We start from the raw sequence: 72,089 nt of genomic DNA, 5'->3' as shown, positions 1-72,089 counted from the left end.
GACAACAAGACAATGGAATCGACTGTCTGGTTGCCCAGGGCACAGTAGGCTGGTCTTCCTATGAACTCCTAAACTGCAGAACCTTCTGAAGCCCAGCAGGCCCCACACTGACAGCAAAAGGCAAATGTTACCCTGAAGCCCCTGCCCTCAACAACCATGGAGGACCCTGGGGAGTGGCTGTCTAGGTAACCCATCAAGTAAGTTCTCTGACATTTTTAAAGCAATAAGTCAGGTAAAATTTCATCCTTCTCAAGAACTCTGATGCAGTTTGATGGCTGGGAGGTTTGCCTATTTAAAAGGGACAAGCTCACAAAACAGGCTTCAGCATAACTTCTTACAATGTTTAAATAACAGGTGTTTTAAGATGCAAAGCTCAAACACTAATGATAGCTTATGCTGGAGAGGATGTGCAGTAAGGGGAACACTCATCCCTTGCTGGTGGGAATACAACCACTTTGAAAATCAGTATGGCAGTTTCTCAGAAAATTGGGAATTAACTTACCTCAGTATCCAGCAATACCACGCTTGAGCATATACCCAAAAGATGCTCAATCATACTACAAAAGCATTTGTTCAACTATGTTTATAGCAGCATTATTTGTAATACCCAGAACATGAAAAAAAGTCTAGATGCCCCTCAACTGGAGAATGGATGATGGATGAAGAAAATGTGACACATTTATACATTAGAATACTACTCAGTGGTAAAAATATATATATATATATATATATATATATATATATATATATATATATATGACATCTTGAATTTTGCATCCAAATGGATGGAACTAGAAAACACTATCCTTAGTGAGGTAGCCCAGACCCAAAAAGATGGATATGGTATGTACTAACTCATAAGTGATACTAGCTATAAACAAAGGACATTGAGCCTATAGTTCATGATCCTAGAGAAGCTAAGTAATAAGGTGAACCCAAAGAAAAACATAAATAGATCCACCTGGAAATTGGAAACGGACAGGATTGACTGGCGGGGTTGGGATCATGGGGGTTGGGGGAGAGGGAGGGTAGCAGGAAAAGAGAAGGGGAGAGGGGGAGGGGAGAGGAGAACTTGAGGGAATGGGATAGTCGAAATGGAGGAAGGACTGAGATGAGAGAAAGGAGAGAGATACCTTGATTGAGGGAGCTATTTATAGGGTTAGCAGAAACCTGACTCTAGAGAAATTCCCAGGAATCCTAAAGGATGACCACACCTAGGACCCTGGGTAATAGAGGAGAGGGGACCCGATCTTGTCTTACCCTATAGTCAGGATGATGATTATCTTAAATATCACCATAGAGCCTTCATACAGCAACTGATGGAGGTAGGGACAGAGACCAGCATCGGAACACTGGACTAAGCTCCCAAAGTCCAGGTGAAGAGTGGAAGGAATGAGAATATGAGCAAGGAGGTCAAGACCATGATGGGTTCACCCACTGAAACAGTTTGTCTGAGCTAATGGGAGCTCACCAACTCCAGCCAAACTGGGAAGGAACAAGAATAGGACCAAACTAGTTCCTCTGAATGGGGTTGGCATTTGCATAGCTGGGGAAGACTGAGGAGCCACTGGCAGTGACACCAAGATTTATCCCTACTGCATGTACTAGCTTTTTGGGATTCTATTCTCTTTGGATGTATACCTTACTCAGCCTAGATATAGTAGGGAGGACCTTGGGCCTTCCACAAGGCAATGTGCCTTACCCTCTCTTAGGATTAGATGGGGGTGGGGTTGGAGGGTGTATGGAGGAAATGGGAGGAGAGGAGGGAGCGGGATCTTGGGTTGGTTTTTTTTTTTTTAAAAAAAAAAGGGAAAAAAACATGTAAAGCTCAAGGTATCAGGGTCTAAAACAGTTTTCTGGTGTCAGAAGGTGTTTTAAGGTATGCAAAAGCAAGTTATTAAGGTGTGTATAAAGGTCTGAGGATATGCTGGGCTGTGGTGGCGCATGCCTTTAATCCAAGCACTTGGGAGGCAGAGGCAGGTGGATCTCTGTGATTTTGAGGCCAGCCTGGTCTACAAGAGCTAGTTCTAGGAGAGGCTCCAAAGCTACAGAGAAACCCTGTCTCAAAGAAAAAACAGCAAAAATAGCTGAAGATAAAAATGATGTTTCAGGGTACAAGGAAGTGTGTACAAATGAAAGTTATCATATTTCTCTCTCATTATGCTGCTGTTCATAGTCTTAACATTAATAAAATTATGATAAGGCATTAACCTATCTTTGGCATTGTACTATCACTACTATACTGCAAGATCAAGATTTTGAATTCTCTTTGGTCAATTTCTACCTAAAAGATACTTTTCACTGTGCAAAAACATTTGTCTGGCATAAATACACTGCCGTCTATACAAAGTGTGTGTCTAAAACTTATATTTTCACAAACTCAAAGAACTCTTGTAAGTTTCAGGGATTCAACCTGGAGGATTTACCTTAAATACGTCAGATGTACCCCTCCCTCAATTACCAGGCCCTAAGAGCCCAAGTCTTCCCACCTTTCCCTGACACCCTCCCCCTCAGTCACCAGAACCTAAAGAAAATATTATTTTCTTCCTAAACTTAATCTTGTCCTCTGCTTTGCCAACACCTGGCCAGCTCCAAGAGACACTGGACAGTTCCACAGAGCCTGCACAGCAGTGAAGCAACCAGATACCACAGGACACGGCCAACATCCCAGCCTTTTCAGGTCCCACAAGATTTTGACCAACCCACGAATCATCAAGATGCAGCCTTGAGAACCCGGCACCCCTATTTCTGTCCCACTTCATATCCCCTTTAACTTCCCTACCTTTTTATGATAAGAAAAAGATGAGAATGTTAGGATTATGCTGGCCTTCCCTGTCACCTGGCAGGATGAACCCAGACAGTACTCTGTCCCTTTAAGAGACAAGCTCTATGGGCCTGGAGAGATGGCTCAGCGGTTAGGAGCATTGCCTGCTCTTCCAAAGGTCCTGAGTTCAATTCCCAGCAACCACATGGTGCCTCACAACCATCTATAATAAGGTCTTGGGCCCTCTTCTGGCCTGCAGACATACGTGTAGACAGAATATTGTATACATAATAAATAAATAAATATTTTTTTAAATAAAGAGAGACAAGCTCCACCAACTACCAATCTTTCTCTTCCTGCTGAGGCAAGCTCATCTTAGCCATCTCTTCTCTCCCCTCCTCTTCCATCTTCTCTCTCTCTGTCTCTCTGTCTCTGTCTCTCTCTCTCTCTTTCTCTCTCTCTCTCTCTCTCCTATCCTCCCAAAACCCTCTAATTAAACTCTATATACCATATATATAAATCCATCCTGCAGATTCAGTTTACTATTGCCTGAACGCATATTTCTTTCATATCTGAACACTTAGGATTGGATAACCTTTAATTAAGGGGACTCATCTTTGGGGAAGACTATTTCTCCCTCTCTCAGCACTTTATAATTGCCTGTTATTCTTCATCTTGGGATGAGGTCCCCCTGCTATTTCCCCAATTACTTTGAAAGGTCAACTGATGTTGTCATTGTTCAGGTCTGGTTTAAGCAATCATATTGTTGAAATTTCATTGGTGTATTTTCCTTGTCATATCTAGAAGATATTTATTTAAAATATTTTTGACTTTTGATTATGCATATGTGTCTGTGTTTCAGTTCATGTTTGAGTATGTGCAAGTGACCTAGTAATCCCACTTCTGGGTAAACAGCTAAAGAATTTAAAATCAGTATGTTGTAGAGTATCTGCATTCTCATACTAACCATAGCAGTATTCCCAACAATTAGGTAATTTCCAAACTAAATTAATGAATGGGTGAATAGTAACAATGTGTCACATAAGGCAGAGTGCAATCTAGACATTAAATTTTGAAAATTTATTTAATTTTATGTGTAGGGTGTTTGTATGTGTATCACATATGTGTGTGCGTTTTTGTGTCAGTGTGTGTGTTTGTACACATGTGTGTGGTATGTGTGTGTGTCTAACTGTGTCTATGGGTGTATGTGTGTGCATGTGTATGGTATATGTGTGTGTGTGTGTGTGTGTGTGTGTTCTGGTGTCTCTGTGTGTATATGTGTGCGTGTATTCATGTGTATGTTGCCCCTGGATGTCAGAATAGGACAATAGACGCCCTGGAGCTGGAGTCAGCATACTTGTGAGACATCATGTGAATGCTGGGAATTGAACCTGAATCTTCTGCTAGAGCAATAAGTGTTCTGAACCACTGAACCAGCTTTCCAGTTCATTATCCAGAGATAAGAGGATGAAGTAATTCATTATTTGTAGTAATACAGTTGAAACTGAGATACGATCCTAGGACAAATAATCTAGGGACAATAGAAAAATAAGGCATAATCACATTGTGTCTAAGTCTAAAACAAGGGAAACTGCAGAAGTGGAGAGAAGAGTGGTTCATGGAGCTGAAGAGATTAGAACTGGAAGCTCTTGATCAGGGAGCACAGAATTTCAATTAGGGCAATGGACAACTTTTTGAGATCTGCCGCACAGTATGTTAATAACGCATCATGTATTTCTAAACGTCTATCAAACAAATGTATGTTCTCACTACACAAATGGAAACTATTTGAGTTTGTAGGATGTCAACTAACATAATTTAATCATTTGACATCATATACATATAACATCACTTTCAAGCCTGAAAATGTGTGATTTAATAAAAAATTTTTAGCCTGACATTTGATAAGGAATTTAGTTTTATAAAACACACAAATATTGGTATGGGGGGAAGCACAGGGAGGCAAAAGGACTCTAATTATTCAAATTTTGCCCTATACTAGGGAACATATCAGCTGCTTAGGTGAAATTCTATGAAAATTCTGTAGCAGCCATCCATGATGAGTTGCATTAACTAACATTCTAAGGACACTGAGGAGAAGCAGGATATGCTTGGATCAAATCCAACCCAGAGCTGGAAACCTGTCACTGGCTAGATTCTCAACAAGGTCTGCAGAAGGGCAGTGTCCTCAGAGAACATGGTGGGAACTAGCTTCTTCCTGCTCTTTGTGTCACCTGGAGAGTGGATCATCCCTAAAAGGAGAAGAAGCAGAGAATGCAAAGTTCCTAAAAAGTATACCATTAACTCTACTGGAACGTAGATCCTGGGCAGCTTTAATGACCAGTCAGCAGTGGGGTAAGGCCACTAACTCAGGAATATTAGCATCATTATTAACCTCAACCCTCAGAATGGGACCTGAGGTTCAGAAAGCTCCTGATTAAGAGCAGGAAGTTTCTGACTAGAGCTGGACAGAGAATCCACAGAGGTATTATGGAATGGTACCTCTGGAACAGGGGTGTTCACTCACCTGCACCAGCTCCTCCAAGTGGCAGAAGAAAGGTCAGGAGAATCAGGACTGTTGCCATCTTCCCAGGAAGGCTCTCGGGTTGAAGGAGGGCAGAGTGGACACAGCCCTTGAAGGATGAAGGAGGTGAGCGCTAAGTGACCTCACAGGCCTTTTTTACCTGTGCACCTTTGCTCTGATTGGCTTTATTAGCTCAGGACATTGTCTGGTTTAGGTAAAAATGACATGTTCACCACATTGACATCCTCTGAGCTATTCCTGGATAAAGACAAGGAAAAGATGGTGTTAAGATTGTGGTTGAGGAGGGTCTGAGACCCCAGGAAGTCCACTGTGCCTGCACTGAGACAAAAGGGTGGCTTTTCTTATCTTTTACATTTGTTTTCATTCTGGCAATATCTCTTTTTAATTCCTTTGGCTTTTCTTTCTTTCTCTCTTTTCTTTTTTAAAAATGATAATGACACCCAATTTACCACAAAACAGTTATAACACTAAAAATACACAGACAAAATTATACAGTATTTATTAAGAGCTGATACTGCATCCTATTTGGTGAGGCAGAGTTTCAGTACATCTTCTCATTAACCTCTGAGACTTCTGATCATACTGTGGAACCATCTGTTGGAATAGTCTGATGAATTAATCTTCACTCACTCTGACTTTCCTAAACTGCTAGGATGTCACAGAGAAGTCTCAAAAGCAAGTATTTACCCTGTGGCCATTGATCATATCTTACTGTCATACATAGTTAAATATATTAACGAATCATAAATGATGTTTATCAATTACCTGTTTACTATGTATTGATGTTCATCTTTAAGCAAGAGCTTCAGGATTGAATTTAAAGGTCAGTAATATTAATTTAAAGGTCAGCACTGGGTTCCTTGCTGAGGACTGCAGTGGTATTTTCTACAACATTCCCTAGGATTTTCTGTAGATAAACAAGGACTTTGATTAGATCTTGAGTGATTATTTAGTGGGCTAGAGCCGGAAGTGAGACAGACAGGGACCCAGCCCTTGAAAAGGCTGATATTGACTGGAGTGAGCTGGGGATCTGAGTTTAGAGCACAGATGGTTAGAGATGTGTGAGATCAGCTCTGGGAGGTGAGACAGGCTGGTCTTGCTCTCAACACAGGTGTGTGTGTGTGTGTGTGTGTGTGTGTGTGCTTGTGGACATGTGTGGGGTCTATGTGTGTGTTTCTGTGTCTATATGTGTGTGTGCATGTGTGGTATATGTGTATGTGTTCTGGTATCTGTGTGCGTGTGTGTGTGTGTGTGTGTCTGGGTGTGTCTGTGCGTGTATTCATGTGTATGTTACACATGGATGTGTGTGTCTGTGCGTGTATTCATGTGTGTGTTACCCATGGATGTCAGAATAAGACAGTGGATGCCCTGGAGCTGGAGTCAGCATACCTGTGAGACATCATATGGATGCTGGGAATTGAACCTGAATCCTCTGCTAGAACAACAAGTGTTCTAAACCACTGAACTATCTCCGTTCATTATCCAGAGATAAAAGGATGATGTAATTCCATCATTTGCAATGATGCAGTTGAAATTGAGACACGATCCTAGGACAAATAATCTAGGGACAGTAGAAAAATAAGGCATGATCTCACTGTGTCTAAGTCTAATACAAGGGAAACTGCAGAAGTGGAGAGAAGAGTGGTTCATGGAGCTGAAGAGATTAGAACTGGAAACTCTTGATCACGGGGCACAAAATTTCAATTAGGGTGATGAACAACTTTTTGAGATCTGCCGCACAGTATTTTAATAATGCATCATGTATTTCCAAACATCTATCAAACAAATGTATGTTCTCACTACACAAATGGAAACTATTTGAGTTTGTAGGATGTCAACTAACTTAATTTAATCATTCGACATCATATACATATAACATCACTTTGAAGCCTGAAAATATGCAATTGAGGTAAAATTTTAAAGATGTCATTTAATAAAGAAATTGGCCTTATAAAACATGCAAATATTGGTATTGGACGAAGAAAGGACAGATAGACAAAAGGAGTTCTATTTATTCAAATGTTTCTCCATACTGGGGAACACATCAGCTACTTAGGTGAAATTCCATGAAGTTCTGTAGAAGCTATTCATGATTACTTGCATTAATTAACATCCTAAGGACACTGAGGGGAAGCAGGACATGCCTGGATCAAATCCAAACTTTTTACCTCTCTTGTAGACCATGCATACTACAATAGGAAGGTCTCAGTTGTCACAACATGGTTTTCTGGTGTCATATTGCAATGAATTTAGGTTGTCATTCTCCTTGGCACTAAGTTAGAAGGTTCTTGGACCAAATGGACTGGGGAATCATTGTGGGGAGGGGATGTTGGAAATGGGAGCCACTTTTTCATCTCGGCCGCACAGAACCAAAATAATCACACAGCAATCATATTATTTAAGTCACTGCTTGGCCCTTTAGCTCTATCTTCTTATTGGCTAGCTCTTACATATTAATTTAACCCATTTCTATTAATCTGTATATCACCATCAGGTTGTAGCCTACCAGCAAAATTCTGGTGTCTGACTCTGGCAGCAGCTCCACAGCGTCTCTCTGACTCTGCCTTCTTCCTCCCAGCATTCAGTTCTGTCCTCCCTGCCTACCTAAGTTCTGCCCTATCAATAGGCCCAAAACAGTTTCTAAATCCATTAATGGTAATCAAAGCACACAGAGGGGACTCCCACATCAAGGGGGACTTAAACGATCTCTTGAAAGATGTTCAAGGAACTCTGACCCCAAGTGTCTAAACTACAAGGATTCTCTCTCTGCTACAGTGACTCTAAACTTGATAGTTAAGGTGTCTTGGTGGTCTTTCCTTTATTGCACTACACAGATTTATCAGAGACTTTTGTTAGGAGACATTATATATATTTGGTTTTTCAAGACAGGGTTTCTCTGTAGCTTTGGAACCTGTCCTGGAACTAACTCTTGTAGACCAGGATGGCGTCAAACTCACAAAGATATGCCTGCCTCTGCCTTCCAAATGCTGAGATTAAAGGCATGCACCACCACCGCCCAACTAGGAGTCATTACACCTTGAGAGACAATTCAGTGAAACCAATTTCTCCAGCAAATCAGAATTGATAACCTAGCTATAAATTAATCCATTACTTATGGTGGACTCATTTCTCAGGAATTAAGACTTCTGGGCAAGCCACACTCAAAGTTTTCTAGAGAGAAGCTCATTCTCCGGACATGATCTTACTTTGCAACTGAGGCTCAATTTGAAAGCTCTATCCTCCTCAGCCATGGAGGGCTGAAATTACAGGAGAGCATCGCCATATCTCTCACAGATATTAAAACCATTGAGTTCAGTCATTTTTGTGAGGGGAGTTGGGTGCACATCTTTGTGATTTGGAATCCATGTATCACAGCTGTAGGGGAAATATCATTCCATGTTTAAAGGACAAACTACATAATGTAGAGTAGCAGCCTGGTCCTGCAGAGGGGTTGTGTTCTTTGTGGACTCTCCCACAATGCTTCAGGCCAAATACTTCTGAGAAATAAGGCAAATGAATCCATGCCTACATTTATGTCAAGGTAAAATATGTATGTTGCTGAAGAACATGTGTATCAGTTACTTTCCCATTAGTGTGATAAAGCACCATGACCATGGCAGCTTCTAGAAGAAAGACTAGGACATAGGGATCAGGTGAGGCATCACTGAAAGCATGGCAGCAGGAGCAGGATGATAAGGAGTCATATCATTTGCTAAGTTACACACAACCGTGCGCATGACAGAGAGAGAAAGAGAGAGACAGAGAGAGAGAGAGAGAGAGAGAGAGAGAGAGAGAGAGAGAGAGAGAATTGCAAGTGGTGTGAGTCAAAGCCTGCCCCAGCAATGGACTTCCGCCATCAAGGCCATATTTCCTAACATCCCCAAACAGCATCATAAGCTGGGAACCACGTGCCCAAATATATGAGCCTAGAGGGAACATCATCACTAAAAACCACCACAGGAAGGTGGCATGGGACACAAACAGAACAGAAACTATATTCTCTAAGTCTCCAGAAAATGGTGCTGGCAAATGGATGATGTTGGACAGGACAATGGAGGTATGCCAGTATGGATTCCCCAGCACAAACCAAAAGACCTTGTGTTGTTGTGTTTGCTCTGTGTGTTTCAGGGGAGTCTTATACTCTGGGTCTATATCCTCCCAAGGTGTCTTACAGTTCTCTCTGGCTTGCTTGACTGCAATGGCCGGGAAGAACAGAGATGTTGGGTCTTGATGAGTTGAAGAATTTCCTTTCCCAGGTGCAGAACATCAGTACAGATGTTAGGGGAGCAGAGGGAGCTCTATGCAAATGTGAGGGCTGGGAGATACTTCCACAGAGCAGAGGAATCTGAAGCAGTCTGTGTTTAAGGCATTTACTGCCTCTGAATCTACTCCAATAAGTGCTCAAGGGAGCAAAGCAAGGTGGCCTTGAACACCTTCAACACACAGCTGTGGGAGGGACCCAGGAGTTTCTCTCCATGGGGAGTCAGAGCATGGGCTCATCACCATAGAATCTTCATCCTTCAATGGATGGAGCTAGAGATAGAGACCCTCAGTAGAGAAATGGACTGAACTCCCAAGGTCCAGTTGAAGAACAGAAGGAGGCAGAATATGAGCAATGGAGTCAGAACCACTAGGGGTTTTGTCCACCCACTGAGACAATGTGCCTGTTCTAATAGGAGCTCACCAAATCCAGCTGAACCAGGACTGAACGAGTATGTGATCAAACTGGACTCTCTGAACGTGGCTGACAATGGGAGCGGACTGAGGAGCCATCGATAATGGGCACTAGGACCTGTTTCTACTGCATGCACTGACTATTTGGGACCCTAATCTATTTGGATGTATATCTTCCTAGGCCTGGATGGAGGGGGGAGGGCCTTGAACTTCTCACAGGCAGGGTACCTTGTCCTCTCTTAAGGAGGGAGGAGTAGGGAGGAGGGTTAGTGGGGGAGCACGAGGGGAATGGGAAGAGGGAAGGAAATGTAAATTTTTGAATAAAAAAAATATTTGTGTGAAAAAATAATGGGGGAAGAGAATAATTAGTAAAATAGATCATAAGGAGTCTTGATGAAAATGAAAAAGAAATGTTAAGATGTTTAATATAAAGAGGAAAAAAAGAGCTTATTGTGTTATTTATACTGCCAAAAAGAACATTAACTAAACTGAATCATTATAGAAGAATGATGGTGTATGTGGAAAATACATTCACTGGTTTTTATTACAGGAAAAAATTCTAGTGATGAATATTAAAATTTAGCCAAGGAAAAGCTGTCATAATTTAAAATATTTGAAGAATGTTGAAAAATACTGACCTGGAATCTTAAATTCTGGACGTCTTTCAAACACTGTATTAAGAAGGATGTTATGATCCGTGATCTCAACAACAATGGTGGTAAGCTAGATTCACAATCATGGGCGTGAATTCCATCCTATGTATCTCCAATAAAATAAATGATTATTAACCCTAAAAACAATGAACACTTAAATATTGAAGTGTGTGGTCCTAACTGACACGATTTACAAATTTCTCAAAAAACATTCTTCACATCTTGAATTTTGCATGCAAATGGATGGAAATAGAAAGCACTATCCTGAGTGAGGTAACCCAGACCAAAAAAGATGAATATGGTTTGAACTCACTCACGAGTGGATTTTAGCCATCAATAAAGGACATTGAGCCTATAATTTGGAATCCTAGAGAAGCTAAATAAGAAGGTGAACACAAAGAAAAACATATAGTTATCCTCCTGGATATTGGAAGTAGACAAGATTGCCAGGCAAAAATTGGGAGCTTGGGGGTGGGAGTGGGGTGGGGATAAGGGAAGATGGGGAGAGAAGGGAGAAGGGGAGATGGGGAGAGAGAAGGGAGATGGGGAGGATGGGGAGAGCTTGGGGGAATGGGATGGTTGGGATAGAGGAAGGGTGGATATGGGAGCAGGGAAGTAGATATCTTAATTAAGGGAGCCATTTTAGGGTTGACAAGAGACTTGACTCTAGAGGCATGCCTAGTTGTCCATGGAGATGTCCCCAGCTTGTTCCTTGGGCATCTGAGGAGAGGGCACCTGAACTGGCCTTATCCCATAGCCACACTGATGAATATCTTGCATATCACCATAGAACCTTCAACTGGCGATGGATGGAGATAGAGACAGAGACCCAAATTCGAACACTGGACTGAGTTCCCAAGGTCCAAATGAGGAGCAGAAGAAGGGAGAACATGAGCAAGGAAGTCAGGACTGTGAGGGGTGCACCCACCCTCTGAGACAGTGGGACTGATCTAATGGAAGCTCACCAAGGCCAGCTGGACTGGGACAGAAGGAGCATGTGATCAAACCGGACTTTCTGAATGTGGCTGACAATGAAGGCTGACTGAGAATCCATGGACAATGGCACTGGGTTTTGATTCTACTGCATGTATTATCTTTGTGTTAGCCTAGTCTGTTTGGATGCACACCTTTATAGACCTGGATGGAGGGGGAGAACCTTGGACTTCCCATAGGGCAGGGAACACTGACTGATCTTTGGACTGGAGAGGGAGGGGGAGAGAGAGTGTTGGGAGTGGGAAGGAAATGGGAGGAGGGGAGGATATGGAATTTTTAATAAAAAAACTCATCTTGCAGAACAGCTCCACATCTCTCACTGTCCTTGGGGTGTTCACTAGAACCAAAGCTACATCTTCATCAATAGGGTGTCCTGGTCTCTTGAGGAATTTTGATTTAGCTACATGATGCCAAGTCTCAGCTTCTCACCATGGGCCTCTCAATACTAAAGCTCACATGCTGCTAAAAGCAGTCCTACTTGGGAGACACTTGCATATTACCAAACTTGGTCACTCTGGACCACAGGTTCTGTATGCTGACCCTAAAGAAATCTTCACAGGTGATTTCACCTCTTCTAGCTTGTGTCAAGATGACAAAAAAGAAAGAAAGAAAAAAACAAATAAAATTACTAACCAGCACTCCTGGTCTTTTCTCCCTCAAAATATCCTACTGTACCATACTCACCCTGCTTACTGATACTGAAATCATGGATCTGAAAACCACATATATGAAACTAAGGGCTGTATAAATAAATCTTTACAAAAATGCAGGATTCAACTATTGAATAGTACAACACCAATAATGAACCAAAGACCTAGATAAGCAGATCAGCCATGTTCATGACTCACTAACACAAAGACAACAGTTACCCCTAAGTATTTACAGATTCAATCCAAGTCAATCAAAAGTTTTATAATAGTTTCTGACTAGATTTATCTATTTAACTCAATGGCAGAGCCCTCCCATAACATGTAAGGGGCTCTAGGAATAATGCAAGTTCTTCAAAACCTAAACTATAGATCAGGAAGCATATAGCTCAGTGTTAATTAGGGTGTTACCTATGTATGCTAGTCGAAGGTGTGTTCTTTAGCACACTTGAAAAATAATAAAAATTGATGAAATACAGTTCAGTTAGTAGAATACAAAAGATGCTGAGTTCAATCGCAGCACCATATAAACCCAGTGCAGTGACATACCCCTGTACTCCAGGTACTCAAGAAATAAAAACAGAAAGATCAGAAGTTCAAATTCATCCTAAAGTACAAACTTTCAGTCCAATATACAATATACAAGACCTTGGAGGTGGGTGGAAGAAAGGAATAAAAACATAAGCAACATATTAGAAGATAGCATTTTCAAATAATGATCAACTGCACATATACAGGGTGAGAGTAAGAGTTATGGTTCAATCAGCTGAAGATTCAGGGTGTACAGTTTTGAACAGATATCTCATCAAGGGATGACAAATAATCACATAAAATGATAGCATAAGTTAGCATACAAAAAGTTATATTCTATATAAATCCATTTTTATGACACCCCCTACACACACACACACACACACACACACACACACACACACATGAGACAGGACTTATATAATTCGGGGTAGCCTTGAACTCTCTGTGTAGAAATAGATAATCTCAAATGTGTGATCTTCTAGCATCCACCTCCTCTACCCAACCACAGATGCAGGGATTATAGACATCTACCACCACATACAGGGTTATCTGCTACTAGGGATTGAACATAGGCTTTTGTACATATGAGATACATACAAATTTCCATACATCCCTAGACCTAAACATTCCTAAAAAGGATCAACAACAACAAAAACAAACAAACAAGGAACAAACAAAAGCCACATGAAGACAGAAAGCAGAGTAATGGTTTCTGAGAATTAGGAATTAAAAACTGGATGACTACAAAAGATACAGACTAATCTGGAAGGACAAAGTAATTATTTAAATTTAAGCAGTGGTTTAATGAATATACACATTTGTCAAAATCTGTAAGGCATTATACACTAAAGTCAGCAAATTTGAATAAATGTAAAGGATTAATTTTAGAGAATGAAAGAAGTGGGAGACTAAGAAGACATAGTAACAATGTCTTGGGTGAAGCTTGATTGTCCCTAGATCATATCTGTGTGTGGTGTGTTCATTATGATGCAGGCCGCATGCTAGTGTGTGTACCTAGGGAGGACAGGTGGGTGTCAGTTGTCTTCCTCTGATCACTCTCCTTCTTAGTCTTAGAGATAGTCACTCAGATGGAGTAGGAGGGCCTTCTGTCTATGTGTTACTTTCATTGATCAAATAAAGAAACTACCTTGGCATTTGATAGGACAGCAGCTTAGATAGGTGGAGTAGACTGAATAGAAAGCTGGGAGAAAGAAGCAGAGTCAGGCAGACACCATTGCTTTCCTCTCCAAAATGGAGATAGGTCAGACTCATCCCGGTAAGCCACAGTAACGTGGTGATATACAGATGATTAGAAATGAGTTAATTAATATGTGAGAGTTAGCCAAGAAGAGGCTAGATATAATGGGCCAGGCAGTGTTTAAATAAATACAGTTTCCATGTAATTATTTTGGGTAAAGCTAGCCAGGGGCAGGGCTACAGCCTGCCACTCCTTTTACTGCACTCAGAGAAAATGGAGCTCATAGACTAGCTAGACTATCTGGCTAGGAGCCTCAGGGATCCTCCTGTCTCCACCTTCTAGCACTCAGATTACAGACACATGGTGTCATGCCTAGTCCTCAAGCTTACCACATTTATCATTTTACCCACTGACCAATTACCCAGCCCCTCCATAGTTTTTTGAATAAATGCTAAAAGAACATCAAGTATATGCTGAAAAATATAGTATTGTTCACATTAGATGTGAATAACTGAGTCTTGTTAGGTATGATTAAGGCTCAACAACTTACCTATGTAGAAGTCTATAGCACCAAAGCAGCCATAGACAATATGGGTATGGCTGCATCTCACTAAAACCTTATTTACAGAAACAGGCAGCAGGCCAGAGAAGATAGCACTACAGTATCAAAAATACAGAGTACCCTAGTGGTTGCCTATGGTAGAGCAGGCAACATATGTGCATTAAATAGACTAGCCTAGAAGGTGGCAGGTGTATCAGTCCTGAAATGGTAAAAAAAAATGTTGTTTTCACCCTGTTGAGTTACAGGCATGTATGCTTTATGTTCTTAAAATGGGTATATTTATTGCATTCTGTAATACCTCAACAAACTTGATTTGTTTTTAAAATGAAGTTGAAATTTTCATATGATAGCATCAATGATATGGAAAAGCCTGACTTCTGAGTCATAATAATCAATTGAATATCACATTAAGGCCTACTAGGTAATTTTTCCTTATCCTAAAAATTGGTAAATAATTTCATTCTCAGGATTCTTTTTTGGTCCCCAACCACAGGAGGGAGGATGTTGAGAATGAAATGATGAAAGTAGATAAAATAAAGGGCACCTAGCACAGAAGAAAACTGAGTGAACTAATTGTAAATGATAAGTATGAAAATGATAGGAAAGAACAACAGCTACACTGACCTCCTCCACAGTCTGCATTAAATTTCTAGACACTGTTCACTGCTTACCACTGTTTCACGTGACACCAGGCCACAGCATTGAGTCAGCTGCTTCCACTGTGATGCATTCACTGTGCTTTGCATCTAACACGCATTCTGAACCAAAAGTTTGTTTAAAAATACTCCCTGATAAACATTCAGGGAGAGAAAATGTGAGAAGACCCAAACAGAAAATGAAAACGGGACAGTTTTCCCAAGCAATAGGAAAGACAGATGTCTTATAGTAGTTCAGTTACTTTCCATGGGGGAAAATAACAGTGAAGCTAGTGACAAGTATCCACTTGAAGGCCCTTGTCAGTAATAATTAGCAAGGAGGGGTCCCTTTGTTTGTCCCAGCTGCCCGATTAGCTTACACTTGAAATAATCTCACAGAAACTGTAATCATTTAAACACTGCTTGGCCCATTAACTTCTTATTGGCTAAGTCTTAAATATTAGTTTAACTCATCTCCATTAATGTGTATTGTCATGTGACTGTGGCTTACCAGCAAGATTCTAACAAGTGTCCATCTCAGGCATGAGAACCATGGTGTCTGCCACTCTGCCATTCTTTCCAGTGTTCAGTTCTGTCTACTCCACCTAGCTAAATTCTGCCCTATCAAAAGGCTAAGGCAGTTTCTTTATTCAACCAATGAAAGCAACACATAAACAGAAGGATATCCTATACCATTTTCCCTTTTTTGTTTAATCAAATAAGAAAGGCTTTCACTTTAACATAGTAAAATTGCATATAATAGGTATCAAGCAAGAATATATTTGCATTATAATATTACAATTATACTTGTATCTATTTTATTTTTTATCATAACAAAGAAAAACTATAACTATAACTATCTATCTATTCTTCAACTCCATCAAAGACTCCAGAAGGATATATTACCTAAGTAAACAAGAAGTAAGCAACTTTCAAAACTCTAGAAATAACAGAGACATCTTGCTACCTGTACAGTAGTTTCAGACTCTTTGAGTGAACTTAAAAGTTAACATTAAGAAAAGCAAGTATCAAAGTCCAAGCTTTCCACGGTAATTTGGTCAAGGATATTTATACCCACAATCTTTAGGTTCCATCAGGTAAACAATTCTAAAACATATCTACTCCATTTGGTATCTAAAATATTCTAAACTAAGTTGGTACAACCCACTTTAATCAAAGTTTCCTTCTGTAAATAGTGGCATTTGGAAAGAAAAGTGAGTGGTGTGCTTAAGTCTCTTAACTGTGTATTCTGCTTACACCCAGTCCAATTGTATCTTGTGCAAACTTGAGAGATATCAGAAAGCCAAATGTATTGTTTTCAAGTCCAATGGAAAATGGAAACGTTAAATTGTCTGTAACTTAAGACACTGTGGTACTTTGAATAATAACAGCCCCCACAGGATCTTAGATTTCAATGTTTTGTCACCAGGTAGTGACACAAGTTGAAAGGTTAGGGGGTGTGGCCTTGTTGGGGGGAGGTGTGGCCTTGCTGGAGGAACTTTGTAGTTAGGAGTGGGCTTTGAGGTTTCAGAAGCTAAAGCCAGACCCAGAGTCTCTCTTTTCCTGTTGCTTGTGGATCCAGCTATAGAACTCTCAGCTACTTTTCCAGCACCATGTCTACCTGCATGCTGCCATGCTTCCCAACATGATTATAAACCTCAAACTTTGCAACTGTAAGTAATTTTCAACCAAATGCTTTCCTTTTTAAGAGTAGCCATGGTCATGGTATCTGTTCACAGCAACAGAACACTAAGATGGACAAGACACACTATTGCTAGAATTGAACAAAATTATCTCTTGTCATTTCCCAAACTACACAGCTGTACAGAATTCTTTCCTTCCATACCACCTGGAATCTCACTGAGAAGAAGGCCAATAGGTGATGAAACAGTATATCGTCCTCTGGTCAAATGACATCTTTTGTGATTTTACAGTCAGTTGTGAGTTTAGAGCGGGGGTAAGTGTCACAGTGCGAATGTGGAGGTTGGAGAACAACTTTGAGGAGTTGGTTCTCTTCTTCTCTCATGTGGCATTCTGGTGGCTGAACTCGGGTCATCGTGCTTGGTGGCAAGTGTCTTTACTGACTGAGCTATCATCTGTCCAGAAACATCATTTAAAAACACTTCCTAAAGTCATGTAAAATGCATCAAAATTATCATTTTAATCACCAGAAAGCAGCACGACACAATATTGGACAGTGTACTAATTCCCTTTCACTGTTTCATGCATTCCTAAGAACACGTAATGCTACTCCCCCTTACAAGGAAAAAAAAAAAAAACAAGCTCAGAATTTAAGTAGGATGCTCAAGGCTTCAAAACCAGATAAAGAGAAGATAAGGATCTAAAATCAAATTTACATAAATAGAAAAACTGAGTTTCTTCTAAATTATGTTCTTATCCAATTTCACAAGAGAGGAATAGGAAGAGCTATGAATGAATTTGTTTCACAGTTTAATCGTTTCAAGAAGGAAGAGTATGAGGGACTCATTTTCTAAACTGCAATCTTTTCTTGGAAGTACACAGTGTACTGTCCAAACCCCAATCATCTTCTAGAACAAATCAACAAATTAATCAACAAATAAAGAGTTTTGAAATTTAGAGAAAGTGATATAAACCTATGTAGCCCTAAAGAAACTAAGGCAAAGAAGCCCTGAGTTCAAAGCTGGCCTACACTACAAGACAAACACTGAAACAAAGAGAAAGAGAGGAGCTTGGCCTTTAATTCCAGCCCTCAGAAGACAGGTAGATCTCTGTGAGTTCAAGATCAGCCTGGGTTACATAGTGAGATCCTATCTCAAAACAGAGAGAAGCCTTAGCAAATTTTCCTAATCTAAATTTCACCACAGATGTGCACGCTAATTATCATTTTGTTCAAGGCCCAAAAATTACTAAGTCTCTCCTGTGTACACTATCAATAGCTGGTAAAAATCACTTCACCCAAATCAAACGAATGCTCGATACCAACAGTATATAGAGACTTTTCTAGTAAAGACAGCACATAGCAAAAGACAGTCCATCAGAGTCCTTAAGACTAGGAAAGACCATTTATACTACATACTGTCTGCATTTAGTGAAGCAGGTTAAATTCTAAGAAACCCTAACACAAAGCTATGTGTTGTCACGTGTCATCACAGTCCAGGGAAGGAAAGCAACTGGAGTCCTGGTCACCTGATTATGAAGGCAATTGTGTTTGTATTATGTGACTCCTTAATAACTTCCCACTTCTGCCAACCTCCTTTCCTCACCACACCCGCCCAGGGAAGGAAAACTAAGCACAAAGATCGTGAGTCCTGGATTCCTGCGACTTAAGAATATTTTCCCTTGGTTTCATTGGGTGAACAAAGCTGAATTTCAAGTCAATAAAAGCCAAACAAACCAGAAAACCCAAGCCACTCTTCTCTACGTTATTTACATAGAAAATAAAACAAAGTATCATTTGCAGTATTTTTTCACAGAAAACTTTAACTTTATAAGATGCCAAGGAGATGCAACTGAAATTAACATGAAATGACGTGGCCATAATGCTTCAATATGAATGACAGGATACTTAAACTAGTTCCACTTGGGAATTAAAACAGAATCATAACCATAGCATAAGTCCCGCCAAGGAAATGCAGTGGAATGAATCCACCCCAAACTTAAGAAGGCAAGTGCTCAATGCAGTTACAAAATCCCCAAAAAATAAAGGTGAACAAATGACACCAAGTTATTTCACAGTTATCTGAACTCATGGGAATGTCTTTACAGACAATGACCTTTAAAAAACTGGAGCACTTCTCCAGACCCGGGCAATCCAAAGGTTTAAAAAAATGAATAAATGACTTTGGGAAATAAGAGGGGATGATAACGGTGTAACAGTTGTAGCCAAAAAAGACACATCACTGTGGCAATGAAATCCCAAAGTAGCTTCATTGTGGAGTGGAAAAGCAAAGACCGAATAATAAAATGTTGCTCAATCCAATTTTCCTTGAATTCCTGAATTCACAGTAGAGTCTAGAAACTTAATGTGATCCAGTTTTTCAGAGGCAAGATGGGGTGGGAATGAGGGTAGACAGTTTCTCAACTAGAAGAAAACAAGGTTTTCTACATCAATTATTTCATGCATCCTGAGAGTCCTTTTTACCAAGAGCAGCAACGTTCTGGGTCTGAAAGTGTTAGCCTCTGCACTAGGGCCATGAGAGGAGGATCTGAATGCAGTTTTCTGAGCATTGGTCACACCCACTTCCCCAGAGAAAGCGTGGGAAAATGCCCTAAGACTGCCAGGGCATGCAGTGCTTACCTGACTGATCCACTGTACCAGGGAGCTCTTTCCTGCGATGTCCCCGCCAAGAACCTGTCCTTCAGAGGAAAGTCCCAGCAGGAGCCACTGAAGTTGGTAGCAGGAAAATGCTGATCCATGGAGTCTGGGATTGGTGGATGTGCCACCCACCCCTGGCCATGGATGCTTTCGCCTGACCCCGGTTCTGCATCTCGCGCATGGCTGAGGGCAACCGAAGCATTGAGTCCATTGCGCAAGACCACTCCTCAGACGCCCTGACTTCCCTCAACTAATTTGAACCCTCACTGGTTGGCTCCCTGGGCTCACCCGCGGTCAAGTCCAAGCAGCTCCAGGTCTTGGCGGTGATGGATGATAGGCAGCAGCTCCTCAGTTGTAGCTGAGGAGAGGTCGAGGCTCCCCGGTGTGCAGGAGCCCAGAAGCTTAACAGGGGCCTCCTTGACTCCCCCTGCATACAGCCCCGCCCACCCGCGCATGCGCTGTCTGTGGACCTTGAGTAGACAGCTGAGCCCCCCAGTGAACGCTTCTTCTGGGCCGGGGCTTCTGAGGAGCTGTTAACAGTTGATCTCTCCTGGGAAAAGAGAGTCAGTTTAACAATTGGAACCCTTTTGGTAAACCTTGTCTCAGTGGGGGCCCAACTCCCAACTCCTGTCCATATACTGGCAGCAGAAATTGAACACAGTAAAATGTGTGTGTGTGTGTGTGTGTGTGTGTGTGTGTGTGTGTGTATACCCATATTCCGTACCTCGCCTCGAGCTTGGGGCAAGGGTCTAGGGGTTAAACAGACACACACACACACACACACACACACACACACACACACACACAGAGAGAGAGAGAGAGAGAGAGAGAGAGAGAGAGAGAGAGAGAGAGAGAGAGAGGGAGAGAGAGAGCTGGGTCATATGCCAAAATGTAAACGCCAATTTTATTTAGTTTCCACCAGGTTAAATACTCTTTTCCCCAGAAGAGCAAAACTCCCTCCCAGCCACAGCAGGAACAGCTTGGCGCCTGTGAGGAATTCCTCAGCAGGCAGGGGGTGCTAGCAGGAGCACAGTGACAGACAGTTAGGATAGGTTTAGGCGCTGTGGGAAATTACCACATCAAAGATAAAACGAGGCTCACAGGGCTGACAGAAGGTAGCACAGAAGCTAGCAGGAAGCTTGGCTGGTTAGCTTAAACAGTCCTGGCATTTTGCTTTCTGTGCCTCAGGGAGCAGGGGAAAAACCTGGGATCCAACACCCATATATATGTGTGTGTATATTTATATACACATACACACATATATGTAGATATATGTCTTAAATGTATATATTTTAAAAAGCAGGAGAAAAAGTTGAGAGGGATGGCATGGGTGAATATGTCCAAAATACGGTATATGAATATACAAAATTTTCAAAGAATTATATGAACACTTCCCCCTCTCAGTGCTAGGACTACAGGATTGAACCTGTGCAAATCTTGTGTTTGCTGCCACAGTCTACATGAGTTCATATGTACATCAGTTCTTTTGTGCCTGGAAGTCACTGTTTCCTTGGAGTCATTCATCACCTCTGGCTCTTACAGGTTTTCTGCCTCCTCTCCTCATACCTCCCTGAGTCTTGTGGGGAGGGGTTCAATCAAAACATCCCGTTTAGGACTCAATGCTCCAATGTCTGTCACTTTCTACACATTGTGCACTTGGGGGTTTCCCATCTACTAGAAGAAGAAGCTTCTCTGATGTGGATTGGGCAAGGCACTGATCTATGGGTATAGCCAGCAGACATTAACAGACATTTTATGGATATGTTCCTTTATTAGAATAACAGTAGGCATCCCCTAAGACCATGACATAAAAGTTTGAGGTTCTTAGCCACTTTGCAGTGTAGGTATGAGTTCCATCAGGGAACCACAAAGTTATTGGTTGCTTCCATAAAATTTGTGCCACTATTAAGTTTGTGTGTCATACATGCAGGTCACTGCTGTAAGTCACAGGTTCGTAGCTCAGTAATATTGGTGATTACCTTTCTCTTATGGTATCAAACAGAGTACCTTCTAATACCATAATAGCTGATCAATAAAGGTGAAGCTTCTAATTAGTCACTAGCTCAGGTCTTCCATATTTGATGAGAGAAGTAAATGTTACCTTCAGCAATAGAGTCTTACTACTCAGTTTATGGAAAGTGATCAGTAGCATTGGAAATAACATGTGATGTTTGAGGGCTTCCATGGGGCCTCTTTGGCCAACAGCTCAACAAGGTGTCACCTGTTCTGGGCACTGGAGATTTTACTTGGTGGCATAAGATGTCTAGTTGTCTCTGCTGTTATTTGGTAAGTCCATTTAGATCCCTTTCAAACATGTGTGTTTTAGAAAGCTTCTACAGTAGTAGGTTTCCACGTTAGCTTAGTTGTCCTCCCCATAGTCCCTCCTTTACCCTTTTCTCCCATCTTCTCCCAGTTTAATTCTCTTAGTATCCCTGTCTCTCCATAGCAACATGTTCTATCTTTTCTTCCTTAGGGGAGTCTCTCTTCCCCAACTCCCTTACTTGGTAACCAACCTCTGTGGTAATTTGAAAAATAACACATATATAAAAAGCTTAAAAGCTAACATCTACATATGAAAGAAAACATACAATGTCTTTTAGAATCTATTTTACCTCAGCTGAGATGATGTTTTCTAGCTCTATCCATTTACCTGAGAATTTCATGATTTTTAATAGCTGAATAATGTTCCATTGTCTAAATGTATCACAATTTCATCATCCAGTCACCAGTTGGTGGACATCTAGGTTGCATCCAGTTTCCAGTTATTATGAATAGAACAGAAATGAACATGAATCAACAAGTATTTCTGTATTTGGGGTATATATATTTAAGAATGGTTTACCTAAGTCTTGAGGTAGATTAATTTCTAGGTTCCTGGGAAACAAAGACACTGATTTTCATAGTGGCTAGAGAAGACTGTACTCCCATCAGCAATGAATAAGTGTTACCTTTTCCCTACATCATTGAAAGCACGTGCCACTGGGATTGGTATGAGATGAAATCTCGAAGTACTTTGAATTTACATTTCCCTGGTGACTAAGGATGTTGAACAGGTCTTTAAAGATTTCTCGGCCATTTTTTGTTTCATTTCTTTTCAGAGAACTAAGTGCTGTGCTTACTTCTCTATCCCACTTTTGTATTGGATTAATTGGTTTTTTGATTTCCAGCTTTATATTTGCATGTTTTAGATATTAACAATCTACCAGATGTCTAATTGGTGAAGAGATTTTCTCATTCTGCCAGGTGCTGCTTTGCCCATGTGATTGATTGTGTCCTTCATCATATAGAAGTTTCTCAGTTTTGTGGGGTCTCATTTATAAATAATTGTTCTTAATGCCTCTGCTATCAGTGTCCTGTTCAGAAAGTCTTCCTCTGTGTCAATGAGTTCAAGGCTATTTCCCTAATTTCTCTTCTATTAGATTCAGGATATCAGATCTTGTATTGGGGTCCTTGATCCTTTTGTAGTTTTCTGCCAAGTGGTAGATAGGCATTAATTTTCATTCTTCTGCAAGTACCCATCCATTTGTTAAAGTTGCTATCTTTTCTTGAGTGTATGCTACATATTAAACACAATCTCCATCAAAATTCTAATACAATTCTTCAAAAAAGTTGAAATAAAAATCTCCAACTTTGTACGAAAATACAAAACATTCAGAATATATACAACAATATATTTATTGTTTTTATTAAGAACTGCTATTGGTAGAATAACCATTTTAGCATTAATCCCACTGATCCATGAGCATGAGAGATTGTGCCATCTTCTGATTTCCTTTTTAATTTCTCCCCTAAATACCAGATTTTATTATACAAGTGTTTCAGTTTCTTGGTTACAGTTCTTCCAAATTCATCTCTCTTTATTTTAGTAAATTTGGATAAGGAAACTGATGGAAACAGAGGCAGAGACCCACATCGGAACACTGGACTGAACTGCCAAAGTCCAGATGAAGAGTGGGAGGATTGAGAATTTGAGCAAAGAGGTCAAGATAATGATGAGTATACCTACTGTATAGTAGGGAGGGCCTTGCACCTTCCCCAAAGCAATGTGCCTTACCCTCTCTGAGGGTTGTATGAGAGTGGGGTGGGAGGGTTTGTGGAGGGCATGAGAGGACAGGAGGGAGAGAGAACTTGGATTGGTATGTATAATGAAAAAAGATTGTTTTCTTTTTTAAAAAAATAATTATGTAATAAAGAAAATATCCATTCATATATATATATATATATATATATATATATATATATATATATATATGCATGTGTGTGTGTGTGTGTGTGTGTGTGTGTGTATTTTCAACATTAGAAGTCTCTATAGTCTTTTATAGTTCCATCTATTTCTGGGTAAGTATTGAGCTTCTTTCTTCTGAAATTCAGGAAATCTATTTCCCTGTAAGTCCCTGTCTCACTATTATTATTAGTGTGAGTAAGCTAATACTAATCTATTATCCCATCCAATTTCCCCTTTTTTCTCAATGAGATCCCTGAGCCTATAAAATTTCCTCAACCCCAACCCTATAGCAATTATAATCAACCACTAAATGATATCCCTAACCCTGAGAACAAACTTCCTTGGGAGAGGGGACAGCATTCTAAAATTACTCCCAGTTGTCATGGGGCTGATGATCTTTCTATGGGATCCTGTGAAAGTAAAATGATGCTTAAGTTCAAAGATTACTGTCTTGTTTAATTGCAAATATTCTCTGAGTATTTGTATGGTTTTTCTGAGCTTCCTATTTGAAGGTCTATCCAGAACATTGTAAAAGAGTTCAACATTTCAGCTAACCAGGGTGGAACAATCTTGAGCAACTGGTACTCAAAAAACAGGTCATATAGTAACGCTAGCAGCGTCATGATGTCATATCTACCAGGTGGAGTTATTGATGTGGGGCCCCTGGAAACTTCAAAGATTTCTGCAGGAAAATTCATTGCTCATTGTGGAAAACTTAAACATTATTTATATAGACATACACAGACATATATTTTCAATAAAAAGTATGAGACAAATATAGATATGAAGAAAAGTAATTTTGTTCTAAATTCTTTTGTCTTTCTGTCCCATACCATTGCTCCTGACATGAGACAGAAATAATGAATATATATTTTTACAACATGCTTGGATGTAGAGAGGTACAGAGTCAGTGTCCAACTCCAAAGCAAGCTCTCTATATTCATATGTATACACAGACATACATATATATGTAATATATATGTATATATATATATAAGTATATGATTTATCATCTGTACTTATGAATCATATTTATTTTTCTTGATGATCCTTATTGGATAGTTATTTTTCATTCTGTCAGCACCCAAACATCCAGGGTTTCTTGAAGTTTTGAAGATGATTATTTTCCTGAAAAGACAAGAATAGAATCCTTCCCCAATCCTTATGAGATTTTCTGACCATCTGTATGATTGTCACCATTGTGGATGAGCTGTCATTTCTCTTTTTCAAGAAGTTTCTCCTTTCAAACCAAACCTTTAGTAATTTTGATGGTATCCATAGTTTTTCTTCTCCTGTGGAAACAAAAAAAACCTGGTTGATTTCATTCAGAATACTTCTATTTTACAATATGTCTCTGCTGCTGTTGTCCCTTTCTCATTAGCATTAAGAAAATTCAATGTTAATAAAGCATTATGTAATCTATTTCTGGGGGCATTTTCCACACCTTTCTGTTTGTTTAATATATCCCTTGTAGTACAATTTGATCTCTCTATAACCTATAAAATTGTGTGTTATACCTGCAATATGCTTAATGTTATAATAAACAAAAAAATGGTTTCATTTTCCTAGAGACATATGCTGGACCATTGTCTGTCTTTATTTGTGCATGTATACTCATGCTGGTCATAAATTCTAATAAATGTGTGAATACTTAATCAGCCTTTTCTGAGCTTAAAGCAGTCACCCACTGAAAACCTGAGTGTCAATGCTGTGGTGTACATATCTTAAAGTTCAAAATTCTGCAAAGTGAAACACATCCATTTGCCAGATTTCATTCCTTTGAGAACCCTTTGGGTTAGTCCCTGCATGTTTGGTTATAGAAAGAGCAAAGAGGGCATCTCTTTATAATCTCATTAGCTTGTTTCCATGTAATAGAAAACTCTTTCCTTAAAACTTTGTTAATGTGATGATGTTTTTTATGAAATTCTGAGGTCTGCAACTTGCCTCCAATAAATAATTGATCTGCTTCTGCATTGCCTTGTGGTAGAGGACCTGGTAGACCCATATGATATCGGATGTGTGTTATGTATATAGGACAAAGCTTATTCATGATTATGTCTTGCACCTGGATAAATAATGAATTCAATTCTATATCATCTGGTATAAATTCAGCAGTTTCAATATGCAAGATAAATTTTTCTGCATATTGTGAATCAGTAACTATATTAAGAGCTTCATTAAAATCCCTTAGCACTATGAGAATAGCATGTAATTCTGCCTTCTGGACAGAATTGTAAGTGGTTTGTTCCACCTTACTTAATTCTTCTGCCTTTCTTGATTTATTTACATCAGTATAAAATGTACAGGCTCCAGTTATTGGAGCATCACATACGATTCAAGGAAGAATCCAAGAAGTTCTCTTTATAAGGCTAATTCTATCACTTTTGGAAAAATTGCTATTAATTTCTCCCAAAAAATTAGAACATGCTCTTTGCCATGGTTCATTGTCTTTCCATAATCTTTTTTATATCTTATTTTTTATTTTTTTATAGTGAAAAGCACTATAATCTCTGCTGGGTCTTTACCTGTTAATTGACAAAGTCTTAATTTATATTTTATTATTAATTCAGTGACTTTTTCCACATAAGTTTTTAATTTCTTATATTTTAGTTTATGTTTTAATTTTTTATGTTTTAAGTGTTTATGTTAATGTGGTAAAAAAGATCCATTCTAATATAATATTGTAGCTCCTTCTGCATTAAAATTCCTGTAGGAGAAAGTCTGGAAGGCAGTATGACTAGAATACATTCAAGATTTCGATTCACCCTTTTACATGTGTCTACTGTAATTTGTCCTCAACAATTGTCAATTCCTTTTCTGCTTCAGGTGTTAATACTCTGGGATTTTTCAAGTCTTTATCACCATCTAAGGTTTTGTTTATGTGAATGATTGGATCAGCTGTTATCCCGACAGCCGGTCGTAGACTGGAAATGTCTCCTAACAATCTTTGAAAGTCCTTAAGAGTCTGAAACCAGTCTCTTCTAATTTGTGCCTTTTAGTCATAATTTTCCTCAACCTATTTTATAACCTAAGTAATTGACAGAATCTCCTCTCTGTATTTTTTTCAGGTGCAATTTGTAATTCCCATTTTGGCCAAACTTTCTTTACTTCTTCAAACATTCTTCCTTAAGTATCCATGTATGAATCAGATAGCAAAATGTCATCCATGTAATGGTAAAATATAGACTTAGGAAATTGATTACATATTTCCAATGTCTGACTTACAAAGTATTGGCACAAAGTGAGACTATTGAGCATTCTTTGTGCAAGGACTGTCCATTGACATCTCCTAGTAGGCTGAGAATTATTATAAGTAGGCACTGTGAAGGCAAAATTTTTTCCATTCTTTTCTTGTAAAGGTATAGTGAAGAAAAAAATCTTTCAAACCAATAGCTTTAAGAGGCCATCCTTTTGATAATAGAGAAGGCAGAGAAATTCCAGATTGTAGAGGGCCCATAGGTTGAATTGACTTATTGACAGCTCTTAAATCTGTTACCACTCTCCATTTACCAGATTTCTTTTTACAACAAATACAGGAGAATTCCAAGGGCTTGTTCATTCTTCAATATGGTGAGTATCTAGTTGCTCTTGTACCAGCTGTTATAAGGCCTGCAACTTACCTTCAGCTAGAGGCCACTGCTTAACCCATATAGGTTTCTCAGTTAACCATTTTAAAGGTAGGGCTGTGGTACCTCTAAAGGTTTGCTAGTTGCTTTATGTTCTTGTACAGCTTGATTGGCTGGTGACCTTTGTGTATAGTACCTTATAATACTTTTCCCAGAATTATGAGTTCCTCAGACTGCAGGAATGTTAATCTGGGTATTCCGTTGCTGCTGCGGTTCACGACCCCAGAAATTTACTGCAATATTAGCTACATATGGCTTCAGCTTCCCTCTTTGGCCTTCTGGTCCAATACAGTCAACCAATTTCATGGTTTGCTTAACTTGAGATATGGTTCCAATTCCTAGTAATTGAACATCTGCATCTTGAAAAGGTAAATATGGATGCCAATATTCTGGAGTAATGAAAGTCACATCCCCACCTGTGTCTATCAAACCAACCATTACAATGCCATTTACAGGCACTCTTTGTTTTGGTCTTTGATCATTTATAGAAGTCTGCCTGAATATATGTTTCCTATTTTATATTGGAAATTTGACTTTTTCTCCATGTTTATGCCATCATCTAAAACAATATGGTCTTTATAGAAGGATCTGGATATTTTAATTTTCCTAGTAAGACATGTCCTCCACAGTGGCTGGCTAGGGGGCATTTGAGAGTCTCTTCTAAGAATTTCCTGATAATATTGGTTTTCTTTGTCTGTCTTTTGCTGATCTGCATTTATTGGTCCAATGCCAGTCTTTGTCATGTCTTCTACATATACCTGAAGGCTGACTCTTCCTATTCTTGCCATTCCCAGAGGAGATATTAGTCAGAATTCCTTGTCTAAAGGATCCTTCTCAGATATCCTATTCTAACACAATTAAAAATATGACATTTTGATGTTTCCTCATTACTTTGGAAATTGCTTCTCCTACCCAAGGTACAGTATTATAGTCAAGAGTCTCAGTGTGCATTGTATGCAGGATCCACTCATCTATAGGTGCTGATCTAACCTTTAACAGCCCATGTATCCTCTTATATTCTAAGGTGGCATTTTCAAAAGCCAAGAATTCAATTAGGACACATCTAGCTTCAGGGTCTCTCACTATGACTTGTAAAGTCTTAATCAATAAAAAGTCAGGAACAGTTTCTCTCTGACCCTGTATAACCCTGGTATATGATTCAAACTTTATCCCTAGTTCTTGAATTCTGTCCTGAGCATTGAAGGCTGCTTTGTGGCATCAGGACAAGATTAATTCATCATAAAGAGCTTGAAATTGTGGATCAGCAAAAGGGACTACACCAAGAATTTGATGTTGGGAAGTCTCAAGGCCTTTTGGTTTTCTCTGTTCTTCCAAAATTTTTGCCCCTTCCCTGAAATAAATTTTAAACATTAATTGAGGCCCATCATCCAGGACTGCTGAAACTAACTGAATCCAATTATGTAGCCTTTGCTTTAATTTAATGCTAGAAGACAATGTCTTTATGATCTCCCTAAAAAATGCAGAATGCAAACCTATCTACGTATGTATTACTATTCACTCTCTAGTCTTCTGCTTTGCATAATATAATACCTTATGTGAATATAATAACATAAATCTCCCATTGTAACTTATATGCTTCTAATTTTCTAGTGGACTCTGATTTTGTATTAATGACATTGGGAACCTAGTGGGTACTTTCTGGAAGAGAGACTGTCCAAGAGTTCTAATAAGCCTGAGCAAAGTTAACGTATTCATAGTGACAAAAGAGATGGCCAGGAGATCAAAGTCTGAATCACTTTATTTGATATTGATACATTTTTGTATTTAATGGAGTTGAATACATATGTAGTTGGGTAATTTTCTAGTGTACCTGTACCATGACTGCTATAGGCATGAGCCCATCGCAGTACATGCACCATGAGAGGTGAGATACACATTTCAGCCTCCCAGAGTATCTACAACATGAGTGCTGGAAAACACTCATCAGCTTCTCACAGTGTGCACTCTGAGTGCTGAGCTACTTCTTGGTGATCACCCAGAACAATTCAAAGGAGTTCTGGGATATATGTGTCAGCCTTCCATAGTACAATCACAATGATTCCTGGGTTACAGCAGCATGTCTTTCCACGCAAGTGCTCCTGAGATACAGTCATCAGCCTTCCACATTATATGCACAATCAAATATGTGTGACAGCCATGAGTCCACCACAGTATATGCACCATGACAGGTGAGATACATTCATGATATGTACTCCCACATTATGTACCATAAGAGCTGGGTTACAAACATGTGCCCACAGCTGCATATCATGACTGCTGGATAATAAGGAATCCTATCCAAAAAAAAAAAAAAAAAAAACCATACACTATCAGTTCTGGTTATAGCTGTAAAACTACAATAGTTTATGCAGGTTATTGGCATGAGCAAGCCACAGTGCATGCAGCTTGAATTTGAAGTTATTTATGGCACAGCACATTTACAATGAGAACATGGCTGCAGCCACAAGTCCACTACAGTATGTTCAATAAGAATGCTGGATTAATGGTTTGAGCCTCATACAGTAGATTACCATGAGTGCTGCAACACAGTTGTTAAGCCCCCATTGTAAATGCACGATTAATGCTGAGTGTTAGCTGTAAGAGCACCACAGTACACGTTGGGATGTATGTATATTACTGTCAAAGTACATGCACCGTGAGTGGTTGGAAATGTGTCAGCCTCCAACAGTACATGCACATTGAGTGTCAGGATACAAGCATGACGATGCTGGTGCGGGAGAATTATCTCTATTCTGTCAATCATGTTTTAAATGAATGCTGATTAGCCAGACAGGAAGTATAGGTGGGTCAACCAGACAGGAAGTAGAGGCGGGGCAATGAGAACAGGAGTATTCTGGGAAGCAGGAAGCTCCACTTGCAGTCCTGCCCAGACCACAGAAGAAGCAGGGTGTAATCTGCCTGGCAGAGAAAGGTACTGAGCAATGTGGCTAACATAGATAAGAACAATGGGTTAATATAAGCTACAAGAGTTAACAAGAAGCCTGAGCTAATGGACCAATCAGTTTTATAACTTATGGATATCTCTGTGTGATTTTCTCTGGGACTTGCCGTCTGTGGGGTACCGGGTGGGACAGAAACCCCAACAGCCTGGCCCTCATGTTAGACATGAGTCCACAATAGTGCTTGCACTGTGAAGGCTTGGATATAGGCATGAGAATCTTGCTGTGCACACATGATTAGTGCTCAGTTACTTATTTGAGTCTCACACATTTTATTCACAAGGAGTACTGGTTTATAAGCATGAGCCTCCCTGTAGTGTGCTAGGATCATGGTTGTATCTAGCACTCATGGCTCATGTCCTGCTGGAAGCTCTTACTAAAAACCCAGAATTCATTGTTCATGAATTATTGTGGGCTTAGGGGTGGAAACCAGCACTGATTATGAATGTACTGTGGCAGACTTAGATGTGTCTCACGGTAATCATAACGCATGTACTGTGTGAAGATTATGTCTAAACTCCAGCAATAATGTGAATGTACTGAGACTGAAGAACTAATGGTTTCTGTGTGGATGGAGACTCACATAGCTCACCTATCACTCATGGGGCAGGTACTGTCAGAGATTCATGTCTATATCCTACCACTCATTGTGAACACACTGCCGCAAATGAAAACCAGTAACCCAGCACTTCTGCTGCATGCACTGCAGGAGGCTGACACAACTGCAGCAGCACTCATGGTGTGTATCCTGTGTGAGACTGACACTTGTATACCAGCAAGCAAGGCATGTGCACTGCAAAATGCCTGTAACCATTTGAAAGAACCAGCTTCCAGGCTGCTGACAGCACTGAAGGGGAAGTCCACTATGTAGCACAAACTGAAACTTCTTTATCTGAGGGGCTTAGGAAATGTACACTCAGACTTATTCTGATAGATTCCTTCTGTATTCTCTCATGGTGCTTTCAGGGTGCTCCTTTGCTACCCTCCTCTATCTTTACTCTTGGTGTTTCCCTCCTAATTCTCTCATGCATGACGTTATTCTTCTAGCCCATTGTAACACCTTCTCTAATGTTGTTTTCTTCTAATGCTCCAAAGTTTATTCACTCTTCACAGCTTAGATATCCACAATATTTTTCAAGCAAAAAAGCATCTGATTTGGCAAAAAAGTATCATCTGATGTCAGGATAAGTTCTGGAGCAGCCTATACACTCTTTGTATTAAGGCATGGCCATGTTGTTTGGTCATTAAAATGGGTCCTTTTCTTGCTTCATGCCATACTGTGGTCCTGGATCCTTTGTGGTTAGGATTGTTCTAGGTCAAATGAGTTGAGGGTGTGGCCCATATGCCCTTGAATTTAAGCTTGCCCCAGACGCCTTGGTAATTAAGGAGCTGTCATGCAGCCAATGATGTCCCTGGTTCTTTGTATGGACTGAATATTTCTGTGCCCCTTCTGTCTTACATGTGGTTCCAAGCCTTGAATCCTCAGATTAGTGTTTTTAGTTTAGAGTGCCTGTAAAAGCCAGAAAGCATGAAATAGATCATTAGAGGAGAACAGGCCTGGAGGGAAGTAGGATGGCAGAGGAAATGCACTGTGGACGGGGTAAGGAAATCTTGCAAGTGGAGAGGTTTAACCAGGGATGGGAGATGTGTGGTGGTGATGAAAGGGTTAACCAAGAGTAAGCATAGAGGAAAAAATCCTTTTGGAAAAATGTTACATTTTAAGTCATTTAAAAACATTTGAGGGACAGGTTAAATAGTTTAGCATGTTAAGGTGCTTGATGCCAACCATATAATGTTAAGCTTGATGTTGGGAAATCACATAGTGAAAGGTATGAAAATGATCCAGGAAATGATCCTCTGACCTCCACACATGGATCATGGTTTGTCACCAAGCCTAATGAATGGAGCTACATCCTTGGAAGCCTAAGTAAAACAACTGAATGATGGAGCCCTGCATGCACGGATAAAGTTCCTCGCAGAAGATTAAGTTAACTAAGCAAAGGTTCCAATACTGTGAGAGAGTTCCCTCTGAGCTGTAAAGTAATGGGGACTCCTTTCAAACATTACAGGCTTCTGCCCATGTCCTCATTTACACATGAGAGTTAGACTGTATGACTCTTTTGAACACACTACACCCCTTGGGATATAGGACATTTAGAAGTCATGTTGTATTCGTGCTGGCCAGCTTTTGCAGTCCTAGAGCTTCTATGAAAGCTACTGGATGAGGAAAGCTGACAATGATTCTACCCATCTGTAGACCCTGCATGTTATAACTTCCTGGAAAGACATTCTCCATGTGATAATGTGTTGACTCTTATAGGAACAATGAATTTTGGGATTTGATTTTAGGTCTACCACACAGTAGGGAACTCTTGGCTGGTTCCATAAACTTGGTTAAGAGCCCAATAACTGAGGCCATGGTGATGTAATATGGAAATATCTCTTATTCTAGAGACTGGAACCTTTGCTGGACATCACAGCCAGAGTTCATAACATACCTTTAGGTCACTTAAGACATAAAACTGCTCTCCTACTGTGTACTCAAATTGATTGCTTAGCCCACTTTTAAGAGAAAAATGTAACAATTACCACCACTTTCCTTGATCTTCCTACATAGCCACCTTTTGCAAACTAAACTAATTACTTGTCATGTTAAATTATGTCTTTTTCTGTGCCCCTGATCCAGAACAATTCATGTGTATCACTTGGATAAAAGAGCAAACATAGAGGTTGAAAACACTCTTAAGTGACTATCCACTAAAACAGTTGAACACATCAGTATTACTGGGCAATTGTGGTATTTATAATTTTTTTTTTCTGTCTGGGTGAGTTGAGTTCAGCTGTGCTCATTACCTTAATCCCTTGTAAGACTCCATGAATGATTTCTGTAAAGTATCCCACTCCTTCCCCATGTGATTCTTATGGGGAAATTCAATAAAAGAGAGAGCAACAAAAGAGGCAGATACAAAAATTTACACACAAGAACAGATGTAGTGACAGACAGACATAGGGACAGACACAGACTCAGACACAAAAAATGGACATAGGGACAGACAGACTTCAGAAAGACATGGCTTTGGATTCATGCAACAAACAGAGGAGAGAAGACAGAAAACATGGAGAAAATTCAACCTGGAAATGACATCCAGTGGAAGTGCTTTTATTTCTTCTCTTATTGCCACACTGATGTGGTATTGGTGAGCCTGAGTTAATCACTGAAGTGTTGAAGCCACACACTAGGCCCTCTGTTGTTTTGTTAAAATTATAAAGGCATCAAGCTGCCTTCTAAGTACTCTCGCTGACACCTATACATTTGAGCAACTGTGATGCCTAATGAGAGAGGTTTCTTTAGAAAGTGGGCTCTGCTGAATGCACAGACTCACATCTGGCCAAAGTTTAGAGAATGCACAACTGTGCAGTTCTCAAACCTCAGCAGGACATCTGAACCATAACATGCCGCAAGGCTCAGGGACTGCTTTGGAAGAGAGAGGAAGAGGTTGTAGATGGTTTCTGTGAAACAGTGTCCAGGACACAATGATAATCATACACAGGAAGGGGGTCATAAGGCCCCACCCTCAGTGAGGGATTCTGCTCACTTAATGTGTGCCGGGGCATGGGATGTCATAAAAATTAAAGAAAAAGGTAATGTAGGTAAGAAGTCACACTTTAACTCTCTGGGTTTTAAGGCCAATACAGAAGTTTGGGTGGTATTTTTACTCATGTGAGAGCAGTTTGAGTATGGAAACCTCAACAAGGCTGGTTTGTGCCTTGGCAAAATCCACTAAAATTGTCCAGTTTCCAAAACTGACATTACTAGCCCAGATACCCAGAAATGGCCTCAACCTGGACTTTTGGAGGATTTCTGGAGGGTAGATAAATCCAACATTCCTTAAAAACTTGTGAAGCTACCTCCTCTTCTCAAAGGGGTCATTTCTCTTCTCACTGGCAGTAGGAAAAATTGACTACCTGTGGTGTCTATTACTATAATAAGGTACAGACTAGCCTCCCGGCTCCTCCAGGAGCACAAGTACCCACTGTACATTTCAGAGTCCATGCTCGTGTTCTACGTCTTCTACCCTGCTCCCCTACCCTAAACTCCCTCTAGTTCAGAAGCACCCCTATCCTAGCTTCTCATTCTCTTTCTAAACCTATCTTTCTTTCTCCCCCTGTCTCTATGTTCCTCTGCCTCTGTGTCTCCTCCTGTGTCTCTCTCCCTCTGGCTCTCTGCTCTGCTTCTGCTTCTGTCATAGGCAGGTGCAGTTGACTATGTTCAGCCAACATCTATTTCTTCTCTGGGTGATTTGATATGCCTCTTTCTGTTCTAACTCTGATAGCTAAAATTGAAGCTTTCTCTTTAAACATGTCACCAAGAGGTCATGCCATCAGCTTGCAGAACACAAAGAAACAGCTTAAAATATTTTCATAATAGATTTTAATAAAATGCTATTACAAAGTGATATATATATATAATTCAATTTTCAAAAAAACTAAACATTAAAATTTATAAATTTTATAAAGTATTTCTGACAGACTATCAGTAGATACCAGTAGCTCCTCATAGGTGCTTCAGTGGAAACTAAAAAGAAAAACAAGAATGATCAGTAGTATCAAGAACATCATGGGTGGCATCGTCAGGATAAGCAGTAACAGAGGCATCACCAGTAGAATCCTATGTAGTGTCATGTCACAATGAATATCATTGTATTGAGAATGGTGAGAAGGTGGAGTCTTGTTTCATTGATTTTATTCTCAGAGGTTGTTTCTTTTGGGGTGTTTGTTTACAAAACGATGCTGTCCACATAAGTCATAGTGTATGGACACAGAAAAATAGAAACTAATATCTAACAGTTACATTTCCCAGCTTAGATATTCAGAAAATACAAGTTCCACATTAAGAGTAAAAAACATTTACTCATTCCAGCATGGGAGACAACTGTGAGCTTACCAACTTTACTTGATCAGTTTGGTTGGACTAAACTGATTTTGTTAATTTTATGTGATGCATTTTCAATATGACTGGAAAAGATAATCATTTTTTGTACTTTTAGGTAATATCTAAAGAGTCCGATACAAAGTATGAAATGTATTTATCATACATATTAGAGCCAAAGAGAATTGGATTTTGAGCACAGAAATATTTATCTATTTTAAGCCATTGTTATGGTCTAACTTACCTTGTTAATCTCCTTGTAACTTTAACTGTGCAGGATTGCTAAATAAGGTTCAATACCCACGTTATCACCGAAGCCACAAATTTCAGCAACAATATTGATGATATGAGGAACAGCAATGATGTGGTCGCTGCCCCACTTGAAAATACCACGGGGTGAGTAATTATTACATAACAGGGGGAGTCAGTGGGATTTGCATCAAAAATCCACATATTTGAGTTCTGAGGAGGGTCCAATGCGTCGCCTGGGATACAAAGAAGAGCAGATTCCTGATCAGTTCTCAGCTAAGACACTGTTCTCTTCTAAGCAGGTATCAAGAACAGGGTCAGAATGTTGCACAGGGTCCATGGTGTCACCACTGTGGCTACCAGGAGCAAGCGCAGGGTCAGCATGTGTTCTCCCCCTTGCATGCCCAGTGTAAGTAACTAAGGAACGTGTGTGATCCACAGTGGTGCTATGAACAGTAATTTCCTCAGACGCCTGAAGATTGTCACCTCTGTCAGTAGCATGAGATGTTGATGTTGAGCGAGCATTGGCAGGAGGCAGGGGCACGATGTCATGCTCATAAACTGGAGGAAGGAAACCTTCTTCCTTCTTTTTGTCAACCTTTAAGGAAATTTGGAGATGTTAGATTTCATTGAAAATTTCACTTATTTTTATTCATTTTAGATCTTATCTGTTCATGTCAGGGTCTTGATTTATAGTACCCAAATGTTTGTTTGCTCAGGCTAATTTTATCACTATAACTGCTGATATCCTGAAACTTTAGCTTCCATTCTGTTTTAGTCAAAGGTCCAGAGTTTGAGAATCTTGAAAGGGGACCTGCTCAGCTTTATGCCTTCTTTTCTACTGTTCTTTGCTACCTCTCTATACTGGGAAGATGAATAAAAAGACACAATGTGTCCTCTCCTGTCTTTAGGACAAGGATTTTACATTCCATCCAGATTAAGATAATGTGACAATCCGGGGCTTTGGAAACAAAAAGAAGCTCTCTCTTCTGCACCACACTAATGCTTTCCCCATGGCCTTTCACAATTGCCCATTAGGTTCCCAGGATAATAGAATAGTGAGGGTGACCTTTGAAATGCAGAAATGAAGTGTGCCACTACCCACAGCAGATGGGAACAATGGAGCTGAAGTAAGGGTTCTGGGAGATGCCATCCAAATTCCTACTCCTTAGCTAGGACTGTTTTTTATATATGGTTGATGAACATATTGGCCTTTTCCAGCATCTCTATGGTAGTTTGAAGAAGAACAGACTCATAGGCTCATATATTTGAATGTTGGTTTCCAGGTAGTGGAACTATTTGTGGGGAAGGTTAGGAGGTGTGGCCTTGTTGGAGTAGTTGTGTGGTCTTGGGTTTCAGAAGACTGGTGCTATTTCTAGTGAGCTCTCAGTTTCTTGTATAGAGCTAAATGTAACTCTCAGCTGCTGCTACAGCACCATGCCTGCTGGCCTGAATCATGGTGGTGAAGAAACTGTATGTATCCCATTGGAACCATGTGCCACACTCTGAATAAACCCTTCCTTCTAGATGTTGCTTTGGGCATGGTGTTTTATTACAGTAATAGAAAATAATATAACCATCATCCAATGACATGGACAGAGCCTGAAGGATCCATACCCTGAAGGCTGAACGGGTATTTAGCAGTGGATTATGCCAAAAGAGTTGAGACAATCCATAATGTTTGCTTAGATAGGATACATGGAACACCACCTGATTTAATCAGATACATTTAGGAAGTGCCAGTTTTGAAAACGCATTTGGTGCTGTTTGTCAGAAGGGGAGCCTCACCAACTTTTATTTCAATTACAAATAATGATGCTACCTCGTAATCGTTCATGACATCTCAGGGAGATTCCTAACTTAGCAGTCTATGTTTACCTTTCTGTACCAGGTTTGAGGAGACTTTGTTCTACTTGTGTGAAAAACTCAAACGTTCCAAGGCTTACCCAACATCATCAAACAATGTAACATGGAGATGATTAAACAAAATAGCTTAAGAAACATCATTGGTCAAAGGAAAACAGATGAGGAAGTACACATCCTACATGTATGTCCAAACTGCTCAGTGCACCATGTAAAAATGTTCAGTTCATTGGTTTCCTTGAGAATGATGAACTTGAACACATCAAAGCTTGAGATATCTGTGAGCCTTAGACACATTTTCACATGCCGTATGTTTCTCTCATTGCTCCATCATTAACTAAGTATGCTTAAGCCAGTTATAAAAAGGGAATGAAAGGGCCACATGGTACAAGTATAGTTTTCCAGGATACATGCCACATGGAAAACAGAAACTCTGAAGATGACTGAGAAGACCCTGAAAATATTTTCCTTATATGCTAGTCACACAACAGGAGCACCAATGGATATATCGACACTGTTTATTATCTGAGTGTGTGTGTGCTTATGTGCTTGATTTAATATGCCAGTTTGTGCTATGCTAGAGTGTGTGTGTGTGTGTGTGTGTGTGTGTGTGTGTGTGTGAAGGGCAGAAGATAACCTTCAGGAGGTGGTTCTCTGCTTTCACTGGGTGAGACAGGGTCTCTCAATGTTTCTGAGCCTCTGTGCATTCCAGTCTGGCTGGTTTGTAGGTTTCAAAGCTGTTCTAATCTCTCAGCCTCCAATCTGGATTTAGGGGTGTTGGGATTACATATGTGAGACACTTGTTGTTTGCTGTTTTCTCTGGGATCGAACTCAGATCAATAGGATTTCAATGTAAGGGCTCTGAACTGCTGGTATGTGTGTGTGTATGCCTCTCTCTGTGTCTGTGTGTGTGTTCTAGCTTTGTAATGCAAAGTAGTGTGTGTGTGTGTGTGTGTGTGTGTGTGTGTGAGAGAGAGAGAGAGAGAGAGAGAGAGAGAGAGAGAGAGAGGAGAAAGAAACGGAGATAGAGGTAGAGATTGATTTTTATCAGTTCAGAAAGAAAATAGAGAAAAACTCATTGTGATGTGAGCTTTTTCTTTCTCCTAAGCTAAGCATCATCTTTGTGCCTTTGGGGCCTGTGCCATTTATCAGTGTCTGACTGTAGCTCTTCATGAAGATTTCTACTTAGCATTCTGTTAGCATTAGGAACCGACATTATCTAGATCCGGTGGAGATTTTATACTCATTACACTGCAATCACCACGTAATGGGTTCTGGAAAACTCATGTGTTAATATGGTTTTATGCAAATCTAACATCATAAAAGTGATGTCTGCTTTTATTTCAGTCACATCTTTGAAGGATAGAAACAACTGCCCTTTTGCTTTATTTGCCTCAAGAATATGCTAAGATCTCACTTCTGTTAGTGATATTGTGGTTTGTATTCTAGTCCTTGGCATATCCAAGATGTTGCTCCCTTAATACCAAGGGCAACACTCCGTGGTCGCCACACTCGTCACATTACCATTTACTTTCTGTATCAGCCTAAAATTTCTACATTAGTCTAAAATTTCCATTTGTATTAATCATGTCAATTTATATGCTAATGATTTTTTTCACTGAAATCTTGGAAGATGTCTGGCAACTGAATGTCTGTTTATTAAAATCACTTGAGATCTGTCTCCCCACTAAGACCTCCCTTGACCAATTACTCACTTTCATGATACATAATAGCTAATATTAATTTAGAAACCAAATTGGATTAGGCTTAAAAGAAAGAACATTTGAGTTTGGTTCTGACAAAATTAAAATTAGGTACTAATGGTTTCATTAAGCGTAATAATTATGTCAAGTCTGCCCCTGTCTCTCCTAATGTTGAACTTAGATGGTTCAAGGTAATTAGCTAGTTGTCAGCCATTTGTAATGGAAACTGGCAATTGGTGTAAGTAGGGTCTACAAACAGAGCTAGCTCTTCTGCTTGCTTTATACCTTCTGAGGGGTTTAAAACACAAAAGAAAATTGCCATTTCCTTTACATTTTCCATTTTTCTTGAATACAGATTTTTGAAGTAAGACTTGATAATTCTCTGGATTTCCTCAGTGTCTGATGTTAGGTCTCCCTTTTCATTTCTGATTTTGTTAATTTGGATTTTGTCTCTTTCTTTTGATTGGTTTGAACAAGGGTTTGTCTATCTTGCTGATTTTCTCAAAAATAGCATTTCTTTGTTCCAGTGACACTTTGTTTCATTTACTTTGTTTCTATTTTATTGATTTTAGTCCTCAAATTGATTATTTCCTGGGGTCTACTCCTCCTGGGTGAGTTTCCTTTTTTTGTTCTAGAGCTTTCAGGTGTGCCGTTAAGATGCTAATGTGAGATTTCTCCAGGTTCTTTATGTAGGCATTTAGTGCTATGAATTTTTCTCTTAGTACTGCTTTCAAAGTATCCCAAAGAATTGGGTATGTCATGCATTCATTTTCATTAAATTCAATAACTGGACTCTTTAAAATGTATTCAGATGTATTACCACAGTTGTTTTCAAAATCAGTGTAATGTGTATTTATTTCTGCAAACCGTCTTTGGTCAAGCACAAGGCACCTTCTATTACATGAGAACTGCATGCAATCTTCCACTTTCTGTGTTTCCAGTTCATTCTCTTATTGGGTCATTGCTATCAGCAAGGACTTACTGCTCACTGGAATTTATAGAAAGGATGGCTCACTGATACCAAACACTTTTCTCTGACCAAATTTCCATATAAAACTGTGATAGGTAGACTACTGCTGCATTTTAACAAAATTCATAAGAAAACAAATTTCACAACGGAGAATTTTACCTTAATACCAGAGGTACTGGCCTTGTCTTCTGTTGAAGATGATGGAACACGAGCCTTTCCAGAGAGCCTTTAGAATAAAAACATGCAGTGAGGGGTGAGTTTGGTCCTTAGAGCATCACTGTTGAAAGATTTATTATCTGTGTACTAAGTAACATTTTTGCATTTATGTAATTCAACGTTGACCCCGTTTTAAAAAGTTTTTGCTTTTGCAGTTTCAACTTGTCTCAATCTATGTAACATTCAGTGAAGACTCACTCACTCATAGTTCTATTTAAAAATAAAAATGTAAAAAGCCAGTGGTTTGGGAGATGGCTCAGTCAATAAGAATGTTTGCTGCCAACACAGATCAACCTGAGTTTGAATCCTCAGCATCCACATAAAAAACTGGGCATGGACACATGCATGTAACCCCAGTACTGTGGATGGAAGAGACAGGGTACCATTTGGGCTTGTTGGCTGCCAGACCAGCTCCAGGGTCAGTCAGAGATCTTATGTCAAGTGTATAAGTTAGAGAATGATACAAGACACCAATGTCCTCCTCTTTCCTTCATGTCTGCACAGAGAAATATGCAAAGCATGCAACAGGCACACACACACACATGCAAAACACACACACACACACACACACACACACAAACACATAAGAGGGGGGAATTGCGGGTTTTGCAAACACTTGTTCTGATGGTTGCAGTAACTGATTGTTATGAGCACTGAATGCTCCCATTTCATTTGTTCCCCTAAACCTAAAGCACCATGGCCTGTTTTCTGTAATAAAAAAAAATAAAGCATTTCATTTCATTTCACTCTCCCAAGGAGTTGTTTGCTTTGGGAAAACATGAAATGTACTCTATGTCTAAGCACTAAGTTGCCATCAGTCTCAAAAGTCACCATATTTTGGTGCCTTGAAGCTATGTTTTGATAGTATGTCCACATGCATATGTCTAAACTCTTTATAGTCAAGGGTATTTCTAAGTCAATTTATAGGACACTGGAGAGCAACATTATCCCCTCAGCTCTGCTTCATCTGAACTACAGCTAAAAGCTCCAAATTTCAGGGTTTCTGATTGGCAAACTCTGGAACAAACACTTTGTTTTTCTAACTTTCACCTACCTTGGGATTCACCACAGAGGTGGAACTCATTAAGAGGGAAATAAACCTGCTGAACAGAAGCATGTCTATAAGGCCATTCTGAGATGATCATCTCAGCAAAGTCTGGGAGAGTTTTGAACCTTGCCATTTTGCCCACACTCTTCTCAGCAACTTGCCTTAAACATACAAGTTAACAGGATTAATTGCCTGAAAACTAATATATATATATATATATATATATATATATATATATATATATATATATATGTACATGATATGTTATGTGCAGTGTATTTGTAAGTATGTGTGATTTCAGATACATACATGCCAGTGTGTAGGTGTGGTGATTGGAGTACAGACTTGGGTGTCGACCCTCACCCTTGGTCATAGTTATATGACTGAATCTCATTCATGAATGCAAGCCCCAGGCTAGCAATCCAGGCAAGCCATCCAGACAACGTGAGAGATGCTCTGTTTCCACCTGCAATCTCACCATAAGCTCCCCAGGATTCTAGAACCGCACAAGACCAACAGGCCTCATGTGGACCCTGGGCTTCCTTCTCCCATTTTCCCATATTACCAGCACTTTACCGATGAATCACCTCCACAGACAGGGAGTCTTAACAGCATTTCATGCTGTATCTGAGGCATAATTCAGCTTTGATTAGCAACTAATCAAAAAGCTAAAATTGTCTTACACAGAGGAAAACATGGTGCCAGTTTCTGAACTTTATAGTCTCTACATACTCATTGTATTTAAAATCCAGACATTCTTACCCGAGTGAAAGCTGGTCTTTATTTCCTCCATTATCTACAGAGCAGAAACACAAAATATGTTATAAGCAACTGTAGAAAAAAGAGCATTGAATGCTGAGGCTAATACTTCGTTACTACATATACTTTGAATCTTTGTAGCCTTTAAAGTGAATACTGATTTATAGACAAAAAATACAAGGATAACTCTTAATTTACACCTCATGTAAGGTTCAAATATAGAGACAATTTTCTCAAAAGTCAATACTAATAATAAATTGGTGTACAAAACACCTATGATCATGAGCATTAGCATTATCAAACAGAGAAACTGACATCTTAACCAGAATCAATATCACAAGCTGAAGTGTTAACATGGTAGCACAGTGTTGCTGCTGTTGATTTTGTCTCTGGAAAAGTGCTGTTAGGAGAATTGTAAGTGAGCATACTCATCTTGCATGGAAGTGAAAAGAGTCTCTCTAAGGTTTGAGTTGAACTTATTCCATTGAAGATAAAAATTCCAGACACAAGGAAGCTAAGTCTATGAGGATCGTTCTTTGCAGCATAGCAAAACTTAAAAAACACAGGTAGACCAAGGGCAAAGAATCTCCAGATGCCAGGGTGGCAAGGCTACAGAGAGAGAGGGCACTGTGTGTACAATCCTCAAGTGCTTCTGAGGAAGCTGCAGAAGCCCCTCAGTTCTAGCTTCTGGTCCCTCACTCATGGGCAGTGCAAAGAAGTTCAGCACCAGTACCTATCACCTACCGTGGTAAGAGCTATTGGAAAGCCTCCTGCAGTAGTTAAGCACCCTAAACTCGATCTCTGGGGTGAGAAGCATGGAAGAAACGTGAGAACCAAGCAGCAACTTCATGGTAGTAGTCCCTTCCAGGAAACATTGGAGTTCCCACAGACAAGGCATGAAGCTCCCACTGCATGCTAAAAGCCTGCCCTCTGAAAAGGAATAAAGCAAATTCTTGTTTGTTTTATTCACAGTATATAAACTGTAATTTAACTTCGTTGGCATTGCCTATGGCTGAAGCAGAGTGTTGGTCCCACCAACAAATGGGTTGCAATGAGGCTTAGCATGTGGGAGACCTCCATCAACCCTCTTCATCACAAAGAAAATCCAAGGTGGTTCCTGTTCACCTGCAAGCTCCGTGGAACCCTGAAACACAGCTTGTTCCAATACTGAGGGGACCTAAGAGCCTGTGAGCTCTGTGGAACTCTGAAACACAGCTTGCTCCAATACTGAGGAGACCTAAGAGACAGCCACAGCAATGATTGTACCAACATGCCAAGACACTGCTGGCCCCATTTGAAGGAAGAGATGGGGAAAAAAAGAGATGAGTAGGTGCCTATGCAAGAATTCCTCCAACATCCTAAAAAACATGGTAACACCAGAATCCAGTGGACACACAAAAGGTAGACTTGATCATCCTAACCCAGAAGTAGAAGAAAATGACTTTGAATGTAACTTTATGAAAATGATGTATACCTTTACAGAGGAGGTGAACAACTCCCTTAAAGAAATTGAAGAGAAGACAAACAAAGTTGGAAGAAATTAATAAATCCCACAAAGAAACCCAAAACTACCCATAAAAAAACAATCAAACAAGTGAAAGAAACAGTTTAAGACTTGTAGACTGAAATAGAGGTAATAAAGAAAACACAAACCAAAAGAATCCTGGATATGGAAAATCTGGGTAAATGAACAGGAACTACAGAGACAAGTATAACCAACAGAATACAAGAGATAGAAGAAAGAATCTCAGGCACTGGACATACTATAAAGAAAATAGACTCTTTGGTCAAAGAAAACATTAAATCCAACAAATTCTTAACACAAAACACTCAGGAAATCTGGGCCACCATGAAAAGGCCAAAACTAAGAATAATAGGGGTAGAAGAAGAAGAAGAACTTCAGCTCAAAGGCACAAAAAACATATTCAACAATATTATTGAAGGAAACTTTTCCAACCTAAAGAAGGATATCCCTATGATGTTCAAGAAGCTTACAGAACACCAAATAGACTGGATCAAAAGAATAACATCCCCTAGCCCTATAATAATCAAAACAAAAAACATAAGAATAATGAAAGAATATTAAAAGGTGCTAAGGAAAATGGTCAAGTAACATATAAAGGTAAACCTATCAGAATTACGCCTGACTTCTCAATGGAAACCATGAAAGCCAGAAGGTCTTGGATAGATGTGCTGCAGACACTAAGAAACCATGGATGCAAGCCCAGACTACTACACTCCGCAAAGCTTTCACTCACCAACTATGGTGACTCAGGAAGGTCAGTAGGGCCACTAACTAGTGGACTGGGATTGTGGCTCAGTAGGAAAGCCTATGCTTATTATGCAGGAGGCCTCAGTCAGTTCTCACCACCACAAATGCCATGAATAAATAACTTCATAATAAAGTGACACAAAGCTGTCCCCATTACAATCATATTGATTCTCTTCATCTTACTCTTGTGGGAAGAGGGTTTTGGATTCACTACCTAGTGTGGTTGCCACTGCCAAGTTAGATATAAAAGACACTGTGATGACAGTTGCTGAAAGTAAATACTACGTGGTGTTCCCTCCACTGCCACAAAGGCTCTCCAGACTCAATAGAGAGGCAGCTAATTCTTTGAAATACAGAATGATGTCATTTTCTTCACTCTGCTTTTTGTTCCAATTTTTATTTCTGAATCATGCTTTGCAGCATGGAAATGATACACACACCTACCGTGTTCGATTTAAGAAAAACTAAAGAGAAAAGTAATGAAGGCAGAGATAACGGGTAGGGTGCTTGTGTAGAATGCTCCCAAAACCTTGTGTTCAATGTCTAGCACTTCAGAAAACAAAACAAAACAAAACAAAAACAAAAAAAAGAAGGAAAGAAGAGAAGAAAGGACGGAAGGAAGGAAGGAAGGAATGAAGGAAGGAAGGAAAAAAGAAATAATGGAAGGAAGGAAGGAAGGAAGGAAGGGAAAAGGAAAACATGTTAGAATTGATAAATCTTCATAAAAACAATACATTCACTACAGAACAAAGCTTTCACCCTAAAATGGGAGATTTCTAAAGAAAACAATTATACAGTAGGACAAAACTGTCCAAATTGAGAAACTGCACAGACATTAAAGAGGTCAGAAGATTTTAATTATATCATAAAGTAGAAAAACTATTTAATGAAAGTTATTGATTACTGAGGTTTGTTTGTGACATAATTACATTCTAGTGACACTTACCTGTGTATTGGTATGCAGTACAAAATACAAGGCTTTTGTCATAAAACTAAAGAAGAATATGTATTTCTAATTATCCTATTTGCTGCAATGTGACTATGTAGGACACATGCTACGTGAAGTTCATTTCTCCTTTATTCAAAGGCAGTACAGATATCAGCATTAATGTAAAATAAGCAGAGTTTTGACAATATACTTTCACAATTGAAAATTATTTGAAATAGTTTCTTAATTAATTCTGACTTTTCAGAATATTTGAAAACCAGAGACCTGCATTTATACTTGATTTCCATAACTCCTTTAGGGGATCTAAAATCTTTACTCTTCCTTATTTTCTTTAGGGAAGGTAGGAGTAGTTGAAGTCATTCTTACCTTTGTTGATGTTAGCATACTGTTTCTTGGTTTGTTCAGATTCTACTGCAGCTGTTTCTCCACTGTGACATATGTTTAAAAGTGATCATCATTTAACTATTCATATAAAAACACTTAGCATGTTTTCTAATTTTTTTATTTTTGAGTCCCTAATATAGCTTACATTAGATACATACAAATAATTTTTTGAAACAGGATCTCATTAAGCATCCAGCTGACTTTAAACTCACTATATGCATCATGTTGGTCTTGAAATCAAAGAGATCTCTGTGTTTACTGCCTTCCAAGTTCTGGGATTAAAGGCATGGGCAACAAGGCCCGGCCTAATAACTCTAAATTCATTCTTCAACAGTTGGTGATGATTAATAACTGCTGTCCTTCCACCTTTCCTCATGGAGAAGAAACAGTGAAAATTCAGCTCTTGATTAAAACACACACAGAGAGATATCCCTGCTGCAGTGCTGAGAAGTTCTATCCAGAGAGGTGAGTGGGTGCTCACCTGGGTGGTCTGTCCCCGAAGAGAGCACAGCCCCTCCCCCCTCAGCTTCTGTGGCAGGGTCTTTGGTGCTCCACGGGACCCCTCCCTGCCCCCACTGCTGCTGCCCTTTTGTCTCCTGGGTCCTGGAAATATCAGATATACCTGCTGCAGTGCTGAGGAGTTTCATCCAGTGAGGAGGAGATGGTCTGGCGCCAATGAAAAAATTCCTCCAACAACCTGAAAGGCAACATGACATCTCCAGAATCCAGGGATCACGAAACTAGAAGAATTGAACACTCTACTACAGAAGAAATAGAAAAAATCGACTCTAAGCGGATCTTTATGAAAATAATAGAGGAACTTAAAAAGGAGGTGAAAATCTGGTGTAAAGAAATGGAAGACAGGTATAACAAAAAAATTGAGGAAATGAGTAAAGAAATGGAAGAGAAATATACCAAAAAGATTGAAGAAATGAGTAATCCATAAATGAAATTCTGGGAAACCAAGAAAAAACAATAAAACAGGTAATGGAAACAGTTCAAGACTTGAAAACTGAAATGGAGTCAATGAAGAAATCACAAACTGAGGGCCGGCTGGCTATGGAAAATCTAGGTAAACGAACAGAGACTTCAGAAACAAGCATAACCAACAGAATACAAGAGATAGAAGAAAGAATCTCAGACTCGGAAGACAACATAAAGAAATTAAACGCTCTGACCAAAGAGAACAGCAAATAAAACAAATTCTCATCACAAAACATTCAGGAAATGTGGGACACAATAAAAAAAAAACCAAATCTAAGAATAATTGGGGTAGAAGAAGGAGAAGAATTGCAGATCAAAGGTCCAGAAAATATATTCAACAAAATTATAGAAGAAAACTTCCCCAACCTAAAGAACGATATCCCTATAAAGGTTCAAGAAGCATACAGAACACCGAATAGACTGGATCAAAAAAAAATCCCCTTGCCATATAATAATCAAAACACAAAGCATTCAGATTAAAGAAAGATATTAAGAGCTGCAAAGGAAAAAGGTCAAGTAACTTATAAAGGTAAACCTATCAGACTTACACCGGACTTCTCTATGGAAACCATGAAAGCCAGAAGGTCCTGGATAGAGATACTGCAGAAACTAAGGGACCATGGATACAAGCCCAGACTACTATACCCAGCCAAGCTATCATTCACTATCAATGGAGAAAACAAAATATTCCAGGATAAAAACAAATTTAAACAATAAGTAGCTACAAATCCAGCCTTACAGAAAGTATTAGAAGGCAGATCACAACCCAAGGAATCCAACATTCCCAACACCGCCTAAATAACTCAGACATCTAGCAACCCTTCACAAGCAAAACTCAAAGAAGGGAAAAACATACACTCTACTACCCTCCCCCCCCAAAATAACCGGAGTCAACAACCACTGGTCATTAATATCACTTAATATCAATGGACTCAATTCACCTATAAAAAGGCACAGACTTAGAGACTGGATACAAAAACAGGATTCAACATTCTGCTGTTTACAAGAAACACACCTCAACCACAAATACAGACATCTACTCAGAGTAAAGGACTGGGAAAAGATTTTCCAAGCAAACAGGCCTAAGAAACAAGCAGGTGTGGCCATTCTAATATCTAACAAAATTGACTTCAAACTAAAATCTATCAGAAGAGATAGAGATGGACATTTCATACTCATAACAGGAAGAATTCATCAGGAGGAAGTCTCAATCCTGAATATCTATACCCCTAATATAAAGGCACCCACTTATGTAAAAGAAACACTTCTAGAACTCAAGGCAGTCATCAAACCACACACACTAAGAGTAGGAGACTTCAACACACCTCTCTCACCAATGGACAGAACAATCAGACAGAAACCCAACAGAGAAATAAGAGAATTATTGGAGGTTTTGAATCAAATGGACTTAACAGATATCTATAGAACATTCCACCCAAATAGGAAAGAATATACCTTCTTCTCTGCAGCCTATGGAACCTTCTCAAAAATTGACCACATACTTGGTAACAAAGCAAACTTCCACAGATACAAAAAAATATTAGTAACCACCTGTGTCTTCTCAGATCATCATGGATTAAAGTTAGAATTCAACAACAATGCTACCCCCAGAAAGCCAACAAACTCATGGAAGTTGAACTGTCAACTATTAAATCACCCCTGGGTCAAGAAAGAAATAAAGAAAGAAATTAAATTAAATTTCATTAAATTCCTTGAATTTAATGAAAATAATGACACAACATACTCAAACCTATGGGACATTATGAAAGTAGTGCTAAGAGGAAAGTTCATAGCACTAAGTGCCCAATTGAAGAAAATGGAGAAAGCACACATTGGAGACTTAACAGCATACTAGAAAGTTCTAGAAAAAAAGAAGCTGATTCACCCAGGAGGAGTAGAAGACTGGAAATAATCAAACTGAGGGCTGAAATCAACAAAATAGAAACACAGAAAACAATCCAAAGAATCAATGAAACAAAAAGCTGGTTCTTGGAGAAAATCAACAAGATTGACAAACGCCTATCCAAGCTAATCAAACGGCAGAGAAAGAACATGCAAATTAATAAGATCAGAAATGAAAAGGGGGACATAAAAACAGGCACAGAGGAAATTCAGAGAATCATTAGATCTTACTACGGAAATTTATATGCCACAAAGTTGGAAAATGTAAAAGAAATGGACATTTTTTTAGATAAGTACCATATACCAATGTTGAACCAAGAACAGGTGAACAATCTAAATAGGCCTGTTAGTCGTGAAGAACTAGAAGCTGTTATCAAAAATCTCCCTACCAAAAAAAGTCCAGGACCAGATGGTTTCAATGCAGAATTCTACCAGAACTTCTAAAAAGAGCTAATACCTATACTCCTTAATGTATTCCACAATATAGAAACAGAAGAGTCATTGCCAAACTCCTTTTATGAAGCTACAGTTACCCTGATACCAAAACCACACAAAGACACAAACAAGAAAGAGAATTACAGGCCAATCTCACTCATGAACATCAACGCGAAAATTCTCAATAAAATACTGGAAAACCAAATCCAAGAAAACATTAGAAAAATTATCCATTATGATCAAGTAGGCTTCATTCCCGAGATGCAGGGCTGGTTCAACATACACAAATCTATCAATGTAATCCATCATATAAATAAACTGAAAGAAAAAAACCATGTGATCATTTCATTAGATGCTGAAAAAGCATTTGATAAAATTCAACACCCATTTATGATAAAGGTGTTGGAGAGACTGGGGATACAAGGATCATACCTAAATATAATAAAAGCAATATACGGCAAACCGACAGCTAACATCAAATTGAATGGAGAGAAACTCAAAGCCTTTCCACTAAAATCAGGAACACGACAAGGCTGTCCACTCTCTCCATACCTCTTCAATATAGTGCTTGAAGTTCTAGCAATAGCAATAAGACAACATAAGGAGATCAAGGGGATTCGAATTGGAAAGGATGAAGTTAAACTTTCGTTATTTGCTGACGATATGATAGTGTACATAAGTGACCCCAAAAACTCTACCAAAGAACTCCTACAGCTGATAAACACCTTTAGTAACGTGGCAGGATACAAGATCAACTCCAAAAAATCAGTTGCCCTCCTATACAGAAAGGATAAAGAGGCAGAGAGGGAAATCAGAGAAACATCACCATTCACGATAGCCACAAATAGCATAAAGTATCTGGAAGTAACTCTCACCAACGAAGTGAAAGATCCATTTGACAAGAACTTTAAGTCTTTGAAGAAAGAAATTGAGGAGGATATCAGAAAAAGGAAAGACCTCCCCTGCTTTTGGATTGGGAGAATCAACATAGTAAAAATGGCAATTTTACCAAAAGCAATCTATAGATTCAATGCAATCCCCATTAAAATCCCATCAAACTTCTTCACAGACCTTGACAGAACAATAATCAAGTTTATATGGCAAAACAAAAAAACCCAGGATAGCCAAAACAATCTTATACAATAAAGGAACTTCAGGAGACTTTACCATCCCTGACTTCAAACTCTATTACAGAGCTACAGTATTGAAAACAGTTTGGTATTGGCATAAGAACAGAGAAGTAGACCTATGGAATCAAATAGAAGACCCGGATATTAACCCACAAACCTATAAACACCTAATTTTCGACAAGGGAGCTAAAGGTATACAAGGGAAGAAGGAAAGCATCTTTAACAAATGGTGCTGGCATAACTGGATGTCAACCTGTAGAAGAATGAAAGTAGATCCATATCTATCACCAGGCACAAAAATCAAGTCCAAATGGATTAAAGACATCAACATTAATCTGTCCACTTTGAACCTGATAGAAGAGAAAGTGGGAAGTAGTCTACAAGATATAGGCACAGGAGGCCACTTCCTAAGTAGAACCCCAGTAGCACAGACAATAAGAGAAACAATGAATAAATGGGACCTACTGAAACTGAGAAGCTTCTGTAAAGCAAAGGACACTGTCAGTAAGACAAAAAGGCTACCTTCTGACTGGGAGAAGATCTTCACAAACCCCTTATTAGACAAAGGTCTGATCTCCAAAATATACAAAGAACTCAAGAAACTAGACACTAAAAATATAATTAACCCAATTAAAAAATGGGGTACTGAACTGAAGAGAGAATTCACAACAGATGAACTTCGAATGGCCAGAAGACACTTAAGGACATGTTCAACCTCCTTAGCGATCAGGGAAATGCAAATCAAAACCACTTTGAGATACCATCTTACACCTGTCAGAATAGCTAAAGTCAAAAACACCAATGATAGCCTATGCTGGAGAGGATGTGGGGTGAGGGGAACACTCATCCATTGTTGGTGGGAATGCAATCCTGTGCAGCCACCGTAGAAATCAGTGTGGCGGTTTCTCAGGAAACTGGGAGTCAACCTCCCTCAGGACCCAGCAATTCCACTCTTGGGAATATACCCAAGAGATGCCCTAATATACTACAAAAGCATTTGCTCAACTTTGTTCATGGCAGCACTATTTGTAATAGCCAGAACCTGGAAACAACCCTAGGTGCCCCTCAATAGAAGAATGGTTAAAGAAGGTGTGGAACATATACACATTAGAGTTTTACTTAGCGGTGAAAAACAATGACATCTTGAATTTTGCATGCAAATGAATGGAAATAGAAAATGCTTTACTGAGTGAAGTATCCCAGACCCAAAAATAGGAATATGGTATGTACTCACTCATGAGTGGATTCTAGCCATAATTTAAGGACTTCGAGCCTGTGATTCATGATTCTAGAGAAGCTAAATAAGAAGGTGAACTTAAAGAAAATCATATAGTTATCCTCCTGGATATTGGAAGTAGACAAGATTTCCAGGCAAAACTTGGGTGCATGGGGGGCTGGGGTGGGGGGTGGATGTAAGGGGAGATGGTTAGGGAGAGGGGAGAGGGGGAGGATTGAGGATGGCTTGGGGGAATGGGAGGGGGGAGAGAGGAAGGATGGTTATGGGAGCAGGGAAGTTTATATTTCAACTAAGGGAGTCATTTTAGGGTTTGCAAGAGACTTGATTCTGGAGGGGTTCCCAGGCCGAAAGAGAGGTCCCAGATGGTACTCTGGGTAGCAGAGGAGAGGGTGCCTGAACTGGCCTTGGCCCATAACCATACTGATGAATATTTTGCATGTCACCACAGAACCTTCATATGGCGATGGATGGAGATAGAGACAGAGACACATATTGGAACACTGGACTTAACTCCCTAGGTCCAAATGAGAAACAGAGGGAGGGAGATCGTGAGCAAGGAAAGCAAAATCAGAGGGGGCCTTCATCTGATGATGGATGAATATAGACGGAGACCCACATTGGAGCACTGGAAGTCAGGACCGCGAAGGATGCGTTCACCCATTGATACAAGGGGACTGATCGAATGAGAGCTCACCAAGGCCAGCTGGACTTGGACTGAATGAGCATGTGATCAATCCGGATTCTCTGAATGTGGCTGACATGGGGGCTGACTGAGCCCCCAAAGTCCAAATGAAGACTGAGAAGCCATTGACAATGGCACTGGGTCTTGTTTCGTCTACATGGACTGGCTTTTTGGGATCCTGGCCTGTTTGGATGCTCACCTTCCTGGACCTGGAGGTAGGGGGGAGGAACTTGGATTTCCCACAGGGCAGGAAACCCTGACTGCTCTTGGGAATGGAGAGGGAGGAGGAGAGGGAGTGGGGGGAGCGGGAGGGGTATTGGGAGTAGGGGAGGAAGTAGAAGAGTGTTTTCAGATACTTGCATAAACAAGTCTAACGGAAAAAAAAAAGAAAAAAAATATGAACACAAAAAGACAAGTAAAGTGTATTTTGGTTACTCAAGAAACTTTCAAGAGTGTTCTGAAAACAAATATCATGTATCACATCATATTAGAAACTCAGGTAAGAGAAAAGGACAGTGACTTCAATTATGAGTGCTTTGAAATAAGTTCTAAGACAATTCAAAATATAATGATTTATAGTATCTGAAATTCATATTTATAAATTAATATAAGCCATTTTCATTAAAATCATAAAAATTTAAACAACCCTAATGTCTGGATTGGGGAGAGAGCTTAGTGAACAATATGTTTTTCAACACATTCATGAGCATGGGAGCTCAGATCCCCAGAGAAGTTCAAAGAATCGCACTCATCTGAAATTCTACTGTGCATATGGCAACATAGGGTACATACAAGAAAATATCCAGAAGTTGTAGGCCATATATGTCCAGGCAAGAGCTTATACTAAAAGTGAGAGAGGAAAGGATTGACATTCAAAGTTGTCCTTTGCTATTTTCATGGTTGCATATTATCCCACAAGCAACCACACACATGCTCTCTCGCTCTCTCTCGCTCTCTCTCTCTCCTCTCTCTCTCTCTCTCTCTCTCACACACACACACACACACACACACACACACAGTGGGGAGAAAGATTTAAATGAATTCCCAATGTTGAATTTAGTGACCTCTTTTTGAGATTATGACCAGGTAATGAGACTCCTGAATAGTTCTTCTTTAGTTTCTTCCAGGAAAAACAATTTTATTTGATAGATTAAGACAAAAAGAAAAGCCCGTTAAGAATAAGGTTCAAATTATAAGGCATTAGAGACCCATCAATAAAATAACAAACATTCAAAGATTGGACATAGCTTCTCATGTATATATTGTTTATCTGGATATAATTGCTCATTTCTGAATTAATTGATTATTTCAGACTTGTGAAAGTAAATATTAATGTTGGTATTTAATATTTTCTGATACTTTATCACAATAAAATCATAAATAATAATAAAAAAATAAAACACACACACTCACACACACACACACACGAATGATAGCAGTGCTTTTTCCATACGATTTGCTTTGAATGCTGCAGTGACCTTGCATTATATGCTCGTGGAGTCAGTGCTCCTCTTCCATTCATCTGCCTGCATGTCCCCATGGCCCCACAGTCCTAACTCTGTCAGAACTCTTTGGAGGCATTCTGTTGAGTAGTATGCTCTCAATGGTCAGTATATGAAAAAGTATTTTTTTTTTTTTGCTTCTAAGCATCCTTCTGCCTGCATTCTCAGAAGCCATGACAGTTGTGGTACCTTCAAATTGTTTTAACAGTTCACTCATGTGTGAATGCTGAAACCACCGCCTGGCTGTTTCTTTATTTAGTGACTTTTTGTGTAATCCTGAGTCTTTGGAACTCACGACCAGCTTCAAAACTCAAGGAAAGCAACATTCTTTTGTCAGCTATATTCTTCCCAGGTCACAGCTAAGACTGCTGGACTTCGGGGCCTATTGCCAGTATACTCTGGACCAGCAGCTTTATTCTCCTAGTTTCTGCTTTCGCCGTTCCTTTTACATGCTTTGGCTGTCATCACGGTCTTGGAGCTTGTCATGGGACTTTCCACCTGCGGTGTGAACCTTGTCCAAAATAGCACCTCTGCTGAAGTGATCTCCAGCAAACTGTAGGAAAACCTTCAACCTTGACCACTATTTTCAATGTCTTTTGAGCAGATAATGATCCCCAGTCTTATTAGATCAACAATCTAAACGTAACTTTTTCATCTTCATATTTGATATGCGTCCCTGTTCACATGTGTGTATGCATTTGTGTCTGTTGATCCTAGTGCATGTTTTTTAGGTCAATGGACATTTTTGACTGTCAGTTCTTACCTCCTAACTCAGTTTTGAGGCAGAGTTTCTTGTTGTTAACAGCTGTAAAAGCAAGACTAAAGTATAACTTTCCGGACAGCCTCCTGTCTCCATCTCCCATGGCCCTCGAGGTTCCCTGAGATTAAAGATGCACACAAGCACATGAGGCCCTTTCTGTGTTCTGAGGAGTTGATCTCTGAAGTCTTGGGTTTGTGTGATAAGTACTTTATTCCTGAGACATGTTCCTAGTCATGAATTCCTAAAACTGTGTTATTCCATGTCAAAGACACAAGCATACTTTCTCTATTTGCTTCAAAAGTACCAGCTTTACAAATTTCTGTTTATCTTGTATTAAAGGAAGAATAAATGACCTCAAATGGTTCTTATTAGAGAGAAACACAGGCCCTGTAACTGGATTAGAGGTTTAATTGAAAGTGCTCTGCACTCAGAAGCCTTAGTTCCATAATTAATAGCAATACACTTATAACCACTTCTTTAATTTAGGCTCAAAGTCTTCTTTTAAAAATTGAGTATTTTAGAGCCAGATAGATGGCTCAGTGGGTATACATAATTGTCACAGTAGCCCAGAATTTGAATACCTGGAATTCAACAAAAACTCAGACACTGTGTAATGTATCTATAATCCCAGCACTTTTATAGTACAAAGGAGGTGGAGGTAGTAAAATACCAAAGAGGCTTCCCAGCCTGCTCACCTGGAGTAAGTGGCCAAGTGCCAAATAAAAATAGAAAACACAATAGCATTGGGATTTAATTCTGCTGCATGGTCTAACTCTGTGGGAGCCTGGTTTATTTGGCTGTTCACCTTTAAAGACCTGTATGGATGGGGAAGGACCTTAGACTTCCCACAGGGCAGGGAAATCGAACTGCACTTAAGACTAAAGAGGGAGGGGGAGGAGGAGAGCGGGGGGGGGAGGAAAGGGAGGCAGGGAAGAGGGGGAAATTTTTAATAAATAAAAAAAATAGAAAACATGCCTCAAATAAGATGGAAGGCAAAGCCATCACACAGTGTTGTACTGTATTTTGGACGGGACACAAAAACAAGTACATGAAGATGAGGGATGCTAAACCATGTTTAGAATATATGGTATGCAAAAGTGTATTTTCAATAAAAAATACACCACACACAGACTTTACTTTTTAATTCATCTGACTTTAAACTTACACATATGAACAAAAAAGGTAATCGTTTGATTTTTAATGCTGAACTCAACTTAAATACCAAGTGTCCCATTTAGAGCTGCTATTTCTATGATAAAACACCATGACCAAAATGAACTTGGGACCAAAGAATTCATTTGGCTTATATGTCCACATCATAGTTCATCATTAAAGGGAGTCAGGGCAGGAACTCAAACAGGGAAGGAAGCTGGAGGCAGGAGCTTACAGAGGCCATGGAAGGGAGCTGCTTACTGGATTGCTCATTCTGCTTTCTTATACGACTCAGGACCATGAGCCCTGGAACAGCACTTCCCATGATGTGTTGGGTCCACATCCATCAATCACTAATTAAGAAAATGCCTTACAACCAGATAGTATGGAGGTATTTTCTCAATGGAGTCTTTGTTCTTTGTACTCATTTTGGACAAGTGTCCTTATCCAGATTAACTGTTTCAAGAGTTTGGGTGCACAGATTCACATCTGACCAACACATTGTCAAGATATTTCAGACAGGACACCGGAAAAAATAATAGCATCTGGTAATATCATCTAATCGATGGATAACGGAATCAATTTGCTTATTCAAAATTCACTTAAAGCAGATTGAGTGATCAAAGAACTATTTGAAAAATATATTTAAGTTGAACATATTTAAGAATAAAATATCTAAGGAAGAGATTAAGAAATAATAAAATTATACATTCCAGTGTTGAAAATAAAGTTGAGACGTTTCAAAGTAAACAACACTAATGTGAAGTTGCCTTAACAAGTAGAAAATTGCCAATCAAGTCAGATTAGAAACGACAACTTGTTTTTAAATGGGAATCTGAGCCCTGATACACACTGTTCCTTTATGTTGGAACAGTCTCTTTTCCAGCTCACACTCTCTGTGAGCTAGTCTTTCTCAATAGGTGCTTATGAGGTGAAGCCATATTCCTTCTACCATTTTAGTGTTCATTACTTAAGCAATGACACCCTCAAAAATGGCACTAAGATTGTAAAAAAGAAATGGTACCTATTTGGCGCAAGCTCCTCATGTGCATCCGCACCATTCTGAATCAGGAACTCCGCCATTTCAGGCTGATTTTCATTTATTGCCAGTCTGTAAGGTGTCAATCCATACTGCAAAGGAAAATTTTCATTTTATAAACTGACATGCTTCTCAACTGAAAAATGTATCACAGATTTTGTAAAGAAAATGAGTCACAAAAGGATAGATTTTCCTTCAGTCCTTGCTGCAGATTCACACACACAGGACTTCCCTTTCCTTTGAAAAGGAAACATTTTTCCCTGTCCAACAATGCCCATGAACACCACTTTTTCCAGAACTTCCCACAGACGCTTGCTAGTTCCAAGTTTCTTAGCTCCATGGAGATGTGCCTCCATTGCCCCAATCCTAAAACATGGCGGTAGATTTGGTGTGCATCTGTTGAATGAGTGAACTCAAGTGGCATCTCTGGAGCAGTTTCTCAATCTGTATTTCAAAACTATTTTCCCGAAACTAAAAATTTTCTCCCAAACCAAACATCATTTCCTGTTGCAGTGGTCCAAAAAATGCTGGAGGAAGACCTCAGACTCAAATGGTATGTAAACTCAAAGAGTGCTTATTCTTCAGAAATAGCCAGCATGCAACAGTCCATCACCCATATAAAATGTTAATGAGGACCATGGACAAAGACTTGCAGGCCCTTTGAAGGAGGACATGGGAAATTCTAAGTATCTTTTTAATAATTGGGCAGTCAGGGAGCAGTAACATGGGGGGAATGTTGATTGGACAGAACTAGTAACAATTTCATCCACTGTGGAAATTTTGTGTCACTATGGTCAGGAGCAGCCAGAGCCTGCAACTCTGGTCTCCCAGCCTTGTAAGGCCAGGTTTGGAACTGTTTAGCCAATTGGGGAACTGGGGAACTTCCTGGATTCAGGCTTAGGTCATTAATTACAATGGAGTTGCTCCTTGTCTAAGATAAGAAAAACATTTTGGCCCCTTCATTATGTACATATAAAATCTGAAAAAGTTAAGTGAAAAAGTCTTCTCAGTATGTTTTCTTCAATGATCAAATTTCCACATTTACCTGTGTGCCTGTGACCTTCCCACTCTAGCCTCATCTCTGAGGGACAAGTCATATCAGTAGCTTCTTAATTACAACAGATTTGTATTTTCTACAGACATTTATCTTAAAATTATTTTTTCTATTGTTTGTGTGTATGTGAAGTATGTGTGGGCCCAAGTCCTTTACTTGTTCAATTTTAAAGTAAAGCCCAAGTCTGAAACAAAAGGTGCTGTGCTGAGTTCCTTTAAGTTACCTACAAAACTATGAAAAACAGATTAGGAAAAAATGCTTGACTCTGAACAGATTCAGTGAGACTGCTTGAGCTTCAGAATGTGGAAAGTGATCTGAGTGTCATTGCTGGAAGTACATTGTGAATGAAGTTGAATGATTCTTACCCCCGTTTTTGCTGTAATATCTGCATTATACTCTAACAGCTTGCGGACAACTGTGGTTTTTCCCCTGCAAATAGCATGGTGTAGGGCAGCATGTCCGCTGTCATCGACAATGTGGGGATCAGCACCGTGCCTGAGTAGGATACAGATGCATTCGATGTTGTCCCTCTCGGTGGCCTGTGGGTATTGTATAAAGAAAGAAATACTGAAATCAAGAACTTGAATAAGCATTCCAACAATTCCATTGAATAGTTACCCTTGGATCAGACCAATTATTTAGGTTATGCATATTATCCCTCTCTTTTTGAGAGAGGGTCCTCAAGTACCCAGACGTTCCTAAATTCATAACCTCCCCACCAAAATTTTCCAAGTGGTAGAGTTTCAGAGGTGTGCCACCACACCTAGATATTAAAGCATTTCACTAGCACTGTTTGGCCATTGCTGTAGTGGGGGAGGTTGCTTGTTCATTTCCTTGTTTTGATACCGTGGAAGAGGTTGAAGACACCTGGAAAGAAGGAACCTCACTTGAAGAACTGCTTGGACCAGACTGGACTCTGGAAAGCCTGTATAGTATTTTCTTGATTGAGGTTGATATGGGCGGGCACAGCTTCCTAGGGGTGGTGGCATGACTGGGAAGCTTGTCCAGAGTAGTATAAGAAATCTGAGCAAGTCTTGGACAAAGCCATGGAAAAGCATCATTCCCCCATGACCTCTGCTTCATTTCCTGCCTCAGGTCCTGATTGAACTCCTGACCTGGTTTCCCTTCATGACTGACTGTGATGTGGAATTGTAAGCCAAATAAACCTTTCCTGTCCTGAGATGGTTTGGGCCAGTGCTTCATCACAGCAACAAAAAACAAACAAGGATAATTTCTAATCCATTTTATACGAAAAGTGTTTCCCGATAGCTACCTTGATTAATGGTGTCCGGCCTTCATCATCCTTCATATTAATATTGATACAGATGTTGGATAATAGCAACTCTACCACGTTTGGATGATTATGGGCAGAGGCGTAGTGTAGCGGACTCCTACAAATTGAGAGGACATTTTAAGAAATTACAGATTATTATGTAAAGGCACACTCAAGTGTAAATAGTAGACACCAATGTGCATTTCCTTCTGATGTAAGAGAAGAAACTAAAATTTTCTTATTTATTTATTTCTTTTCTCAGGTGTTCATCTAGTCTGTTTGGATGCTCACCTTCCTAGACCTGGAGGGATGGGGGGAGGAACTTGAACTTCCCACAGGGCAGGAAAACCTGACTGCTCTTAGGACTGGAGAGGGAGGAGGAGAGGGAGTGGGTGGAGTGGGAGGGTATTGGGAGGAGGAGAGGAAGTGGAAATTTTTATAGATAAATAAATAAGTAACTTTAAAAAAACTGAGCAAATCTGTCCAGAAGGAGATAACCTATGGTATCATAGCTCCCTTGCTTTGATTTTCAAAAAGCTTTAAGACAAAAATTACTAGGGATTCAACTGAGCATCGTTCATTGTTTTCAATATTTAAATTTATAGAACGTCAGGAAAGCTGACTGGACAAATGTAATATTTTAAGAATGAGAGGGTCTTGAGAGCTAGTAGATTTGTATGCTGTACAGTAGATATTTAAGTTACATGCAGGGAATAAGTGGACTGGCAGAATGGATAAATACAGCTGGAAAATTCAGTGTTTTTAAAGAATACAGTTATTAAGCAAAAATACTTTGAAACAATAATTTACTGTTCTATTATTTGTATGAAGCTCTAATTTGGAAGACTGAATAACGATAGACTAAATAACTTCTTATGGAGAATCTACGGTTGAGGGTCATTGTTTCCTGCCTATAATCTATTGAGAAATAAGAAACAAGGACAAGGAAAGAGGGCTGCAGTGTTAGTTAAAACTCAGTTGGGAAATCACTCGCCCTGCAAGCCTGATACCCCAACTTCAGAACCCCCAGCACCTTGAGAAACTGGTGCTGGAGATGTGGATACAGGAGGATATCCAAAGCGTGCTTGCCAGCAAGTCTAGGTCAATCAGTATACTCCAAGACTATCAGTCAAACACAGTGGGGATTTGGGTGAGAGAATCTGTCTAAAAAGCTGAAGTGGAGGAACCACAGGGTGGTTCATCACGTGAGGCCACCTACGGGCAGAACCAATGGCCTACATTCAATGCCCAGAATCCACAAGGTGGCAGAACACAGCTGTCAATAGTTCTCTTCTGACCTTCACACACTTAGTGGGCATGTGTGAGCCACAAGTGAACACACACATGTGATTTTTTTTAATAGGATGAAAAGAAATTTTCAAAGAGAATGTCAACCGCTAGCCTTCACATATGTACCCAAACACACACAACATGTATATAAATAAGGGGCCGGGGGATAGAGTTATAGTTCAAGTTGAAATTTTCCTTATGAGATTCCTCAGCAAGCATGAAACAGACATAAGATTTCTTGGTGATTCTTTGTGGGTTTCTTTGATTTTGAGTTGACTTAATATGTGAAAATTTATCTTATGACACAATTTTCTGTGTTGCATATAACAGCATTAAAACCATATACATAAGGGCTGGAGAGATGGCTTGGCATTTACAAGTGCTAGTTTTTCCTGCAGAGGACCTGGGTTTGATTCCTAGCACCCACAAAGCAGATCACAACTGTCCATGGTTCCAGTTCCTGGAGATCCAACACCCTCTTCCTATGCTTGTGCAGTACACTGAAAATACATGCAGGCAAAACACAAACCTAAAAATTGTAAGTGTACACATAAAAAGATGTATGTGGTTTTCTTAGCTAAATTCCTTTAAAGCCCCCAATAAAGTGCTCTAAAAGAGACAATGTAAAGGGATTTGTAAACTAACTGAAGTTCTTTGTTTTGCTTCTCTTAAAGAAAGCCTAGGAGCTGCCCTTCCAAGGTGCGCAGGTTTCAGGTGCCTAGGAGCCTAAAGCAGGTATAAAACCCAGAGGTCTCCATGAAAGAAGAGCCTTAAGCATGACATCTGCCCTCCCTCAGGCTGCAGATCTGGAAGGTATGTTTCTCCCTGGTATACCCTGACTGTCCCCTACAGTTTCTGCCCCTTCTGCCCCCTGGCCCTCCCCCCTCCCCAGGCCCCATTACCTGCCCCTTCGGTCGCATTCATTGACATGATGTTTTCTGCCATTCATGTATCGCTCCACTAAGGCAACATCACCCACACTGGCCGCCCTTTGAAACCTCCCCACGGGATCATAACCAATTAAATTAAGGGGAAAATGCTGCCTTCTCTGACCCAAGCACCCACAAGTCAGGCAGGCAGGCCACAGGCGGGTGTACCAAGGAGTCCGCCGAGGGGTTCTAACTGTAAAAGCATCATATTCAAAATCCTCCCACATGTTGAGCCTCAAGGCTCCACAGGCCCTCCTGGCCCTCCCTGCCCTCCCTTCCCTCCCTGTCCTCCCTGCCCTCCCTGCCCTCCCTGCCCTCCCAGGCCTCCCTGCCCTCCTGGCCCTCCCTGCCTTCCCAGCCCTCCTGGCCCTCCCAGCCCTCCTGGCCCTACTGTCCCTCCCTGCCTTCCCCTTTAGCCACCCACACCCTCACAAACCCAACAGTAAATGTTCCAAAACAATGACTAACTATCCCCACTGAACCAAATAAGTGTCCTGCTTGGGCAGATCCTTGGTTCAGTGTGAGCTGAACTCTGCTTCATTCTTAGCAACACAATTCTATGGGCATAGTGATGCACTGTGAGCTCACAATGGTACTCAGCAACTGAGCACCATGTGTGTGTTCTGTGCATGCCCAGGTCAGACTCCAGTGACAAAAGCATACAGTGCTCAGTACATGTAGACAAATATTGTTATGTTTTCTCTTTTAAGGGTGTTTTGGTTCTGATATGGGAACCTCAATTCTGAATACCCACAGAGGTATGGAACCTAGTAAGGGACCAGAAGGGAGGACACTATCTCTCAAGGAAAGGAAAAAAAATCTATAGTGTTATGTAGCTATAGAGAAAAACTAGAGTTGGGTGGTTTAATGAAAGGGAGATGGAACAGAAAGGTAAAGGAGGGGAAATGGAGAGGGACAACAAATATTGAAGGTCTTTAAAAATCTACATGGACAGCAACTACCCTCAGAAGCTTCCTGTACACATGTGAAAGGAACCCACAAGGAGACAAAAACAACAGGGGAGAGAAGACTTCAACTAGATATCATGTGCCACCAAATTAAACCTCCAGTGCCAGGAACAGGTTACAGCCTGTTGAGTCATTAACCAAAGGGACCCATGGAAACTACCAAATAGCACAGGCTATTGCCAAGGCTCTTGGTTGCTCACACAACCTGCTGTTAAGGTCTTGTTTCTGGAGGTAACACTTCTGTCACTGAATATGGAGAAGTTGAGCTGATGTCTAACTACATTATTTACCTACTAACCACAGTTCACTGTACTGGAAGGTACTCTGCACGCTCCAGGAGGAGAAAAATAGTCCTCAATACCTCTCAGCACAAACCCTTCAACCTACAATCACACCCAAATGTAAGGAAGCTCACAGATACCTGTAAATTTATATCTAGAGAATCCAAAATCCTCTTGTCTCTTTGCAGGCACCAGACATGCACAGAGTGAACACACATGTATGCAGACAAAACATACATAGACATGAAATAAATGTGATCTATAGATATTGAGAAGTAAGACATTTATGTAGTAAGTTCACTCTTTTCAAGTATATAACCCAGTATGTTTTTTTTACTATGTTCTTAAAATTATGCAACCATCATTCTATTTACTTTTAAAATATTTTTGTCATTCAAGAAAAAACCCTTTATTCATTAGTAGTTACTCTTCATTTCTCCAGACCCCCACCACCTATTAGTTACCAATCTAACTTTCTGTTTCAAGTGTCTCATTCTGGGTATATAAGAGAAATCAAATAATCTGATAAAGAAGTGTCCTATTCTTCAGTACTTTGGCTACTTTCAACTGAGCTTAATGTTTGTGATATTTATTCATGTTATACGATGTATCAATTCTCTACTTCTTTCCATGACTAGAAACTAGACCACTGTATTAACACACCACCCTTTGTTTACCTACTCATCAAGCAGTAGGTAATAGGGGTTTCTCTCTTTTTTCTTATATAAAAGCTCAGGTGCTAGTGGCTGCACCATTTTAATTTACATTCCAACAGTAATGTAGTAGGTTCCTGTTCTCTGGTATCTTTACACCCCAACATGTGCCCCAGCACCTGTGCATGCTAGACAAGTGCTTTACCTGTGACTTATATCCAAAGCATGCTACATCTGCTTTTCAATTGCTAGACCCTATTTTGCTGTCCAGCTTCAACCTCATATGACACACACACACACACACACACACACACACACACACACACTCCTCTACCAAGTTCAGGGATTGCAGAGCTGTATCACCAGGATTGACTTACCTTTTGTATTTTCACCATCTCGATGATATCAAGTATCTTCTCATTGAAATTTGATTTGCAACACTTGATGGCTGATAGTGTTGAACATCTTCCAGTGTGCCAGTGGGACATTTGGAAATCTTTCCAGGTCACGTGGCATGTGGGTGAGGTTCAAACTGCGGCTGGTAAGGGACAGACAAATATGCCATGTAGATGGAGATTGAGTGCAAAATTTGATTAAAAGAGGAGGTGTAGTGGGGAGGAAGGGATGGGAGGAAGGGACAGAGAAAGACAGAGAGGGAGGAGGTAGAAGGAAAAGAGGCTGAGATCTGCTTGCCTCAGTGGGGGAAAAAGAGAAAAAGAGTGAAGGGGAAAAGGAGGGAGGGAGGGAGGGAGGGAGAAAGGGAGAGCACTAGAGAGACTGAGAGTAAGCAGATGGTTTCTTAAGGGGACAAGATACCATTTGCTATGCAGCCATGCAGATGGTGTGAGGTGCTGTGACAGGGTGTGTCTGAATACTAACACAATTTCTCTTCAGATCCATTTATTGCCCTTGTGTCACTGGGCTGTCATTCTAGTGTTGAGTTATAAGAAATCTATACATTCTGAAGAAAATTCCCTATAGGCCTATATATGACTACACACAACACATGGGAATAAATCAAAGAGCAGGGGATATATAATTTCTTCTGGGCCCAAAGAAATAAGAAAGGCATGGACTTGATCATCAGGTCCTTGTGCATTATACAATTACTGACTGTACTGAAAAAATATTTAGTTACTTTAAAATGTTGTTGCTTTTTTCATTGTTAGAGAGGGAACCTGGAGCCTTACATGTATGAGGCAAACTCACACTACCCCCAAGTTGCATGCACAGTCCTATGTTTTCACTACTAGCTAGCATTGTACAAACATTTGCTTATTTATGGAGGGAGAGGAATATTAGAAACACTTCTGTTTTTATTTTTTAATGGAAAGAAAACATAGGAAAATGGCCATTGAAATGGCTCAGCACCTAAGGCCATTTTCCATACAAGCCTGATAACCTGAATTCCATTCCTGGAATTCATGATAGGAGAATTAAACCTACTCCCAGATGGTGTCCTCTGACCTCTACATATCTCCCTTGTCTTTCACACACACACACACACACACACACACACACACACACACACACAGAGAGAGAGAGAGAGAGAGAGAGAGAGAGATGGGGGGCAAGGAGGATCACTGCTTATTGGCTATAAGAAGTTAATGGAGGGTAGGTGAGAGATCAGCATGAAAGTTTTACAGATGAGAAAAATGCAGGTAAACCAATACTCAACTGTTTTTGCTCTCTACCAAAATATTTAGTGATATGTATAATATTTAAGGGGGTAGCACTTGGGCAGAAGGACTGGTTGTCACTTTTAAAATCCACCAAAAAGCTACTGATACCATAAAGAGCTTTAAATGAATGATTTCAAATTAGTGCGTTTTAATAGAAAACCCTTAAATATGCAAACACTTCAGTAAATTTTTGTCATCGTTCAGAAAATGCTTTTCTTTAAAATTTCTATATAGTTTCCATTCTTCCTGACGTAGATTGTGAATGTCAGCATACTGATTCTGAAGGGGGAGCTTAAAAGGAACAAGGATGCACTCAAGCAGAACCTAGACACAAAAGCAAGAGTAATATGCTCAATCTCAAAGACTTTAGAATTAAGTTAGCATAAGTCAGTAAGGCAGATTGAGAGCACCACTCACAGTTGAGAATAAAATGATGTATGTACCCCTACAATACAAAATGAGAAGAATGCAATATGCTTATGGTTGCATCCAGACTTTATTATAAGCTAGCTAAATGCCAGACAGTTTCCCTTTGTTATCTAGTCAACAACCATGTACTAGGACAAGCAGTAGGCTCATGACAAGAGTCACTATTCAGCAACCATATGATATAACCCTCCCAAATCAGATGGACAGAATGTCCACACTGGTCACATTCTATGCACGTGTAGTACAGGGAACTACTGGAGCACACAGAAGGCTTATGTGTTAGACTTGGGCCAGCACTATAGGCTCTAAGGTGGAGAACAGTGAAGACAAAGCAAGCCAGAAAGACAGAGAGAGGCAGTACCTGCAAACAGCCAGAGGTGAGAAAGCACACATCTGGTGAAAAGCTACAGAGAAAGGATAGGTGAGGATGAATAACTGGACAAATTAATTGATAAGGATGGGTTAGTTCAGGTCGAGAAAACACACTTTTCTGAGGGAAGAGCAAAGAGGTGACATGGGTTCAAGTGCTTTTTGATTTTTGGGCAAAGGGTGACAAGCTACTACCTCAACAATGCAACTTTTACCTTTGCTGAGATCCTGGGCTTCTAGCTCCATTGTTTCACATCTGGATCCTTTGCTCTCCTTGGACAGACAGTCTTCTGACAGTGCTGTGGTGGCTTTATTTGACAACTTTAAAGCATATGCAGACTCCATTCATTGTGATCTCTCCAAATGTGGTCTAATTTTCATAGTGCTGTCTTCCAGGAGAGATTTGATATTGCACGTAGCTGTAGCTTTGTTGTTCCATCTATCTCTGGAAAATGTCATCTGAATACTACTGAAGATTACATTGAATATGTATATGTATGCATATATATACATATATATTGCTGTTATAAGCCTGTTATCTGCCTAACCTCTAAAAGAAAAATGGTTTAGTTTCAGGATTTTGTGGTCACACAGAAACATGTATGCTTTTAGTGGATTATCCCTGCTCAAGTTCCAAGTCTCTGTATTGCACCTCCTGGGGAATGCATGACATTTTATACTTCTCTTCACACCTAGAGTCTGTTGACCAAAACCCAGTGAGTGCACAGGGCATCCTGCAGTTGTACAGTTGACACAGTAAAGTCAGAGTAGATCCTGTCACACCTCTAGTGTCAGTGTAAGTCAAATATCACATCTGTCTTGTGAAGTGACTAATATTTCATACTTACTTAGATGCAGAAAATGCAGTAATAAAATACCTGAATTGACACTTGCATATTGAGTTTTGAAAACTCTGAGTAAAGAGAAATCCTGTGTAGTACACAGGGTACTGGCTATATTGCTAATATCACCCTTGTTCTGATTGCTCTAAAGTGGCTATATTGACCTTGACCATCTTTTATTATTTCTATCCAGTGACTCTGGCTGTAATCTGTTCTTGTTTCCAGAATCTGGAGCTGCAGGATCATTTTTGGCTAGAGTATTTTCCCCTTTAGGATGGGGATGCTTCTGCAGAATTGCTAGTGAAGAAAACATTTGATGTATTCTTTTCATCCCAGAAAAAGCAAGATCACTTTAAATGTATTTTGGACATTTTTAACTTTGCAATTTTTGTTTCTAAATGGGTAATTCTTTATTGACTTAGATCCTATTGGTTCCTTCGTATTATTTCACATATTCTGTACTATTTTCCTTTTCTTTTTCCCTGGAAAGTTGATTGTAAAATATTTCTTCTATGTAGTGTCCTTTCTGGAAGACACTCTTTCACTGGAGTAATGCATCACCCCTGGCTTTACAATCCTTGTGCTCCTTTAATATGGAGATAACTCTGGCTTAAGGGGAAGGCTTTGCAGAAGACATCCCACTTAAATCTGGGCACACATTTACTCTGTACATTTACACTTTTGGGTCTCTGTGTTAGTTTCCATCTCCTTCAGGAAGATGCTTCTCTAAAGAGGGCTGACTGAAGCACAGATCAATGGGTATGACAGTCATTTTATTGGCTTGCTGCTTTGGCAGAATAATAGTATTGGGTCTTCCATTAGGCTCATGACTTATCTGTTCTTGGGATCTTGGCTATGTTAGCAGTGTCAGGCATGTGTTCCTTTTCATGAAGTCTCCTTAAATACAATCAGACTGGTAAGTTACTTCAATAACATTCGTGCCACTGTTGTACCAGAATATCTTACAGGCAAGTCATTATTTTCAGTTGCAGTACTTACAGTTTGTTGATATTAGTGTTTACCTTTCTCTTCTGATGCACATGCAGATACTGTGCATATCATGAACACAGTGAGTACTGCTGAAGTTTCTAGTTAGGCACCAGCTCAACTTTTTTCCCCCTACTTTCTGGTTTTTGTTTTATTTTTCTGTTTGAATTTTATGTGCATTGGTGTTTGGCCATGGGTGTTGTGTTCTGGAAAGTAAAGTTACAGACAGTTGTGAGCAGTCATGTGGGTGCTGTGCATTGAACCTCGGTCCTGTGCAAGAACAGTCAGTGCTCTTAACTGCTGAGTCATCTATCCAACCCCTTATTTTTGTTTTTTTATATAGATAATACTTTAATTGCCTTTACATTCTAGGTATTATCTCTTTCTCTGATATGGAGCTGGTGAAATTTTTAGGCATGCTGGTATCTTCCTCTTAACTCAAGTAATGGTGTTCTTCGCTATACATAAACTTTAATTTCACAAAGTCTGATTTATTAAGTTTTTGTTTTCAAACTCTATGGGATCCTGTTCAGAAATTCCTTTCCTTTATCAAAGAGGTCATGCCTATTCCCTATATTCTTCTCTGTCAAATTCATGGTATTAGGTTTTAGGTTCTGGCCCTTGATGCTTATCGAGATGACTTCTGCACTGGGTCTACATAAAGGAATGAGATTCATTCTTCTCATTATACTTATTTGAATTGATCTGCATGATTTGTAAAACTGCTGTCAATTCCCTGAGTTGCACTGTGTTCTCTTTAGTTAAATGACATATAGATATATGAGTACAAATTTATGTATAGATTCTTACTAATATTTCATTAGGCAACGATATTTGAATGACAATGTCATACTCTTTATATTCCTATATCTTTGTAGTATAACTGGAAATTCGTGATGGTAATACCTCAGGCAATATTATTGTTGTTCATGATTGCTTTGACTAATCTGTATCTTTTGTATTTCTTTTGTATTAAAATATGAAATTTAAGATTGATTTCTAAATCCTGCGAAGAATTGTTGGGATTGAATAGAGTGTCTAGATTAATTTTTTTAGAATGGCCGTCTCCACCATATTATTCCTGCCAATCCAAAACCATGAAGGCTTTCTAGGTTATTGTATCTTTTTCTATTTCCTTTCATGAAGTTTAGAGTTTTCATTGTACAAGTCATTCAATTTCTTGGTTATACTTAATCTAAGATATTTGGGAGAATCTGTAAGTTCTATTGCTTGACTATTTTCTTAGTATTTTGGCACTTGTATTCGTGAAGGTGACTCTGCTCTGCTCATTAATTTTTATTCTAATACAACACTGAGTATATTTATTAGCAGCTGGTACAAGTAATGGGAGTCATTATAAGGTTAAAAAGAAAACTGGGTACCCTTGGAGTGGGGAGGACCTTGGAATTGCCACGGGGCAGGGAACCCTGACTGCTCTTAGGACTAGAGAGGGAGGGAAAGGTGGGAAGGGGGAGGAAAAGGGGAGGCAAGAAGGAGGTGGAAATTTTTAATAAATAAATAACTCAAGAAACTAGACATTAAAACTTAATTAACCTAATTAAAAAAACTGAACTGAACTGAACAGAGAATTCTCAACAGCAGAAGTTCAAATGGCCAAAAGATACTGAAGGTCATGCTCAACCTCCTTAGTGATCAGGGAAATGCAAATCAAAACAACATTGAGATACCAACTTACACCTATCAGAATAGCTAAAATCAAAAACATCAATGATAGCCTATGCTGGAGAGGATGTAGAGTAAGGGGAAGACTCATCCATTGTTGGTAGGAATGCAAACTTGGGCAACCACTTTGGAAATCAGTGTGGTGATTTCTCAGGAAACTGGAAGTCAACCTACCTCAGGACCCAGCATTTCTACTCTTGGGAATATACCCAAGAGATGCCCAATCACACTACAAAAGCATTTGTTCAACTATGTTCATAGCAACACTGATTGTAATAGCCATAACCTGGAACAATCTAGGTGCCCCTCAATAGAAGAATGGATAAAGAAGTTGTGGAACATATACACTTTAGCATTTTGCTCAGTGGTAAAAATAATGACATCTTGAATTTTGCATGCAAATGGATGGAAATAGAAAACGCTTTACTGAATGAGATAACTTAGACCCAAGAAGATGAATATGGTATGCACTCACTCATAGGTGGATTCTAGCCATAAACAAAGGACATTGAGCCTATAATTCTTGGTCCTAGAGAAGCTAATAAGAAGATGAACCCAAAGAAAACCATATAGTTATCCTCCCGTATATTGGAAGTAGACAAGATTGCAAGGCAAAAGGTGGGAGCACGGGGATTTGGGGTGGGGTAGGGGTAAAGGGAGATGAGGAAAGGGAAGGAAGAAGGGGAGAATTGGGGAGAGCTGGGAAAATGGGATGGTTGTGATGGAGGAAGGGTGGATATGGGAGCAAGGAAGTAGTTATCTTAATTAAGAATTCCATTTTAGGGTTGGCAAGAGACTTGACTCTAGAGGGATTCCAAGCAAATGTCCCCAGCTTGTTCCTTGGGCAGCAGAGGAGAGGGTGTCTGAACTGGCCTTATGCCATAGCCACACTGATGAATATCTTACATATCACCATAAAACTTTTATCTGGCAATCGATGGAGATAGAGACAGACACTTACATTGGAACACTGGACTGAGCTTCCAAGGTTCAAATGAAGAACAGAAGGACGGAGAACAGGAGTAAAAAAGACAGGATCGCGAGAGGTGTGTCCACCCACAGAGATGGTGGGACTGATCTAATAAGAGCTCACCAAGGCCAGGTGGACTGGGGCTGACGATCATGTGATTAAACCGCACTCTCTGAATGTGGCTCACAATGAGGCTGACTGAGAAGACAAGAACAATGGCACTGAGTTTTGATTCTACTGCATAGAATGGCTTTATGGGAGCCTAGTCTGTTTGGATGCTCACCTTCCTAGACCTGGATGGAGAGGGGAGAACATTGGACTTCCCACAGGGCAGAAAACCCTGACTGCTCTTAAGACTGAAGAGGGAGAGTGGAGGGAGTAGGAGAGAAATGGGAGGAGGGGAGGAGGTGGAAATTTTTAATAAAGAACAAAAGAAATCTGGTAATTGTACAATGATGACAGATCTAAGGGCTGTCAACAAGATAATTCAACCTATGGGCCCTCTACAGTCTGGAATTCCTCTGCTTTCTCTGGTACTCAAAGGATGGCCTCTTATAGTTATTGATTTGAAGCATTGCTTCTTCCCTTATACTTTTACAAGAAAAGGATAGAGAAAAAGTTGCCTTCACAGTGCTGACTTATAGTAATTCTCAGCCTACTAGGAGATACCAGTGGACTGTCCTACCACAGGGAATGCTCAATAGCCCCAGCCTGTGTCATTACTTTGTAAGTCAGGCATTGGAAATGATATGTAAGCAATTCCCTAAGTCTATAATTTACCATTACATGGATGATATTTGCTAGCTGATTCAAACATAGATTCTTTAGAAAGAATGTTTGAGGAAGTTAAGATAGTTTTGCCTAAATGGGGATTACAAATTGCTCCTGAAAAGATTCAAAGAGGAGATTCTGTTAATTACTTAGGTTACAGAATAGGTTTACAGAAAATTAGAACACAAAAGGCACAAATTAAGAGAAACTGGTTACAGACTCTTAATGACTTTCAAAGATTGTTAGGAGACATTTCCAGTCTACAACAGGATGTTGGGATAACACCTGATCTACTAAATCATTTAAACAAAACCTTAGATGGTGACAAAGATTTGAATAGTCCCAGAGAATTATCAACTGAAGCAGAAAAGGAACTGACAATGGATGAGGAAAAATTACAGGAGGCACATGTATATAGGGTGAATCCAAATCTTATTTTATTCTAGTTATATTGCTTTCCAGAATATCTCCAATGGGAATTTTAATGCAGAGGGACCATATTATTTATTGAATGGAACTTTTGATCACACAAACCAAATAAAAATTAACAACTTATGTAGAAAAGGTCTCTGAAATAATTATAAAAGGCAAACTGAGACTTCATCAAGTAGCAGGTGTAGACCCAGCAGATATTATAGTGCCTTTCACTACTGATGAAATAAAAAGGGTATGAAAAGACAATGAACCATGGAAAAGGGCTTGTGCTAATTTTCTGAGAGAAATTAATAGCAATGATCCCAAAAGCGATAGATTCAACCTAATAAAGGGAGCTTCCTGGATTCTTCCTCGAATTGTATGTGATGCTCCAATAACTGGAGCCAGTACATTTTATACTGATGGAAATAAATCAGGGAAGGCAGGTTACAAATCAGACGAAATGAGTAGGTGGAACAATACCTTATAATTCTGTCCAGAAGGCAGAATTATATTTCATTTTTATGGTGTTAAGGGATTTTAAAAAGCCTCTTAATATAGTTACTGATTCACAATATGCAGAAAGAGTTATCTTGCATATTAAAACTGCTGAATTTATACCAGATGATACAGAACTGACTTCATTGTTTGTTCAGGTACAAGACATGATCAGGAATAGGCTTTGTCTGATGTACATAACACACATCTGATCCCATATGGATCTGCCAGGTCCTCTAGCACAAGGGAAAGCAGAAAGTGATCAATTATTGATTGGAAGCATGTTACAGGCCTCAGGATATCATTAAAAACATCACATCAATAACAAAGGTTTAAAGAAAGAGTTTTCCATTACATGGCAACAAGCTAAGGAGATTCTAAAGAGATGCTGTACTTGCTCTTTATGTAACCAAACACTGCTACCTGCAGGGACTAACCCAAAAGGGTACTCAAAGAAGCGAAATTTGGCAGATCACATTGACAAACCCCTATCGAAACTAATCAAATGGCAGAGAGA

At 39.7% G+C, this 72,089-nt stretch overlaps 1 protein-coding gene across 4 annotated transcripts; it reads right to left on the bottom strand.

Moving 5' to 3' along the window:
- Positions 1–34,728: 34,728 nt before the first annotated feature.
- Positions 34,729–67,587, bottom strand: LOC148120185 (uncharacterized). 4 transcript variants are annotated; one of them, XM_087912071.1, is made up of 12 exons: positions 65,623–67,512; positions 63,305–63,465; positions 58,807–58,924; positions 57,899–58,072; positions 56,465–56,571; positions 46,279–46,353; positions 45,639–45,700; positions 42,055–42,088; positions 40,188–40,254; positions 35,979–36,090; positions 35,488–35,728; positions 34,729–34,889 (listed from the first exon to the last, which is right to left on the bottom strand). In XM_087912071.1, exons 3-11 carry the CDS (start codon positions 58,840–58,842, stop codon positions 35,526–35,528), a joined length of 870 nt encoding a protein of 289 aa, XP_087768197.1. In that variant the 5' UTR covers positions 58,843–58,924; positions 63,305–63,465; positions 65,623–67,512; the 3' UTR covers positions 34,729–34,889; positions 35,488–35,525. The 4 variants fall into 4 exon arrangements, with proteins under 4 accessions (XP_087768197.1, XP_087768198.1, XP_087768199.1 ...); XM_087912072.1 differs by having other exon boundaries at positions 34,729–35,728; positions 65,623–67,552; XM_087912073.1 differs by lacking the exon at positions 35,979–36,090 and having other exon boundaries at positions 34,729–35,728; positions 65,623–67,585.
- Positions 67,588–72,089: the final 4,502 nt, after the last annotated feature.

The sequence above is a fragment of the Myodes glareolus genome, chromosome 12 (assembly GCF_982192425.1).
Source record: "Myodes glareolus chromosome 12, mMyoGla1.1, whole genome shotgun sequence".
Classification (NCBI taxonomy): Eukaryota; Metazoa; Chordata; class Mammalia; order Rodentia; family Cricetidae; genus Myodes; species Myodes glareolus.
This window is presented reverse-complemented; position numbering and strand designations above follow the sequence as displayed.

Excerpts from the sequence above, each read along its gene's own strand:
- LOC148120185 (XM_087912070.1), bottom strand. The coding sequence starts at position 58,842 with ATGAAGGATGATGAAGGCCGGACACCATTAATCAAG. Across the intron at positions 46,354-56,464 it reads GAGGAGCTTGCGCCAAATAG|GTTGTTGGAGGAATTTTTTC; the intron begins GTACCATTTCTT and ends GTTGCCTTTCAG. Across the intron at positions 42,089-45,638 it reads GTATGCTAACATCAACAAAG|ATAATGGAGGAAATAAAGAC; the intron begins GTAAGAATGACT and ends TCTGCTCTGTAG.